The 72,089-nt window shown below is 32.6% G+C and overlaps 3 protein-coding genes across 4 annotated transcripts; 2 read left to right on the top strand and 1 right to left on the bottom strand.

The window, feature by feature from the left end:
- Positions 1-23,642: 23,642 nt before the first annotated feature.
- On the bottom strand, positions 23,643-24,593 carry LOC149899528 (uncharacterized). The gene has a single exon (XM_090114023.1). The coding sequence runs from the start codon at positions 24,591-24,593 to the stop codon at positions 23,643-23,645; it is 951 nt and encodes a 316-aa protein (XP_089970149.1).
- Positions 24,594-30,487: 5,894 nt separating this feature from the next.
- Positions 30,488-49,440, top strand: LOC149899527 (apyrase-like). 2 transcript variants are annotated; one of them, XM_090113939.1, is made up of 11 exons: positions 30,488-30,593; positions 31,691-31,913; positions 33,467-33,664; positions 34,438-34,568; positions 34,990-35,137; positions 35,387-35,513; positions 36,616-36,770; positions 37,583-37,673; positions 38,333-38,479; positions 38,980-39,146; positions 49,286-49,440. In XM_090113939.1, the coding sequence occupies exons 1-11, from the start codon at positions 30,499-30,501 to the stop codon at positions 49,424-49,426; spliced, it is 1,623 nt and encodes a 540-aa protein (XP_089970065.1). In that variant the 5' UTR covers positions 30,488-30,498; the 3' UTR covers positions 49,427-49,440. The 2 variants fall into 2 exon arrangements, with proteins under 2 accessions (XP_089970065.1, XP_089970063.1); XM_090113937.1 differs by lacking the exon at positions 49,286-49,440 and adding an exon at positions 42,785-42,939.
- Positions 49,441-60,867: 11,427 nt separating this feature from the next.
- Positions 60,868-71,296, top strand: LOC149899526 (UDP-glycosyltransferase UGT5-like). Its single transcript, XM_090114022.1, has 9 exons — positions 60,868-61,014; positions 61,806-61,893; positions 62,524-62,716; positions 63,512-63,709; positions 64,780-64,999; positions 65,270-65,489; positions 66,003-66,222; positions 66,569-66,790; positions 71,263-71,296. The coding sequence occupies exons 1-9, from the start codon at positions 60,868-60,870 to the stop codon at positions 71,294-71,296; spliced, it is 1,542 nt and encodes a 513-aa protein (XP_089970148.1).
- Positions 71,297-72,089: the final 793 nt, after the last annotated feature.

The following is a 72,089-nucleotide window of genomic DNA, read 5'->3' as shown; positions in this document are numbered from 1 at the left end:
CCGAATCCGAATTTTTATGGGACCAATTCGACACCATTCCGCATCAAACAAAAAAAAAGAATCACGTCAATCGTTTCAGAAACCTCGGAGTAATCGGTGAACATACATAAAAAAAAACATACCGGCCGAATTGATAACCTCCTCCTTTTTTTTTGAAGTCGGTTAAAAAATCAGCTAGCAATAAGTTGAGGAAAACCTAGTCAGCTGATGCATATAAATTGGCAATAGATGCTTCTGTCTAACTCCTATGTAATAACTTTCAAAGTATCAGCTGACGGTTTTTCCACCAAGATACAGCCAGCTGACTTATATATTTATCCACAGTTACATATAAGCTATCATCAGGTAAATTTTTGTTTGAGAGGAAATCACGGAAAATAATTGTTCTTTTTTCATGTTCGAGACACCAGCTGACGTATAATACACCACGTTGTAACCAGCTGATTATTTTTTTTCGTTGAGATATTGGGTTAGCTACAATTTGACAAATTTTTAGCTGAGAGGAAATGAATGAATGTATTTTTTTTCCTACGTGCGTGGGAGGCTACAACCGCTCACCCCCCCAACCGAGCGCCAGCTGACGTTCACGAGGCTTTATAATACTATACTCTGATGCTTCTGACGAATTATCTCTTGAGAGGAAATAATGAACCCAATTTGCACCTGGCTCCCTAACCAGTAGGTACATTTAAATAAATTCACTTACACTAAGTTCACTTTACACCAAGCGTAATACACATAAAATAGATACTTACACGAATTCCCATAATATTTAGCAAAATACCATTCATTTAGAATGCTGAGCTTGCTGATTACTTCAATTCACGGATTAATATCAAACATTGTATTTTAATCTTACTTCATATTATTTATTCTAATTTGATGTGAAAATGAGATACTAAATTCATACAATTTGACAAACTGAGTTATTGTACCGCCTCATTAATTCTTATTTCGCCCGCAATTTTTTATCCTATGTTGACATTCGCAGATGCTGCAAATTTTAATATTATTCAGCAATGAACTGTGAAAATAACAATAAGTGATCTCTTGGATTCTATGTTATCCTGGTAATTTTATTATAATCCTGCTTTATATGGTTAGTATTACTGTAACTAAAGCGATTTAACTATTAGATATATTATTTATGAACTTTCATCTAAAATGTGGTCATTTCTAACATAATATTCATTATTAAAATCAAATTACAATACTGTAGTTACTGAAAAAATAAATAGAAACGTAGCAATCAGAACTCTGATATCATTTTATGGAAGAAATTTGCCAATTGATGTCTATTCTGTTAAACCACCTTAATATTTTCCAAAGAATATGTAGTCTTTGGAAACTCATAAAACATAACCCTCCTTCTACCACATTTGGGTAACATCCCAATCAATTTCGTAACATTTATATGCCTTAAGGCTTAAATTATATTATATGCCTTACACATTAAACTATACCTTCTACGTCGACCATCTCCAAATTATATTTACGGCATCACGTAACGGCCCATATATTTTACATGCCAAATGATCGACCACAAAACGTATCCTTGGGCTATAAAGCCTTTTTATTATGTCCAACACCTATTCCATACACGTATCGGACCCTTGTCTTTGATACCATTCCGTCCCACGTTCCCACATGGGTTTTAATTTCAAGCGATTTGTCAATAAATCAGTAACATTTATTGTTTTGTGCGTAAGTATATAGAAGGCATTTTTGATAGAAGACCTTTTTGGGACATAAATTATCTGTGAATAGGTACAGAGAAAGAATGTATTTATTTTTGTATTACGAAAGTAGTGAGATACGTAACTAGGTTGAAACGTAATTTTTCTGAAAAAATCAACTCAAGATCTACTAAACTAATAAAATGTTAAATTAAATTGTAATATTGACAAGATAAGATGCTTTTATAAGTACCTAGTCTAATTGAATAAATAAATGTTTGGGTTTGAATATACCTTTATACCAATCTGTATTAGTGGTCAAAGATTATAATAAACATTCTTGCATAGATATAACATAAATATTACAGACTTGGGTGTTGTCTAATCCTTGTTTGGGGTTAATTGACAACAAGACAGTGTTTATTATTTGAAGTGGTAAAAATATTTAAGGCATTTTGCCAAATCAAAAGTGCTTCTAAAAGAAATCTCGTTGCATCTATAAATGTTTGACTTTCAATAAGGAAGATAACAAAATAAATACATTAACTCCAATAGAATCGTTTTGCAATTGTTCCATTAATGTTGAAATTTGTATTGTATAATTTGTTGTTTAACTACCGTTACAAAATTACGGCTATGTTCATAGACTTCAGACTAACTTAATTTTATTACTTGCGAATAGTTTCCCGGGACGTTAGTTTCGCTTGAGTTCGAAACAGAATAACTACTTGAAGTCGATTATCTTGGAGATAGTGTTGGACTAGCAGATCGTTCTGGCATTGTCCATATTACACATTTAATCTTGATACCGTAATGCTATAAATGCATGTATGTGTGTCTACTTGTCTGTCTGTTTGGAATGATAATAATTGAAGAACTATGGTCCGCGAATTTTTTGCCGCGATTAGAACATGGCTTTGTATGGCATAGAAGATCATGCTTGAAACTTAATGAACATCTAATAATAATTGAAACATACGTGATTAGATTATGTAAACAGTTAGATAAATACAGCTTAAAATATTTATTAAACTCAAACTAATAGTTAAACTCGGAGTAAATCACGATTAACTTTGGTAAAATTGGTAAGTGTTATAATCATCTTATAAACTATCCATACTAATACTATAAATGCGAAAGTAACTCTGTCTGTCTGTCTGTTACTCAATCACGCCTTAACTACTGAACCAATTTGCATGAAATTTGGTATAAAGATATTTTGATACCCGAGAAAGGACATAGGATAGGTTTTATCCCGGAAATCCTACGGGAACGGGTTTTTCTTTGAAAACGCGGGCGAAGCCGCGGGCGAAGCCGCGGGCGGTAAGCTAGTAACCTATAAATATTTTATAACCTATTATTACCTGAAAAAAAAACTTCCATTAATCATGAGGAAATTATTAAAACTAATACAGTAAAGTTATCACAATTAATTCAAAACTTAGCTCATTCACGATATAAATTAAATGGAAACTGTATGATTTACATCTATTTATAATAAGCTTTCTAATATCAAATTTCAACTGTGTACATTGATAATATTTGCCCCGATTTAAGCAAAACATAACCGGTCTATTCTATTGTAATTTGACGTTATCATTGTTAAACAAACATAGCGAATAATAATTTTATAGTTTGATTACGTAAAGCACCAAAACTATAATTTAGTAGCAGTATTTGCATTTTTAATGCAATCCATACTTAATAATAAAACCGATAATCATATGAATTTTACAGCATAATAATAATCTAAAGCTTAAAAATACATTAAATTAATTATACCTAGATACAGACATAGTATATTATGTATATACCTTTTATCCTATATGAATCAAAACCAAGCAAGGAGCAATCAATTTAATATACGAAAAACGAAATAAACCTTCCGCAAAACCAAGCAAGTAGCAGTAACTTTAATACACGAAGAACGAAATAAAACTTCTGAAGATTCAACCAACTATTTTACTTTAAAAATCACTATGTCCTGCAAGATCTATTTTAAATATACAAGATTGTAGTACTTTAAATGACTGGACATAGAACAATCCTTACACAGATGGTATTAATAAATTCAACAAGACGGTTTATGCGTATTTATTATGTACAGGTACCCTATATAAACCTAAGTCGTTACCTTCAAGTGACCGTCTTCCATAAAATCCATATTAACATAAAGCCGTAAATTATCACATTTTCCCGCCCACTAACTTTGTTATACCTTGTCGTAAAGCGAACCTTAATTTGAATAAGAATACACGTCACAAAACTAGGCTAGTTGCTTCTCCTGTCATCCTGTGATTGAGTAATCAAAGGCCTACAAGGGTATAAGGAAAATACATGGCACGAAGTAGTCATAGGATTGTAATGATCTTTGTTAGGATATCTTGAAGCATTTTGAGAGGTAGAAAATAGTTGTGCTACCTATTTAGTATTTTTTATCCAATAAATATCATTACTGTAAACCATCTATAATATAAAAATGAATCGCAAAATGTGTTTGTAAGCGCATAACTCGAGAACGGCTGAACCGATTTCGATAATTCTTTTTTTATTATATTCCTTGAAGTACGAGGATGGTTTTTATCTAGAGAAAACGTAAATATGTACCACGGGCGAAGCCAGGGCGGACCGCTAGTTTATCATAAAATATTGTATCAAAATAGCAGTTGATAAGCAGAAATCTAAATTGCAGTAGTAGAAAGGAAAATACACGAGTAATTTAAAACAAAGCTTTTAGCATTAAAAATTACAATCGAAATCAAATGATCTCCATGCTATTTTATCAGTAGGTAACAACTTTGTAACTAACAAAAAATTATTTCATGGAGTCTCCGCCGTTTAAGGCAACCAAAATATTCCCCAATTAAATTGAATTTGCACTGAGTGCTCTACAAATACTAAACGCATCATTACTTTGAAGTATCTAAACCACAAAGTGTAGTTAATTCGACTACATCCTATTTAATATTAAAATTAATATTAAAAAAAATATATCTGTAGCAGAGCTAGATTAAAAAATAAATCATCTAGTCCTTTTTGTAACCTTCATCTTATTTTCTATATAAGTGGAGGTTGATGATGATACAAAGCTTTATAAAGATCTCGAAGTTCATCAGAACATGGAGGCCGATTTTAGATTTTACGTGGTCAATCTATCCTATTGCTCATGCTATAGAATCCAGATACATAGTTAGTTACTTACCTTGAGTAAAAAAATCAGTATAATTAATTTTTCTATATTTATTGTAGATACATATACAATTAATTTTGAATCCTCTAGACATTTTCAAAAGTAAATTGACGGGGCAAAAATTATATATCACTTTATCCGAACCATACCCCAATTTCGGTTTATCAAACTGAACATTTAAAGGTTGTTAAACACAATCACAGCTTTAACTTAGGTAAGGGTTCACCGCAGACTTCTGTGTGACCACACCCTTGGTTAGCAAATAATTTATCTGGCAGAACATTAGTTTCATAAAGGGTCTGTATGGATAATACAGTTTCGCTGAAACAGAATTGTTATTGCAGGATTTCGGGTTAGTGTAAATAAAACTTTATCTTATCTTATGCAAAGTTGGTTATTGATTCAACAAGTTTATATCTAGTGTTTTTGTAATAGTGTTAGGTTTATATTGAATTTGGGTTGGGGTTGATCTCTTCATGGATATATTTTTCAAGATTATTTAAATGGAAGAAATCTGTCTGGGTATTTACAATAATTATTCCTTAGATTAAGGATTGGTCTCCGCGCGCGCGCTACGACTAGATACCGCGCCACCTAAAAACAATAGCTCTGTGAGTGCGGCAACTCATTTCTGTAGTGTGTGTTAGGCAATTTGTAAAGACGCTAGTGTGTGTGAAGAATTGGGCTGCCAGCTACATAAATTTTACCTCATAAATGGGAAATCTGCCATCTTGGAAAGAAGTTTGAAAAATATATTTTTTCATCCTGACCTGGCCGGGAGTCGAATCCATGAACGATTTGAGTCGCATGACTCAAATCCACTTGCGACGCTACTATAGTATAGTCACAAAGGTTGATTAAAGGTAAAAAAGCGGAAATAAAAAAAATAACATACTAAATGAGTCAGTTAAACATGGTTAAACAGAAATAAATTATTGTTATTATACTCTTTTATATATGTATTAGTAATATGTAATCCATGAACGATTTGAGTCGCATGACTCAAATCCACTTGCGACGCTACTATAGTATAGTCACAAAGGTTGATTAAAGGTAAAAAAGCGGAAATAAAAAAATAACATACTAAATGAGTCAGTTAAACATGGTTAAACAGAAATAAATTATTGTTATTATACTCTTTTATATATGTATTAGTAATATGTAGTATTGAAAAAAAAGTTCAAATTATTGCTAAAAGATTTCCTCAACCACGTGTATTTTTTTGGATATGCAATACGGCAACACTGAATGGCGTCGTATTTTCGTAGAAAAAAATTTCGAAGTAAAGGAGAAATTTCGAATAATACGATACTTAGTGATAGTACGTGATCCCAGTGTCTTTCTTATTTTTTGTTGTATTATTTTTAAATAGTTTTATGGCACAAATAGGCATTTTACTTCAGATTTTGTTCAAAATCTTTATAAACTATCGGTTCGCCCTCTCCACACAATGCTTGTGACACGACTGGCTTGGGTACGCCGAATTCGGCGTACTTTTAGTTGCCGCATTTTTCAAGTACGCCGGCGGCATCTAGTCGTAGCGCGCGCGCGGAGACCAATCCTTAATCTAAGAATTATTCATTAGTTGGATAAAATATTATTTATATCATATAAAACACTTTCGTATTATTCAGCATTGTTTATTTGTATATTTTTGTCACTATTAATAAAGTAAATACTTACCTACAGTTATGTACTTTGCACTTAAATATATATTAATAAATTCAGCACAAGGCAGCCCTGCGCTGGCTTTGCAACATAACTTTTCTTCCATCCATACTTATCTTCTCCCGTTCTTGTTACAGATCCTAGTTCTATTTTGTCAATAAAAGTAGTGTTGTAACTCTGCTTATAACTCAAGAACTGCTGAATAGATTTATATGCTTATTAGTTCCGATTAAGATTAGGATAAATGCTGTTAAATACAATACAATACAAAAAAAATTATTTACACACATACAGAAGAAAAGAAAAGAGAAAAACATATAAGATACAACATGTTAAAGTTATCGCTTACAAACGATCTCTTCCAAGCAACTTAAATTTTTGTAAAACCTAACAAAAAGACCCTGATCCGAACTGAGTAGCTAATTCAGGACAGAAGTCCATCACTTCGTGAACCCACATTACTAATTGTCAACATGTACAAAGCAAGGGCTCAGAGGGATTCCACTTGAAGTATATCCAGAATTTCTAAACAGGAACAACTCAGCATTTCACATGTATGTGCAATCACAAGTGCGGTACATTGGCTACCTTCCAAGGACTACTCGCCCATTTAGTTCAGATTAATTGTTACTACTTTTGCCAAATGCACGCTGGTGTAGATTTATCGCATTTTTCGTTCGAATATTAGGGATTTCAGGCATATTGGTGAAATTAAAATACCATCATATTATTGATGTATTAATTGTATTCATAATTACGTACCGTTGTTCTGCCATTACTGGCTATTTTGGTCTCAAAAGAAAAAAACAATTTGCAATTTTAAGCGCCAAACTAGTGGCCTTGCTTTTTTTGTCTCCAAAACTGATTGAGTTGAAGAATATTTATATATTCTTCAGTACATTTCTAAATTGATAATTTCACGCTCAGTCTCTTTTTTCCCATAATATCTTGCCATACAGTTAGTGTAGGGACCGGAAAATACACTATCCTAATCTATACTACTTTCAAAATAACTATAAACCCTTAAGCGGCTTTTGGCAATAAGATTAACATGGGGTAAGATGATTGCTGGTTTGGCCTTCTAAACTATAGAGAACCCCTTAAAATACTTTATACTACCTTTACAAAATCTATAAAATATTACAGTATCTTATGCACGGAACAAACATCAAACGTTAAATTTAACACCTTGAACTTAAACTTACTTTACCAACTTAAACTACCTCTTTAACTTGCCTTGTAACAGCTAAGAACAACTTAATAGTATTTTATGTACCAGCATAATGTTTGATAATATAAAAATCATTTCTTGCATCGAACAGTACCTACCATAGAAATCTAAATAACAAGACACATAGAAGTGCTATAATGTCATAATTCGTATGAAAACCGCTGTCGCCAAAATCAACACATTCAAACCGAAAGCTAAACAGTACACACAAGTAAACTATGCCTTTTATTGGACAGCTTGATTTTAGTGAAAACTAACTTAACTATTAAATTAAGCTTTTGAATAATTATGTATCCTAACGCACGAATTAACGGTTTATTTTAGAATAACATCCCTAAGTATATGAGAATTTTTGCTCCAATACGAACAAACGTGATAATAAGAATGGTCGACTGTGTCATTCATTGTTATTTCGATTACTATGGTGACACTCGTAATACTTGTAAATATTCTATAATTTTAAGGAAAAACGGCATTATTTCTATAAAAAAATATTTTCCGATGAAATATTATTCCTTTATAAGTATAATTACAACTTGTGGAAGAATTTCCGCAATGGGAATTGCTGAAACACACCATGTATACACTCATACGTCTCCAGAGCAACTGAACAGTGCCGAATGCACTGGTGATGTGAAAATCACCTGAGTGGCGACAAGGTCACGCACGCTTACGACTTCTAGTGTCTTGTTATTTAGATTTCTATGGTACCTACAAATGTACAACGCAACATTGCTCTTACCAACCCTAATAAAAACCCAGTAAATAATAAATCACAACTACAAAACATTCCGACCACGTGCTCCAAACATTTATGTTAGAAAAACATTTCTAAAATAGCTGCAGAAAATTATTATCACCGTTCGTTCGTACTATATAGGCTGAAAATATAAAATTATCTTCCTAGATTTTCATGAAGCTAATAAAATGACAATTGGTATATATATATATTTTAACAATCGTTTCTCCGTTTAAATTTATGGTCATGTCATAAAAATATTATGTTCGTCTGTTCTGATACTGTTGTTATGTGTTTCTGGAACATTTTAATGGAAAACAAAATAATATACACGTTTTAATGACGTAAGAATATGCTGGAAAAACATTTATACAGTATTCTTTGACTTTTCGACTACAGACAAAAAAATATATAGCAATATTACGATTATATTCCACTTCCTTTTTTCAGTTCCTTCTATCCTTTTAAAATTTTGTAATAGCTAAACCTTATTACCGACATGGGCTTCCAACTAACGATTATATTACCAACCTACATTTATTTTATCAAGTTTGTTACAGAGATTTTATCCTCATAATCTAACGATCGAGACAATAAAAGTACGGAGCGTTGGTCGATGTTGTAAGCGAGTTTTCAGAAATCTTTGAATGCAGTTTTCTTTCTTATAATGGAATCCCTTGAGTATCATTTTCTATGTACAGTATTAAGACCCAATTTAACCCAAATTATAACTTCATTAAGACTACCATCACAGAACTTGAAATCTAATTCTAGACGGACTAAATAACTAATAATGTTAATCAAAATTTCGTCCTTTGTGGACACTATCCAGAATACTAAAGCGAAACTATACTGTCTGGTTTAAATTCTATTGAATGTGACAATATTAGTGTCCGAATATTTGATAACTTTATACATGTGTCCAATTGGTGTCCAATTTGTAGAATTATTCGTGTATGTGAAGTCATATTTAAATTTTAGGATTTAACGTTGTATTTTAATTAGCTATTGCATGTTTTGAGATTTTGTAAATTATGAATTAGGTAAAATCGTAACTAATATTCTAAAAGAAAAAGTATGTTGGTTTGTCATTTTTTAAGATCGCAATGTATTTTTTTTTATGATGCCATTTTTGTGTCTGCGTATAGTAAGGGGGCTAGAGAGTAACATAGGAGACTTTTGACTGCGATAGAACAGCTCTTTCAAGACAAATATCTCAGATATGCTGTATAAATAGCAATTAAAATGTATCAAGTCTCTATCTCAACACACATCCACATCAAATAAAACATAAGAAAATTCTAGATTACTATAAAATATCGATTTAAAGCTTAAAGCATTCACACAATCGTTCAATCAACGTGAGCCAAAGCTCAATACAGGCTAATTTAATGTGAAACCGTTATGAATTATTCAAATCTGCTTCATTCAGTTATTTACCGTGTATAATTTACTTGGTGATATAATTTTGGACTCTTTTGGGAACTTTGTTTTTTATTGCATTTGAATTTGGCGTCTTACAGAATGAAAAGTATATGACAAATAACGTTTTTTCATCATTTAGATGGATATTTTCTAAGCTTATAAATTTTTTAATATATTTTTTAATTACATTTAGTGCCAAGGAGTTAAACTTTAGGAATTAAGTAAACTTAAAATGATTTGAAGTAAATACTTTTATACCAAGAATAAAATACTCAGGTATATGAATAGCTTATTAGGAACAAGGTAGGAAAACTAGATGTAATATTGTTTATTTAAATAATAAATATGGATCCTAATATCAATAGCAAAACACATACATATCATATGGCAATTTTCTTGGAAACGCGATACAACTGTTGTTTTTCCTTGATTAGAGACCTTTGTGATTCGATTCTATTGAGTGCCAAAAATCTTACAAATAAAGAAATATAACTCAAATATTTGTAAGGTAATTCAATTTCTCTTACGCTTCATCACGAAGTTTTGTTTTTTCTTTTTAAGGCATTTTACTATTTTCTGGTTAAATTTTTTGGTTTCTGGCACTTCACTTATACCTATTAATAATATTTACATGCCAATATCCATCCCGTACTGAATCGATTACAAGAACATTTTTACGATATATTAATTTGACGAAGTATATTATTTACCAATTAATCTTTTAACTCTCCAGAATTTCATCGTAGCAAAATACGATGTATATGGTAAAGTCAATTTCCCAAACTTCAATTCAACAACATATCCACATTCCACTGAACTATACATAGAACTTTCCTACGTTTCAATATTACATTCACACTATATACCATACTAGCTTTCCGCCCGCGGCTTCACCCGCGTTCTCAAAGAAAAACCCGCATAGTTCCCGTTCCCGTGGGATTTCCGGGATAAAACCTATGCTATGTGTTTATCCAAGTTACCCTCTATATGTGTGCTAAATTTCATGCAAATACATCCAAGGAATAAAAAGTTTCATACAAACTTCTATCCCCTATTTTACCCCTTTAGGGGATGAATTTTCTAAAATCCTTTCTTAGGGGACGCCTACGTTATGACATCTACCTGCATGCCAAATTTCAGCCCGATACGTCCAGCGGTTTGGGCTGTGCGTTGATAGATCACTATATCAGTCACCTTTGAGTTTTATATAGACTAGCTGTTGCCCGCAGCTTCGCCTGCGTGGAAAGGATAAATTTTCATGGTACAAACTTTCATCCCCTATTTGATCCCCGTGGGGGATGAATATTATAAAATCCTTTCTTAGGGGACGCCTAAGTTATGACATCTACCTGCATGCCAAATTTCAGCCCGATACGTCCAGTGGTTTGGGCTGTGCGTTGATAGATCACTATATCAGTCACCTTTGAGTTTTATATATATAGATTAGCTTTCCACCCGCGGCTTCACCCGCTTTGTCTACAACCTAATAAATTATATACTAAAACCATCCTCTTGAATCACTCTATCTTTTAAAAAAACCGCATCAAAATCTGTTATTTAGTTTTAAAGAAAGGGACATAGGGACAGAGAAAGCGACTTTGTTTTATACTATGTAGTGATGATACACCAACAAAAGAAACCGATAAACCTTCCAATACTAATCGGTATTGGCAGCCACTAAATGTAATACATCAGAAATAGGTTATCTTCGTAAAACCTCTTGAATAGGATTTTAACGATCGCCATTTACGGCACTATAAAATGCAGTAGAATGTATCGCTTGGAATCAGATCAGGGTTAAAGCAGTATTAATTCCAGTGTGCAAAAGTAACAGAACTATATAGGTCGTATAGCGCCATCTCTTTCCTACACTGGAAATAATACTGCTTTATTATGATAACGTTAATGTGACGTTTATAGTCGTAGTATTGTTGGATGCTTGTGCCAGATGTCTTTGAGGCTTTCTTTTGGAATTCGATTCGTATTGGTATGACGTCATCGTTTATGTTGTGTGTGTGATATTCATGTATGTTATAGGGTACGAAATACATATAAATATTGTATATAAATTAAATGTTTGATGAAATCTACGTAGACTTCGAATAAAGTACCTACTTATAATTAATATAAACAAATGTAAACAGTTTTAATTGAAAACTTTTTTGAGCGTCGTAATATTTAATTTCAAATTTCAATAAATATTTTGATAATCGTCTATTTGAACAAATTCTTATATTAAGAACATTTACTTATAGTTAAAACTTTAACAGTCGCATTGAATACAAATACAATTGAATAAAGAATTTTCTATTTAACAGCAAACTTAAAAAACACCAAATACAATTTGAAATAAATATACTATTAAAAAGAATCTTAGGACACCATAATATAAAGTACATAAAACCAGAACGACGTTGTAGTAGCGGAAAGCGGAACATTTAACAGGAAAACTTTTGGTCATATTGACTGCACTTGGTAGGTTCGAGAAACCTTTCAAAGGAGGATTAAATACGGTTATAAAGAACTAGATATGATTTTTATTAAAATTTAAACATATTTTGGTAATAGAAGGTATTTTAGATACATAATATTATCTTACCTGCTGGGAAAAAATATAGGACGAAGGAAATTTAAATTCATAAAGAGACTACGATTTAAGTATTTAAATTTATATAGTAAAATTTATTTACTATTTATTACTATTATTTCCCATAATCATGATTTTATATCTTATACGACTATGAAAATATATTTTGTTGTGTTTGCTTTCGTTTATAAGAGAAATTTCTGATTATCTTCAGTATTTCAGTAGGTATTGCGTATTACAGATAATAAATCTCATTTCCAAGAATTACTTCAAAATGTTTTTTATTTATTTATTTGAATATCCAGTAACATGTATCCATGTTCCAACGAGATATCGTAAGATAATGGAAAATAAGCTCCGACGCTTCGCATAAAAACTTGTGCTATAATTTACATGACAAGTATTACAAGTTTTATTCCGAGGTAATGCATTTAGTTTGCACTTAGATAACTAGTATTATAAAAGAAAAATAATTTATTGAACAATTATTCTTTTTCTTATTTACAATAATATTTTGAAGTGAAATTTCTTTAGGCGCGTTGAGAGTAAAATTTCAAGATCGCGTCATGGCAATAATATTGTCACCTCATGGAGTAAGGCGACGATTTTGGTATCTTTGAGTCTTGCCAAAGAAGTTTCACTTCTGACGTGTGTGCTCGGTACACACGCTCTTTTTTATATCTTGAGTTTAGTTTTAAGTAACTTAGGTTTCAATTTTACGAATAACTATACTAGAATTAATTACATACTAATTACTGCTCATTATCATAACTTATATGCCACCCAAACTTCTGTAATCGTGTGTTCTATACCTTCGTTAAAATCAAAGCTATATTTGGGAAATAGGCAAAACGATGTAACCGAGACCTGTCACCTGAAAGTAGAAACACAGTAGAAAATAGCGCAGCCTGTGCCAGTCGCCTTCATTTAGAAACGGATTTAGTGAGGTCCATGCGTCAATTATTTTGACAGAGGTCTGTCATAATAATTTACGCATGGAAGATTATAGCACAGTTGACAGATATATACGTCTGTATATTGTGATTATAGTTTGCTCTCTGGGTTCAAAAGGACGAAATGCACGACTTTTTGCAAGAACTAATTCGCCACATTTCCCTTGATCTATTTGTTTAATTTAAATTATGCGTCTCCACAATTATTATTCAGAAGGTAATAAGCTATACAGCAATAAGTTTTTATAATAGTATATCCCGATTATATTATATCAGTAGATAAATTGTTAATAATTGTAAACAATAGTCCTAGTCTACATATAATCACATAATTATAAATGAATATTTATGCTACAGTAAATAGACATGTTACACGTTTCAATATTTTATTTACGTTATCACCTTCCATCATTACCTTCCAACTTATATATTCAGTAAGATTTATATCCATTTTCTAACGTTGATGTGTTAACCAATTACAATTTAACAGTTTGACATATAATTTAGCGCATTGGTATAGCAAAGCTCGTCTCCCGGGTTGGCTTGCGCAAACATTGAACGGATTAAAGCAATATTGGCTGTCTGATAGAGATATGTTTGTCTGTTTGTGTAAACGTTGGTATTGATAGTAGCTGCGAAAACATTGAGTTTCATAGTGTTGAGGTTAACGTGATTGCCTTTGAGACGATTTGCTTTCATTCTTGAGTTGTTTTTCGAGATACGGTTTTATATGTATAGGTTTATAATTTTTAAGTTTATTAAAATGACGAAGATTACTAAAAGTTTTAGATCAAATAAATGGAATGATAATATGAAAATCAGGGATAATTAAAATACAACTAGCGGTCCGCCCCGGCTTCGCCCGTGGTACCTACATGTTTAAACTATCCTATCTCTCAAGTTGGATCAAACTGCACATGGTGTGCGAATTTTATTATAATCGGTTAAGTGGTTTAGGAGTCCATTGAGAACAAACATTGTGACACGAGATTTATATATATTAAAATAGACTTACATAAATGAATAACCAATGACGAATCAATACTATAGTACTATAGTAATAAAACTTTAGATACCTGAATATAATTATATTTTTAACAAAACATTATTATGTAATCATTTATATTTATCGCTACATACTATAAAACAAAGTCGCCTTTTTTGTCCCTATGTCCCTATGTTTGCTTACATCTTTAAAACTACGCAACGGATTTTGATGCGTTTTTTGAAATAGATAGAGTGATTCAAGAGGAATGTTTTAGTATATAATTTATTAGGTTTTAGACAAAGCGAAGACGCGGGCGGTAAGCTAGTGTCCAATATAAAAACATGGCTGACATACGTTTAGTTTATTACAAACACAATAATTACATATATCACCTTCAAGGCAATCTCTCACACACCAGTGCCTATCCTAGATTCAGTTTCTCAAAAGCGCTTAGTGTTTAAAACGAGGGTAGATTTGGCACATATCCAGACAGACGATCCATGCTGCAGAGATAGGATTTTGGTTGATTGCTCTTGAGCTGATTTTATTAACCTTACTGCAGGTAATTTAGACTCTGGATGGATAACCAAATTATGGTTAAAAGGGTTTGATGGATTGATTGGTTCGTATAAGACAATTAGGTGAACATACTTGCTGATGATCGTATTTTTGTATCGCTTTTTCTGTATAAATCAAAATTATCATCATTAGTATGGCTAATATATATATTTGCACTGCAGGGACTCTATGTTTTACCAATAATATTATGTTATTACAATAATTACAATGTTTCCTTCAAGTGGGTGAGTGAGTTCAAACAATAATGAAATAAACTTACTTACAGCACTTAAACTGGAATATTAGATCATTAATTAAGACGACTAACAGATGAAAACACTTATACAGAGACATAAACAATGTATTCCTGACCCATGATTGACACTCATAAATTTTCAAGATGATATATGCCTAATCCGTGCCATAACAAACGATAAAACATCTAAGTAACTAATATTTTTTAATATACACGAAGTCTCCATCATACTAGAATTTATTTTAAACCTTCTACGATATATCCGACGAAGCATATTACCTTTCTGTTATGTAAATGACGCATGGATAGGAAATCTCTTTCATTTTTCAGTCGGTGCAAAGAAGAAGCAATAAAGGCCAAATTTTTACATTTTCATTCCTTCTTATTATTATTTTGCAAAAACAGTGAAATGTTCAATACGTTATTTATTATGTCTATAATATCTATGGAGAAGCATCAACCTATTTTTTGGTGTGGCTACCTAATCATGATTTAGATAATGTGTTATTATACAGCTTCCAATTAAAGAACAGATTGTGACACAGATTATTATGCATATCGTCTAATAGAAAATGAAACGAAATTATTTTGATTTGATTGAGTTGAAAAAGCTCCTTTCAAACACTCATCCATCCCTTTGAATAAAACAATCGAAACATTTGCAATGCATTTTAAAACGAATGAAGTATTCCAAAAGATTCTAGCTTTGGTAACCTTATTTTAGTCATCAAAATATCTCCAAAGTTGGCGGAACTCCAAGCTGAAAACCTGATCCAAAGTTTGGGAATACCACTCGAATTGTATATATGTTACTTTTAACTGAAAACTGAATGGAGAAAAACGATTATAACGTTCTGTAATGGTAATTTCTATACTATATTATCTACAAATATTATAAAGCTGAAGAGTTTGTTTGATTGCGCTAATCTCAGGAACTTCTGGTCCGATTTTAAAAAATTATTTCGGTGTTAGATAGCCCATTTATCGAGGAAGGCTATAATATATCATCACGCTAAGAGCAACAGGAACGGAGCAATGCGGGTAAAACCGCGGAACACAGCTAGTTTAATCATAATATTTCAATATAGCTATCACTACATAACAATATCTAATACAAAACTAAGTCCTGCGCTGCGTCTGATTTTCTGTTCGCGGTAAACTCAAAAGCTAATTAATTACAAATACCGATTTTCATTATGTTTTTACCAAGATAGTGTGGTTCTTAAAGAAGGAAAATGTATTTCACAAAATATATTAAAAAGGCAACCATTCCATACCCATCAAATTTATTCCAATCCATATTTAATTAAAATCAATTTTCTAAAATCCCATTAATGCTATATAGAGCAGGCTCCAAGGAGATGTTCGTTTGCAAAAATCGCGGACCTAAATCTGACTTCTGATATATATTGTATAGATCCCAGACATCCTATAGACAGATGTTGCCAACCAGTTTTGTGGTCCCCCTGCCCGCACCCCGGTAATTAAATATGGCATACAAATAAAAAAATAAAAATTTCCAAAACATGCCGTGTGGGGTATCAAATGAAAGAGCTTATTGAGTAGATCACGAATATATAGCATACTATATACATTTCTTACACTTTCTCTACGATTTTTTAGAAAATTTACGAAAATGGTCCATTTTTGAGTTAACTTTAAACCACTATAGATTGAAAACTCATGAATATATTTTTTAAATTATTATTTTAAATAATTAACAATAGTCCATTGTTTATGATTCAATAGTTCGTAATATAATATAAGTGAGCTGTGTGGTGGATTTGATGAAAATAACTATATACTATATGAACTTGAAAATATACTCGCCATCTTTGAATGCTCCCCCCACTCCCCCATGCAACTATTTCACTGTACGAAATATTGAATCGTAAACAATGGACTATTGTTAATTATTTAAAATAATAATTTAAAAAATATATTCATGAGTTTTCAATCTATAGTGGTTTAAAGTTAACTCAAAAATGGACCATTTTCGTAAATTTTCTAAAAAATCTTAGAGAAAGTGTAAGAAATGTATATAGTATGCTATATATTCGTGATCTACTCAATAAGCTCTTTCATTTGATACCCCACACGGCATGTTTTGGAAATTTTTATTTTTTTATTTGTATGCCATATTTAATTACCGGGGTGCGGGCAGGGGGACCACAAAACTGGTTGGCAACATCTGTCTATAGGATGTCTGTGATCTATACAATATATATCAGAAGTCAGATTAAGGTCCGCGATTTTTGCAAACGAAACTCCACTGAGAGTCCGGTCTAATATTCAATCGATGCATAAAATATAATAAAAACAACAAACAAATTCAGAAAATTAAGCAACGGATTCCAAAGCTTTTTATTGGATCAAGATTAATCTTGTATCCAAATTATCAGTTATTGTTATGAAATACTCAATTTTATCAATGTATAAAATATCTGTAGCACAATATAACACAATTTTAAAAAGGAAAACTTACAAATTCGATTTCTACGAACCGGATGCACTTCCCGTTGCATTGATCAGTTTATCTTTATGAGGAAATAGGTGACCGTTCTATGGACCATTACATTTTGTATAAACTTTATTAGTTAGTGTTTTCATTATATTTTAAACGTTTATTCATTGGACAAAACATAGTAAACATTTCAAATTCTCGTGTTTGTAATTTATTAATAATTTAATAATTTATTAAATAATAATAAAATAAAAATAAAAATATCTTTATTTCACAACCTCAATTACAAAATATACAAAAACGATGGTCCCGTACTAGACTATAGTCTGTATTACGGGTACCGATGTCCTTCCATATTACAGTTGAGAAATATAGTGACGTAATTTAAACAGAGAATAAAGTAAAAAAAATATATATATATATATATATAATGTAAAAGTTGTGTCTGTGGGTGTGTGTGTGAGTGTATGAGTGTGTGAGTGTGAGTGTGTGTGTGTGTGTGACATGTCTTACGTGTGTGCATGATTGGAGGAGTGTGGGTTCATATAATGGTAGAAGAGCATGAGTAGAATGTGTTTACGTTTGAATAACTTATATAGACTCTCACGTTAACAGCGGGTCTTAGAGATAATTACATTTTCTGTGTAGTAGTAATCCTTTGAGAGCAGCCATTTAGTTATAGTTTTTTTACTTTTATATCGTGATAAATTAAATATTTTCAACTCTTTATTTATTACATTATATAAGTGTGGTCCCAAATATAGAAATTGCCTACGGAAAAAGGTCGTATTGAAAGTTTGATGTTTTACTACATCTCTAGTTGAACGCTGAGTTAAGTTTATGTTAGAGAAACTTACATTAATGTTTATTAGATTATGGAATTTAAGGACAGTGTCTAATATATAGAGTTGTCTAATAGATAATACATTGAATAAATTATATATATCCTTTGTGGGAAAACGAACTGGCTTAAAAGCTGACACCTTAAGTATTGACCTCTGGCATCTCTCTAAAGGTAGAAGAATAGTTTTATGAGTGCCACCCCAAGCTACAATACAATACCTAAGTATACTCTGACAGAGAGAAAGATAAACAGTTTTAAGTAGGTTAAGTTCAGCTACCTGTCGTAGTTTTTGAAAGGTCCAGATCAGTTTACGAGTACGAGAACACAAATTATCGATATGCAATTGCCACGTCAGACGGGAGTCTAGAATAACCCCTAGGTACTTAATATTATTAGCAATCTCAATTGTATGACAAGAACACAAACTTATGTTGTTATAATTACAAGTATGAGCTTTGATTGAGAGGTCGATCGGCAAAACATCATTTTTTAAACTGAAGTTAATACACTTAGTTTTTTTAAGGTTTATTGTGAGCTTATTACAACGAAGCCAGTCCAGTATGATTTGAAAACCACTTTGCGCGTTGTGAAAAACATGCCTCCAACTTGTACCATTAAAAAGCAGGACCGTGTCATCCGCGAATGTAATTATTTTACAACAGTTTAAATTTAGAAGACACAGATCGTTGATGTAGGCTAAGAATAGACTAGGTCCGAGTACACTGCCTTGCGGAACGCCATAAAATACAGGCATATCGGTGCTCACAAGATTATTTATTTTAATTCTTTGAGTTCTGGCAGTTAAATAATCAGTAAAAAGATCAAGTGCAACCCCGCGTATTCCAAAACTTTCCAATTTAGACAAAAGGATGGGAACAGAAACAGTGTCGAAAGCCTTGGTTAAGTCGAGGAAAATGCCTATACATTTTTCTCTTATATCTAGCCTATTGGTTATATAATTAGTTAAGTCCAATACTGCTCCCTCTGTAGATTTATCCGCCTGAAAACCAAATTGATTTTGAGCTATAAGCTTGTTAATAGTAAAAAAGTTCATTAATCTCTTATTTATAATTTTCTCGAAAATTTTACTGAAAACTGGTAAAACTGATATAGGTCTATAGTTTTCGACACTGTTCCTGTCACCGCCCTTAAATACCGGGGTTATGAGAGATTTCTTAAAATAGTTAGGGAAACTACCAGTTTCAATGGATAGGTTGAAAATTTTAGTTAGTGGCTTAGCCAAAATATTTTTGTTCATTTTGATTAAATGGGTAGGTATACCATCCCAGCCAGTAGCAGAATCATTTTTTAAATTATTTATTATTGATAAAATTTCGGATTCACTAGTAGGTAGCAGTACAAATGAATTACAGGGTGGATGAAAATTTACGTTTTTATGTTGTGACTTTGAACTAGAGCAATCAGGAATTTTTTCAGCTAATTTCCGGCCTATGTTTGAAAAATACCTATTAATATTATTTAATGTATTTATTGGAGAATCTTTACCGCTTATTAAAGGTGTTGGGGAATTTTTATTAATATTCATTTGAGCAATTTCTTTTATGGACCGCCACAAAAGTTTTGGATTATTAAGGGATGTTTGCAATTTAGACTTCTCATAAGTTTTTTTGACATTTTTCAGCAATTTATTACAAAATGATCTGTATCTAGTATAAGTTAATTTTAAAATTTCGTTGTTAGGCTGTTTTTTAGATATAATGTGCAATTTATCGCGGTTTTTGATACATTTTAGTATACCCGGGGTTATCCAGGGCTTAAGAATTTTTTTGCGCTTAGATCTAATAATTTTTTTAGTGTGAGCTTGGATAATTTCCTTAATGGTGTCAACTAATATGTTTGCAGCAGTGTTTGCGTTCGTAGCCTGTAAGACAGTAGTATAATCGATTTTATCTAGATCACGAGAAACCTCTTCCCAATCAGTCTTATTTACAGAATTTTCAGAGATCATAGGTTTGACAGCACGTGCATCGGTGTCCATTGTGAGCACAATCGGTTTATGATCAGTTATGAAAGAATTTATAATAAATACTTGAGCATTACAATGAGAGCCTAAAAGAACATGATCCAAACAATTTAATTCTCTTGTAGGTATGGTATGAGCTGGCAATAAACCTAGCTGAGAGGTTAGAGTTAGATAGGAACCCGAATTTTTGTCTCTAGAATCTGTTTTGATGTCTATATTCATATCACCGATTAAAACTATATTTTTAACATGTTTCACACTCTTCACAACAGTTTCCAAGCCGTTTAAAAATGTGTCAGTGGAACGAAATGATGGAGGCCTATAGACAGCAATAATAGCGCAGTCATTAACAGTTAGAATTAGACAATTCGCTTCATCAAATTTCGGTTCCCTTACATGATATTTAAGATCGCTTTTGATATATAAAGTAAGACCGTCATTTTGGTTAATATTATGGGATGAAAAATGATGATTATAGCCTTTAAGATTAGGAGGATCTTTTTCCTCGGACAACCAACATTCCGTAAGGACCAGTACATCTAAATCTAACCCCATACTGTCTAATAGGAGCTCCAATTGATCCATGTTTTTGTATATACTACGAATATTATGCGTCATTATTTTTAGTTTATCATTTACACAGTCCATAAAAGTGATACACTGGTCAGGATCGCAAACCCTTGAGTCAGCTATCGTCACCATATCAAGATCTACTTGAATATCATTTAACGAAGCCATTTTTAAGTTTTATAATATAAAGAACAGTAATAAAGCAACTATTGTAAATAAGTCTGAAAGAGTTCATGATTAGACCACATAAAGAGTTGAAAAATAAATGCCATACTATAAAACCCGATATAAATATTATGATACATGCTGAGATTATACGTAAAACAGATGATATGTTAACGTGTTTGTGTGAGTCTTTAGGTGTGTTTTTTGTGTTGTAATATGAGTGTATTAAATATATAATATTAGCGTTATACGTGCTCAAGTAGATTTTGCAGTTAATTAAACAATGATAGAAAAAAATTACTAATATAACATAAATTACAGAATGAAGAGAAGTTATGTCTAAAATGTATACAGGGTGTCCCGTAAGTAGTGGACCAACGGGTTATGGGGAGTAGAGGAACTTATTATCTAACAAAAATAATAAAATTTATTGTCCTAGACAATGAAGTTTTTGATTTATGTTTTATTTTCAAAATTTGATAAAAATATCATCCACATAAGCTTAATATGAACTTTTACCATTTCTGTTTTTATTTTATTCTTATTTTTTTGTTCAAGGTTGTTAAGAATACATAAGTCTTCCTAATTAAAATGATACTCAAGCATAATTAACAACAACAAGAAAATTAGACCAAAAAATAGAGCAAAATTTTACGTTTTAAAGTTTACGGACTGAAGTTTGAACAAAGCTGGTGTAAAAAAAATGTATGGTAACCCTGTGGAACTTTATTTTATAAACTTCTACATCTCATGCAAATTACAAAAAGGTATAATTATGTGGTATAAAGTATTTAAAAAAATGTTAAATTGGCGTACAACATTCAAATTAGAAATTATCAGGTAGTCAACTCATTAAGTTATTCCGAGAATTATTGCCTTCATGGGCGCGCGCTGGAATTCTTTTGTATTGTTTCTGGCCAATCATAGACGATACTTGAACCCACTATTATTTTCTTTGACTTTCAACTATTTCAGTGACTTGCTTATAGCTCGGAACTACACGCGTGTTTAGCTTGATCCCGTCATTACGATATTATTCTTTTTTGAAGTACGCTTGAATTGGACACTGATTTTGCTTGTGATTTGGATATTGTTCGACTTTAGTTTTTTGAAGAAAATTGCCTAATACATACATACACTCCACGTGAATATGCAGAAATGTTAAAAAAATTATTGAGTTAAAAAAAATTTGATCCTGTCAGCATCGACGAAACATCTCTTGACAAAAATTAATTCGTCATCACTCAGTGTACATGACACGGGTGTAAATTACTTCTCTTCAATATGCGATGCACTGTACCTACTTCTTGGTACACCAGTGCGTCTAGCAATACGGCGAGTACTGGTTGAAGGATCTTCTTCTACTTCTGTCAATATTAGACGATCATCGACTGATCTAGGCTTTCCTACTCGATTTCTAATTCCATGAATACGACCTGTATGGTATGCGTTATTTACTCTGAGAAAAAATCGGTGATCAGGATAGCAATCCCGATAGGGATAACGCTCACGATAAACACGTGCTGCTTGTCGAGTATTTCATTGTTACATCGAACATTTTTATGCATATTCACGTGGAGTGTATGTATTAAGCATTTTCCTTCAAAAAACCAAAGTCGAACAACATCCAAATTCAAGCGTACTTCAACAAAGAATAATATCGTAATGACGGGATCAAGCTAAACACGCGTGTAGTTCCGAGCTATAAGCAAGTCACTGAAATAGTTGAAAGTCAAAGAAAATAATAGTGGGTTCAAGTATCGTCTATGATTGGCCAGAAACAATACAAAAGAATTCCAGCGCGCGCCCATGAAGGCAATAATTCTCGGAATAACTTAATGAGTTGACTACCTGATAATTTCTAATTTGAATGTTGTACGCCAATTTAACATTTTTTTAAATACTTTATACCACATAATTATACCTTTTTGTAATTTGCATGAGATGTAGAAGTTTTTAAAATAAAGTTCCACAGGGTTACCATACATTTTTTTTACACCAGCTTTGTTCAAACTTCAGTCCGTAAACTTTAAAACGTAAAATTTTGCTCTATTTTTTGGTCTAATTTTCTTGTTGTTGTTAATTATGCTTGAGTATCATTTTAATTAGGAAGACTTATGTATTCTTAACAACCTTGAACAAAAAAATAAGAATAAAATAAAAACAGAAATGGTAAAAGTTCATATTAAGCTTATGTGGATGATATTTTTATCAAATTTTGAAAATAAAACATAAATCAAAAACTTTATGGTCTAGGACAATAAATTTTATTATTTTTGTTAGATAATAAGTCCCTCTACTTCCCATAACCCGTTGGTCCACTACTTACGGGACACCCTGTATATTAATCCTGTTTATGATGGGCTTTAAGTTGATCCAAATCCTCCTCTCTTTCGATTCTAATTGGTGGTAAACCTTCTTTCCTGCGTAGAAACACTTTTCCACTCGCAGTCCAGCAGAATTTATAGCCAGATGTGTTAGCAAAATCTCTAGCAAGAAAAAATAGTCTTTTTGTTTTAGGAGTGAGATATTCCGACATATATATTTTATTGCTATTACCAACAATATCTAGATCGGCTGTGCATAGTTTGTTTTCCTGTTGATCTTTGTTGTACTTCTTGAAACCTGACAAAACCTTTTCCTTTATAAAAACATTTGAGAACTTAACCACTATTGGTTTTGATTCTGGTTTCGAACCTATGCGAAAGATGTTAGAAATATCATTCGGATTAAGCGGAACACCAATTAGTTTCGTGGCTTTTGATACAATTCCTAAGAGATCATGCGTATTCTCCTTTTTTTGTGGAGGTATATTTCTAATTTCTATAGTTGATAAAAATTGATTTCTTTCCAAATGTTCAATTTTACTTTCTAGTAAGTTAATACGGTGTTGGTATTCTTTCTTTTCCTTGTCAAATAAATCCAATTTTATTTTCATATCATCATATTGCTTAGAAATGAAAGCGACAGTCTCCATAATAGAACTATTTTGACATTTAATTTCACACACAGTGCTATTTAGTTCAGAAAACTTTTTTTCTTGTTCTTCTTTGAATTCATTCAGGCATCGATGGAGATCCGACATAACAGTTTCTTTAAATTCATCAAAAGTTTTCTTCATTTCTGTCATAAATAAGGACAATTCGTCATCATGCTGTCTTTTCCGTGTACGGGTTCTTTGCTTCATAATACAAGTGGCGCCCTCCGTCTCGGTATCTGTCGCAGCAGATGAAATGTTCTCGGAAGTAATATTAATCATTTGTTTAGTTTTTGGAGGAGTTCGTTTAAGCGGCATTTTTATTTTATAAAATATATGCACTCATATACCAGGATATCATAAAATAGTAGGTGGTGTTTTTAATTACAATTTATTTAGTTCCAAACTTATCTTCATTTAAAATAACACTCCAAGTTGGAAACAAATGTATTATGCGAGTTGATCACGCGTCACTTGAGCAACACTGCTTTTATTTTATGCACTCCTATTATTTCACACTGAATTACTTTGATATAAATTATTTTTAAATTTAAATCTAAACAAAAAAGACGTCCACTTCGAATGAATATCCAAGGGGAAGGGAATCAGTTGAGCATCAAGTTCGGAATGCGTAAAATTTAGAAACGGCAAATGCTTGACAAGTAAATGCGTAATGAAAGTCTGTCGAAAAATCTCGACCGATTTTTTATGAAATGTTTGTGCATATTTGGAATATTATTCGAAAATAGGAGTAGGATATTTCTTATACCCCTAATAAAGGTCCGGTAAACAAGGATTAAAAGTATAGATATTTGAACGTAGTGAACTTGTTTACCAAACAATAAAATATGGTTCAACAAAATAATAATTAATAATAATATTTAATTTTGTTATCCATTTTTTTTTTCATCTCTACATCCAGTTTACCCACTACACTAACAAGGCTGTGCACAAATTAACTTCAAATTCCCCACATCCAAAACTACTCAAACTTTAACGAAAAATTTCAATTAGTACGAATGTTTACACACTACCATCACTTATTTACAAGGAGTGACTTGCTTTGGATTTGTTGAACTTTTCAAGACGGAACTTATAAATTGAGTTCGGTTGTTCTTGAGAATTTACTGTCTTACGTTCTGTACGTGTGTGGAGGTTGTGTAAACTTCGATTATTTCTCGTATCGACTACAAAGGACAACTTGAGATAATCGATTTTATTTGCCTTATATATTGCTTGGAATTTAAAGTAACACCGACATCATCCCCTATTATAAAAATCAGACACAATTATAAAAAAAAATAAACTTCGTAAAACTGTATAACTCTAAAATTACGTTATTTGGTAATTTTTTTCACCAGTATTTACGTTCCTACGTGACTATAAGTATAATATGTTCAAGATAACATAATTACCTGAATACAGCTGGAATATAGTCTAAACTATTAATAATGCATTTGTGATTTCGTGTGTATGTCAAGTTTTAAGCGCGTCACACACGGTGAAGATACTATAATATTTTATGTTAAGATTCTCTAATATAAAATATTACAGTATCTTAAGGTATCCGGTATCAGCGTTCTGACCATCATTTTTCTTTTTGTCATTGCGTACTAAGACCCCTGTAGAACCGCCATCCTGTTACAAATGACCCGAAACACTGACACAAAATTTCACCGTGTGTGACGCGCTTTACACTACTAGGACTGATTTTAAAAAATCTTTCACCAGCAACCAATTTAAAAAAGTACAATCTCTACTGAAATTATAATTTAAATTTTATATCTTAGCAAACTTAAAATTCCAAAATACGCAATAAATTACGCTGTTATCCTTCCAAACTTTAAATCACAACCATAACAGAATTCCCAACAAAAATTGTACGAATATATTTCCCGATTCAATATCTTTGTCTCAAATGTGATTGATATCTGATACTCGAATTGAATTTATATAGCTTGCTCTATTTTCTTCGATATTACCATAAAATTGTATCCATAATTTTACTAAATTATATAAGGTTATTGAATGATTCATACCGGTTATGAAGTTTTCAAGAGGTGCCTAATAAAGTTTGTGTCCCAGATACTGAGTAAATCTATGTATTTTTAAGACGAGTAAGTTTAAAGGATAATTGAGACTTATTATTTACATGAACATTGTATCCTCGTTTTATATGAAGCTGTCATATATACTTATGTTAATATTGAAAATTTTCATAAAAAGTAGGTTTCTTGAAAAAAATGAATAGATACTTGATACTTCGAATTTAAAATGTCTTTTATTGCAAAACTGTGTAACGCTAAGAATATTATGAGACTGATTAAAAAATGTATTTTATTTCTTACTAGAGGTCCGCCCCGGCTTCGCCCGTGGTACATATTTCGCAATAAAAGGTAGCCTATGTCCTTTCTCGTGAATCAAAATATCTTCATACCAAATTTCATGCAAATTGGTTCAGTAGTTTAGGCGTGATTGAGTAACAGACAGACAGACAGAGTTACTTTCGCATTTTTAATATTAGTATGGATTTATTTGTTGAGTACCTTTACCTATTCGTAAACATCAACAATAATTTCATACATTCCAAAAGGAAAAATTTATTAGAATACGTCAAAAATTTCACCTACTTAAAATGATTAGTTAGCACGTAAAATAAATTATACTGATTATGAAAATATAATCACAAGTTCGATAAGACTAAAACGTGTGATGATAATCACGCTACAATTATATGGGTCACTGGACTAAGCGTTGTGAACCTAATTTAAATATAATTTTGTAAGTAGTGTGAAGTTCCGTCTCCCCTAGTGGGGTAAGGGGCAGCTGCATTATACATCTGTTTCACTGATCGACTTTCTTTAGGGACAAGTAGGTGATCAGCCTTCTGTGTCCTGCCAGGCCGAAACATTTTTTATTTCGTCTCCACCGGGAATCGAAAGCAGGACTCCTCGGTTCTACGCTCACGCGTCAACCACTGTACCAAGGTGACGGTCGATTTTTTAAGTAAGTACTAGGTAATTTCTTACTTACAAAATTTTCGCTAAATATTAAGTACTAGTTCATTAATTCTCCACCCGATACAAGCATTTAAAAATATATCCTATCACACACAAGAATATTGTTGTTTTCTGCCTTTATAATATTTATTTCAATAACTTTGAAAATCGATTACCTATGTACTTTTCATGTTCAAACATCTTTAAAATTTTATAATTTCATTTAGGGCCGATTTTTCAATGATTGGATTCTTTCTACATTATTCGACTTATTCGTCGAATAATGTAGAAAACTACCAGTTTAAAAACGTATTCTAATTGCCCGTATTTGACAGTTTACGTGACATACTAATATCATCGTGTAATACTTTATTGGACGGATAAGTTTTATCCAAGCATTGAAAAATCGCCCATTAATGTCCAAACTACGTTACGTCACTTTTAGATTTTTTTTACGTACATGAATATTGCTTTTAGCCTTCCTTGATCTAGTCCTTTACTAAAACCACAGACTAATAATAAACTCTTTAACTGAAGTTTCTAGGCCATAAGCCCTGTCATATCGAAGGTTTTTCATATCAACTTATTTCAAGATTATAGGCACATAGACTATAAGCCCTAAATCCAACCTTCATCTTATTTTTCCGTTGACAGTTATGAAAATACTAGCTGTCCCGGCGAACTTTGTACCGCCCTGTCAATGAATGTTGTGTTACCTTTTAGCTGAACTAATTATTACTATTTATTAGAACTAAATATTTTATTATATATATATGTATATTTTATTTATATTATATTTTTTCACGTAATATGCTTTATCGACTCAGAACAGAAATATAATTGCGAATTCACGAATATGTGGTTCGGGTTTCTCTGCGTCAAATTTATACAATCATTATTCCTTTCATATTATTTTCTCGCTTTAAACAATTACTAACACTTTTTTTGGGTATTATTTTTATGTAGATTCACATTGCAATACTGCACACCACTTATAAACTTTGAAATTAGATTCTATGACACTTAATAATTAAATATTATTACGTATTTACGTAAGAGTGACGTCACGCCTACGCCATGACACCTGTGAGCTGTTTTGGCACAGTTAATAAATATTTATTGAAAAATGGCTTTTATCTTCGTTAAATTTAAGTATATTAGCGAAATATAGGGTTTTTCTTGTTTAATAAACGTATACAGACATTATGGAAGAGGTTTTGAAAATCTTTCGTCATGCCTATTGCATGGCGTAAATGGATGCAATCTTCAAAACGCAATTTAACTTGTTTATAGTGTTAATATATGTCGTGTTACCTTTGGGCCTGGAACTAATTTAGGCTTTGATGAATGGAATACAATGATACAAAATAAATAAAGATATATAACAGCATTTTATTTCGATGAATAACACATAGGTATAGGAAAAAGAATTAAAAAAAAAACAATAATTAGATACTTGATTACTTCATACACGTGCCAGAGAAAAATTATCGAATTAAACTACGTTTTGCAGCCTGGGATGCATTCGGATTAACTCTTTTCATTCTTTAACTGGTGTCGACCACGAAATCGTTTCCTTTCACTTTAGTTATGATAGTTCTACCACTATCATCTTGTTGCCTGTGATAGTTTCTACAGTAAATTTTCGTGGATTCCTTTTGGAACACTCGCTGTCAACCATGCATGGTGATTGGCGGTTGATGGTGCCACACGGTCCATCAATCATATTCGTGATTACAACATAATTTCGGTCTGGATCGATTGAATACATCCATCATTGAATAATCCGAAAGATGTGTTGCTTTAATGTAACTCATTGCTTGAAAACACGTGTGGTAATGTCGAGCCGATCACTTGATAATTGTCCGGGACGCAGCAGTAGAATAATTTCCATCCATTTTGGATTTCATGTAAATGTAATGAATAGATCCAGGCCGACCATAATGACGAACATATTATGTCATTGCATCTTGCGCATATTCATGCGTATGACTTGGGCTACCTGTGTATGTCGCCGGTAAAATAGCACCTAAGCACCTAAATAGCCCAATATTTTCTGCATCTTCTTCTCTGTGCTAATTGCATCGCGTAAATGGATGTAATCTTCAAAACGCAATTTAGCTTGGTTCAATCGAATGAGCCAGGGCCTCCGTTTCAATTTTAACGTTATAATATTATTTCAACGCAATATTGTTGAAGCAGTCGACGAAATCGCGACAAATAGTTGTCAGAATTTTTACATTTTTAGAGATTTTTTTTTAAATAATTAATCGAACTATCCTTCTTGGTTAGTTTCCTCACCGAAAATACCTTATCAATTTCTGAAAGCACGCGTAAACACAAATATTTGAGGAATTTTTATGTATCTGCTTTAATTGCACTTTTCAATAATTGATTTAAAAAAAATACAGACAATAGTTTATTCACCATTTTTACTTTTTAATTATTTTACACAAAATACATTTTTGAACGCATGAATGTCAAACAATATTTTGACCGTATTCAACCGTATTTGACAGGATTGACAACTAATGATTGACATGTACGAAAATCAAAATTATTTTTATATAGTGGCCCGCCCCGGCTTCGGCCGTGGTACATATTTCGCAATAAAAGGTAGCCTATGTCCTTTCTCGGGTATCAAAATATCTCCATACCAAATTTCATGCAAATTGGTTCAGTAGTTTAGGCGTGATTGAGTAACAGACAGACAGACAGACAGAGTTACTTTCGCATTTATAATATTAAGTATGGATGTTTTGCGAAACAATCACATCTCATCCATCTATAGGACTACTGATATTATAAAGCTGAAGAGGTTGTTTGTTAGTTTGTTTGTTGAATGCGCTAATCTTAGGAACTACTTGTCCGATTTGCATTTATCAAGGAAAGCTATATAAGCATCTATAAGGCTATATTATAACATCACGCAGACCAATAGGAGTGGAGCAAGGCAGGTAAACCCGCGGAGCACAGCTAGTCATTTTTATTATTCTTTTAATTCCCGTTAAATCAAAAGGTAGGTGAACCATCTCGTATTTTAATTATTATATTACTTTACAAGCTAGTTTTATAATTCGTACACATTGTGACATATTTATGCAACAAAAATCGGCCTTTCTCTATTATGATAATTCATATCACATCAAATTTTATCTTTATAACTGATATAGCAATAGATTAATTATATTATAATAAGATTCTTGTGTGCACATGTGTACATAATGTTCTATTTAATATTATTTTTAAGTGCAATTAGTATTAATAAATGTGATCCTTATGAGTTAAATATTGTACATTATAATGATTTTCATGCGAGGTAAGTGAAGTTTCTTATCTTATTACATTTATCTTCATTGTAAATTTCCTCTGATTCAAGAGTCTTGAGGTTATGGAGATAAAACGGTATCGAGAATTTTAGTTAAAATACAGAATTAACTCGTAGTTGTTACATCTATACATACAAATATTATAAAGCTGAAGAGTTTGTTTGTTTGAACGCGCTAATCTCAGGAACTGCTGGTCCGATTCGAAAAAATGTTTCTTTGTTAGATAGCCCATTTATCGAGGAAGGCTATAAGGCTATATATCATCACGCTAAGACCAATAGGAGCGGAGCGGGTGAAACCGAGGAGCACAGGTTTATAAAGCATTTGAATGCCATAAAACCAAAAATATCAATTTCAAGTATCTACTTATTAATTTGAAGGCACAATTGTGGCTTTTATTTTTATTTGCATTGAAGCTAAACATTTTATTAATACGCTGTTATTATTAATCTAATGAAAGATATAAAAACAATTTTCTTAAGGCAGATGCTGTCTATTGTAGTTTAATTAAAACGTAATATTTTATGTAACAGATGTGGCATTATAAGAGCAAATTATTTGCTTGGGATTAATCTTGCGAAATGAGTACGATATTAATAATATATTCTTCATGTTTTTTTTTCAACCCGACTAAAAAAGGGGAGGTACTCTATTCGACAATATTTTTTTGTTTGTTCTTTTTGACGTGACAACGTCTGATAATTCGATAGAGCCGGCTGCACGCACGAAAAAACATGACTCATGCGGCGTTACCTCGTTCTGAGGCGTTCTAAGGCTTGAAGTGCAAACGAGAGCGCGGAACGAGCGACAAAGAAGCACAATCGGGCGTTGTCACGTTCAACTATCGTCAGTAAACCGACTTTACAGACAACCAATTTTTTTACACTAAAGTAATGGTGTATATTTTAGTCCCGACGTTTACACCATACAGAACCTAACAATTACGATCCTAAATGTTACTGCAAATAAATTGGTAATACCTAAGAGAAACATTGAAATAACTTCCTGTAATATTATGAAACAACTATCAAGCCTCAAAAATAAAGACAATAAGCACAAAATATCACCACATTCTTTCTATTTCCAGATTCGTAGAAACAAGTCCCTCAGGAGGCGTTTGCAACCCGACCATAGCGCCATGTATCGGCGGCTTTGCACGTCTAGCGACGCTCATACGACAAATAGTGGCTAGGGAACCGCATTCTTTGGTTCTCAATGGAGGTGACACTTTCCAAGGGACTATCTGGTACAATTTACTAAGGTGGAACGTCACACAGGACTTCATGAATATGGTGCATCATGACGCACATGTGAGCAACACTTTTGTTAATTAATGAATATTTACTGCCTTTTTAAATCATCATCAACATAAGCCCATGTGTGACTCATTTGTTATACGTTTTTTTGTAGACATCGTGAAAATTGTACGTGCATTCCGACGTTAGAATTGATTTTATCTATACTTATATTATAATGCTGAAGAGTTTGATTGTTTGTTTGAACGCGCTAATCTCGGGAACTACTGGTCCGATTTGAAAATTATTTCGGTGTTAGTTAGCCCATTTATCGAGGAAGGCTATAGGCTATATATTATCTCGCTAAGACTAACAGGAGCGAAGCAATGCGGGTAAAACCGCGGAGCTGTACTAGCTGTGCTAGTATCTTTCTTTTGACTTATACATTAAATGAATGACCAATATATTAAATGAATTGAGCATTAAGAATACCTATTGAAATTTATTGGTTCATTTTGATGAGTTTTTAAAGATTCGACCTAATATTCGTTCAAATAAAAACGTAAAGAGCATTCAAAAACCTCACTCAAGTCGAGATCATAACGATAATATTCCGTAATATAGCATCACTTAACTCTGATCTCTTCGGGGTGTGATAAATTTTTCAATATTGGAATTTATAATAAGATTTTGTATATAAAGTGACCTTAAAAGGAGATTTAATTAATTTCCTTTGTTGCCTGAATACTTGAATCGTTTTATGATAAAAAGGACCGGCAGAATTGAAATTTATGCTAATCAATAGTCTATTAAAATGGCAAAAAAGTGTTCTTCTATCAATCTTATTATTTCTTAGTAAAGTCTATCTTAGATATTTTCAGTTATTTATTTCGCAGGCGTTAAAATTTAACAAATTTATCAACTTGTGATATTTTGCAAATCTAATTCTATTTTTCATATCATTGTGACATTTCATACAATATGTTACACCCATTTAGTATCACAGAAAAAATTATAAAGGCCTTTTTAATCTTCTCAACACTCAAAACAATCGATCCGTTACTAACCCAAAACTTTTTTAATATTACGTTCTTACAACAATCAAGTCCCACATTTTTGCTAATGTATAGAGAAGGTCTTAACAACAAATATTACCACAATAATATAACGATGAAGAGTAGAAGGTATACGCTTATACAATAGAATTTCTCACAATATTAAAGAGTTTAGTAGTTCTAAATTTAAAACTTATATAAAAAATGTACTAGTTCAGAGAGCGTACTACTGTATTCAGGAATATATGGACGATAAAGACCCATGGAGGGTTGTCGCGTAAAAACCACAGGACAGTTCTTTGGCATATTATGTAGTTAGATAAGTTACATATTATGTAAATTTATTGACATTATTTTAAAAGAGCAACTATGGAGTTTCTTGCCGATTCTTCTCCATAGATACTGCTTTCCGAATCGGTGGTAAATGTTAAAAATACTATGTAATGACGATTCGAAAGTGCTACTAAATAGTAGTCTAATTGAATAAATGAATGTTTGAGTTTGAGTTTGATGCTAAACTCTTTGCATTGTAATTTGAATGACTTAATTTATTCCCGATGTTTCAATTCACAGGTACTAGGCAATCATGAGTTCGATCATGGTGTTGAAGGTGTCGTCCCATATCTGAAACTTCTACAACATGAAGTGGTAACTGCTAATATTATAGACGACGAGGAACCGACCATCCAAGGTTTATACAAACCTAGTATTGTTGTTACGAAAAATGGGCGAAGAATTGGTATTATTGGAGTTATTATAGCTACTACTAATGTAAGTTCCACTTATAATAATAAAAAAGGAAAATTATTATTTAAGTCTACAGCTAAATTAATTATTTAGTACTATACGTTTATTAAATATCACGATATTCAAATAAATAAAGGCAAAATGACAATATCAATTACTGGATCGTTCCATTTTGTTTGAAGTAAATATGTCTACAAAATTGAAACGCCTAATAAAAAGCTGCAAAAATACTAAATAGAAAAGAAAAAATAGCACTCAACAAGTAATAATTATTAACTCTCCGGGAGTGGAATGTCGAAATGTGGCTTATTGGCAACATTTTACTTCAGTTCTTCTTTTTTGTTTATGGCCTTCCCGATCCTAATAGAGACGGATTTTCACTAGTTGAATCATACTATTTCTTCTTTCGATGTCGAATCATGTGTGCGTTAATGTGCCGTTTTGAAAATCGAATGTTGAGCTGGGCAACCTATCAACACTTGGAGAATTATTTTAACATAAATAATCGATCACGAGGCGGGTTTCGAACCCACGTCTATCCGACAAGGCTGCCGGAGCAACGCCTATCCTCTCGGCCACCTGTTATCGAGAGTAAAATTTCAAGGTCGCGTCATGGCAATATCGTCACGTCATGGAGGCGAAGATTTTGGTATCTATGAATATTGCCAAAGAAGTTTCACTTCTGATACGTGTGCCCTGCACACATGCTCTTTTTTACTTAAAATGAGATAGAAAAATCATCGCATTTACAAAAATTCGTGAACTAAAATCTTCTCATATCTAAAAATACATTTTAGGAACTAGCTACAACTGGCAAATTGAAGTTTACCGATGAAATTGAAGCTGTGAAGACTGAAGCTGAGAAATTAAATCAACAGGGCGTTGATATTATTGTAGTTCTCTCTCATTGTGGTCTGGATATTGAACGGTGAGTTGCGATTTCCTTTTTAGTTTGATATAATGATTATTAAAACCTTATTCGATATCTTAATTTATAAATGGTGATTATTAAAACATTATTCGAAGTTTTATGTTCTTCTAAATGCCTCCAAGGGCTTATCAGCTCTGTTCAGAATGATTTACTAAATCGTATCTTTTGTATTATCCATTCAAACGTAAATTGATACAAGTTTTGAAGAACCAGTCGTAAAAAGCAATTATTTATCTTATTTTTGTTATAATATTATGTTATGCATATAAATGGATAATTTTCAGCTTTTTTTATAGAACCTTTGCTCATATGCGTCATAGCGTGATCTTACAATATTATAATCTTCATCAATAAATGAGAATTGTGTATAAGATTAGATCCAGTGCGTCACAAAGTATAATACTTTTTTATATTTCAGAGAGATAGCCCTCCACGGTGGTCCACACATTGACATAGTAGTGGGAGCACACAGTCACACTTTATTATACAATGGAGTACCACCCGTCGACACAACATTTCGTGTTCAAGGACCATATCCAATAGTTGTAGAAAAGGAATCGGGACCTGTAAGTATAAAAACATAAACTTAAAATTTTTTGAAGTGAAACTTCTTTATCGGGATTGGAAAAAAATTTAGTGTAACATTAGTGGTCCGATTTGAAAAATTATTTCGGTGTTAATTAGCCTATTTATTAAGGAAGGCTAAAGGCTATCATCACGCTGAGACCAACAGTAGCGGAGCACTGCGGGTATAACCGCGGAGCGCAGCTAGTAATAAATAATTACATAACTCTCCATAATTCTTAATTGTACAGGTTTTGATCGTTCAAGCAGCCGCACATACGGAATTTTTGGGAGAAATCAAACTGTATTTCGATGATTATGGCAACCTTTTGAACTGGACCGGCAATCCTCATTACATTGGACATGATATTGAGCAAGGTAAAAAAATGTTTATTTTTAACATGACATGTTGTTAACGAAGTGAATCCTTGGTATTATATCGTTAATTATCTCGACAATTTTATTAAACTTAACTTTCATTTAAGTGCTGTATCGCTCATCACTACATAGTATAAAACAAAGCCGCTTTCTCTGTCCCTATGTCCCTATGTCCCTATGTCCCTTTGTACGCTTAAATCTTTGAAACTACGCAACGGATTTTGATGCGGTTTTTTTTTAATAGATAGAGTGATTCAAGAGGAAGGTTTATATGTATAATAACATCCATTAAATAGTGGAGAAGTACTGTTATTTTTGAGGTTTCCAATGTGAAAAATTAATCGTAAAAATTAATCGTAAAAATCGTAAAAAATTACATTTTTTCCGCGTACATTGCAAACGCAGGCTGAACCCTACGAGTTTTATCAAAATTATGTACTAAGTATTATACACATTGAAAAGGTCAACAGAAAAGTCCGCGATGGTATATGTCTATCTCTTATGGATAACCCACAATAACTTTTTTTTGTCATTTGCTTTTTACGACAAATAATGGCTAATTTTCGAAGCGATTTTAACCAATACAGCATTAATCCTTAACCAATTAAATACCTTGAATACATTGTTCATTTAATATAGATCTATATGGCCCTTTACACCGTATGATTTAAGTGAATATTTTCGAAGATATTACAGATTTAAAAATTGCGGGACGTAGCGTTTGCGGCGGTACCGCGGCCGTCCGGTGCGGGTCGCTATGTTTTTATATACAACGTTTACAGTTTTTCTGTAGTGTATTTAGTATCAGCATTGCACCCGTGCGAAGCCGGGGCGGGTCGCTAGTGAAGTTATAATTAGAATCACTACATAGTATAAAACAAAGTCGCTTTCTCTGTCCCTATGTTAAATCTTTAAAACTACGCAATGGATTTTGATGGGGTTTAATATTAGTTTAATAGCATTGAAATGAGTTTTGTTTTTATGGAATATAAAAAAATCTCATTTAATTGAGTTTAAGCCACATTTTACACTATAAAATTATTGTTAAATTGAAGAAGCCTTCAAAATCTGTAACATTTTCCTTATTCATTTTTAATTACAGCTCCTGACGTAATAGAAAAAATAAATCAGTATTTGCCAGAAATTGATGCTTTGGCCAAAAGGAAAGTTGGCGAGAGTCGAGTCCATTTATCTTCAAGTTGTAGCTGTGGTGAATGCAACTTGGGCAGTCTTATATGTGATGCATTTATGCATGCTGTAAGTATATTATAGTTATAATAATAATTTTACTCATGGACGTATAAAAAAAGACGGACGCCGTATTACGAACAAACAACGTGAAGCCACCATAGTAAGCTAGCGATCGTGTAAAGACAATAAACACGCACACACTCTCACCATAGTAAGCTAGTCGGCCGCCATTACGTCGTGAACTACCGACTGATTAACTGCGTCACTGTTTCACAAAAAATATTTAAAATGCCGTCTTGCGTGGTTAAATGGTGTCGCAACAGTACAATTTTAAATAACAAAACACAAGGGATTACATTCCACAGGGAAGCAAGTTATTTCTTTTATGTTTTAATGACAAAATTATTACGGCAAAATTTATAGAAAAAAATACAGCCGCCATTGTCATCAGGACAGCTGTTGCCATGGCATGGCAGACACACATGGATGTTTCGCCGCCATTACTAGGCTTCACTCAATGTTTAGGCGATATACCGTCCGTCTTTTTTTATACGTCCATGATTTTACTATTATTCAATTTTTACAATTTATTATTAGTTTTTAACAAATTATTGAAAAAAATATGAAAGTATTTTTTAAAGAGCCATTCTTGGTTCGTTAAAATGTATTATTACAATTGTAATGCTGCTTTTATTTTATTAATGAATAGAAAAATAATGGTTTTCATTAGAAATAGCTTCTTCTTCATTTTCATAGAAAGAAGAAATAATTCACTACCTATCCTTTTATATATTTTGCACTTAGATTCCGAGCCTTTCTTTTGTAGAATACGTTTTATTTATTTATAAATAATTGAATTTACAAAAATTTAATTACAGGCTTTGAAACTGGCTGAAGGAGATAATTGGAATTATGGACACTTTTGTGTCACAAATACTGGAGGAATCCGAAGCGATATTGAAGTAGGAGGTATGATTTGTTTTCTTAATCAATGAAAATCAATTTTATGGTGGTTAACTTAACCTTAATCCTGTTCAATTGTTTATGTTAAATTTTAAAAGTCTAGCTCATATTATCCATACTAATATTATAAATGCGAAAGTAACTCTGTCTGTCTGTCTGTTACTCAATCACGCCTAAACTACGGAACCAATTTGCATGAAATTTGGTATGGGCATATTTTGATACCCGAGAAAGGACATAGGCTACCTTTTATTGCGAAATATGTACCACGGGCGAAGCCGGGGCGAACCTCTAGTAACAAATAAATTTCTTCGTCGAGAAATTTTTCTTTAATTTTTACCATCCCATATAACATAATATATTATGTATCATAAATACTGATTACTATATCTAATATATAAAACTCAAAGGTGACTGATATAGTGATCTATCAACGCACAGCCCAAATCACTGGACGTATCGGGCTGAAATTTAGCATTCAGGTAGATGTCATAACGTAGGCGTCCCCTAAGAAAGGATTTTAGAAAATTCATCCCCTAAAGGGGTAAAATAGGGGATGAAAACTAATACCATGAAAATTTATCTTTTCCACGCAAGCGAAGCTGCGGGCAACAGCTAGTTATGTATATAATGTTCTCAGTTCATAATGAAATCAAATCTTTCAGATATAACATACGAAGCGATGTTATTAGCTATTCCCTTCGCTAACACAGTAGAAGCATTCGACTTACGAGGTGACCACGTGTTAGAAATGTTGGAGTTCAGTGTGGCCAATGAGCCCTGGCCTGGTGCTAGGACTGCGCAGCTTTCTGGTAAGCGTTTGATTTAGTTAATCACTACATGAAACAACGCTTACCGACCTACGTCTGTGTGCTTAGATATTTAAAACTACACAACGGGTTTTGATGCGGTTTTTTTAATAGATAGAGTGATTCTTGAGGAGGTTTTAGTAATTAATTTATTAGGTTTTAGATAAAGAGGGCGAAGTCACGGGTGGAATCTGGTAAAATAATAAATATATTGATAAAAATTAAAGAATAATCAAAATAGGTGAGTTCACAGAGCAGCTAAGCGAAGCAATTTTGTAAAGCAGTCTATGTGGAAATCCTAAACCTACTATCTATACTATTCATACTATCGAGTGGTAAAATAGTAGTATTAATTCTACGTACAAAATCGTATTCATACTATCCCTATTTTAAGATAACGTCCATCAAAGTCCTCTACAAAAAGGGACACAACAAATCCCGTTTGGCTCTTCCACAAAAATCAAAACACAACCAGTACTTTTCAGTTTTTTTTCCTTTTTCAGGCATACGCATGCAAGTGGATGGATCTAAGCCAAAATATGAAAGAGTTCAAAACGTAACAATTCGGTGTATTGATTGCGAAGTACCGAAATACGAACCGTTGGATTTGAATAAAACTTACAAGATGGTTACACAAAGTTTCTTGATGAATGGTGGCGATGGATTTAATGTAAGTATCAAATTATGCCAAGGAAAGCTAAGAATTGTTTACCTACACCAACATAGACACGATAAGAAAAAGAATTCACACATAACGTTTAAAGTGCAATAAGAACCTATAGACCACATGCTTGATAGACATATTCATTCAAAAACTATTCAACAATACAGTAGATAGAACAAAGATTAAAGCTTATCATTAATTTGTATACAAAATTGTTTAAAATTTACTGCGCGGCCTTATCAATTTTAAAGGTGATCTCTTCCAGGCAACCAGAGCAAAAGGTAACAAGCATTATGATATACTTTCTTTCTTCCTAAATAAACTTACGTATTGCAAAAATTAAAACAATCTAGAACAAATTACTAATCACTATTAAAATGACCTACCATTTAGTTTCAAACAGCTTCATGTCTATCAAATTGTCGATACCAATTAGAACAACAGGGAATTATATAAGTGAATTAGCGCTGAATAGTTGGAATATTTCACACATTACAGTGACAGGTTCACGCCCCGTTACTGCTAATTGTGTTTAATTTCAATAATTGGCTATTTCTGTGTGATTGATGTTTTGATGTTCTGAACGGTTATTGTAAAATGTACCTTATTACAACGTGTTAATGAACAGTGTTGACACATTTTGATACTTGATTAAAATGTCTGTTGTGAAGATCGTTTGGACCGAGTTGTATTGCAGGAAAAATATTATCGATGTTACTTGAATTTTAAATATAACATACTCACTAAATAGGTATTACCTTTAATAGCATGTACTGACTGGTATTTTTAATTAAATTTAAATAATACGAATTAAGATACTAAATAAGTACCAACAGCAATATAAAATTCGTATATACATGTTATGATAAAAAATTCGTTCCTTAGTACAAGCATAAAGACTTGTAGAACTCAACTTCTTATTTCCAAAGGAACTCATTCAAGAACTTACAATCTTCATGAAAAGTTGTCACGAATAGACATTTTAGCCTAATTAATTTCCTGACATTTCAAGAATATTAATGAAGAAACGCATTAAACGAAAGAATATAATAAATACAGGATGTCCCACCGTCATAACTATCCCCATGCAAAACTATGAGTTTCATTGAGCTTAGTAAATACCTACATCTTGTGGAACACCCTGTATACAGTAAATCAAAATTCAGCCCTGCTTCCTTCTATTGTCTTAGAATTGCCGGTTGCATAGCAATAGCCAGCTACAAATTGATAGCATTTCCTACGTGCATCCAAAATCAAGATATTTGGTCCAAATGAATTTCTTGATTAATGCCTCAGGACTGTTTCTGTGTTATGGAATATTCGGGAAGATTTGTGGATAGCTAAATTTTGGGGTAGTTGGCCTGGCTTGATCACGTCTGAATACTGAAAGTGAAAAATATCAGCTTATATTATTATAGTAACTGAAAGTATTCAGTAACAAGCTGATATTTAAGGTGGAAACTATGTAGTTCTGTCGCTACAGTTTCTTTTAAGGTGAAAGTGATAACAGGATTGTTAAAATTCATTCAAATTTTATTTTAAATTTAGTATTCTGAATTCTTGCTTCTTGAAAAAAATTCAATGGTCGTCCTTGATCATTTTGACAAAACTACCAGTATTTCTAATTCTGCTTTTCTAACATATGCATCAGAACTATAACTAGTACTTACATTTTATATATAATGCTATGGATTTTGCATAAAATACCATTAACATTCTCATCTAAATTAATTAATAGCGTCGGTTATTATACACGAATATGACACCCGAATAATTAACTAAATGACAGTTCATGCAGATTATTCAATTACCCATTGTTCAAAACCATGTTTAGCTCTGCATTGATTTTATGACTTTTACTTGGAGCATTTTAAAATTCTGTTGAGTGTGACTCTTTAAACTTATTTATTAATAAATAACGATAACGATATTCTTTCTCTCTCTATGCTTTTCTCGTATTTTATTTTTCAACTTTTTTACTATTTGCTACAGCATATTTTGAATTTTATTCCCAATTCTTTAAATTTATCGTAATCTTTATCAATGAAAGAGTTCACTACTAATTATTCTGAAGCATTTATTGGTACCTAAAATGAAGTCGTTGAATTCACACAGGTTAACAGCATAGTTTTTATTAGAACTATAGTTGTCAGTTACTATCTATTATTTAAATATGTGGTGGCCACTTAAAATCAGATGGCCTAGATGCTCAATTACTTAATCTGCCGTAAAAGAGAAGTTGTTATTTAAAAGCCTTAGGTAATTTATAGAACCACAAGCATTACAATTCATGTATTTGAAACCAAAATCAGTCTCCAGTTGACGGGACTAGCGTTAAATTGAAATATTGGCTAAATCCACAAAATTGACTCGCTTTAGTGTGCGCGGTTTGAATATCCAATTATTTGATTGCATACGTGATTTAATATTTTGGAAGTCGATTATACCGATTGCTTCTATAATAAAGACGACTTTTCATGATATTTCCAGCTGTGTAGTATTATAGGCTCTAAAAACCCAAAATGTTGTTGTAGATTAGATAACTGTGTATTTTGCTACACCTGATTGGAATTTTTAATATTATTTGCAAGTACATTCATTTTGAAAGCATTACAATAATTTTAAGAAATAAATCATGGAAAACAAGAGACAAATCACTCTGTGTCCTTAGCCATTATATCGTTTGTAATTCACCTGAAATATTTATAAAGTAGCAAATCCTGAATATCTTTCAATTCATTTTATTATTAATAATTATAAAAATGAAGTATATATCCATAGGAAGAATTACGATTAAATATGAATAAATCTGCATTGTCGTACAAAACAACGACAATGTTTTGTACGACAATGCAGATTTCGTAGCAAAATTTACCCAATGCGTAATAAAAAGGATTAGGTTTTAATTTAAAAATATAGATGATTATGTCACAATACTGTAAAGAATGTTTATCATTACCAGCTCAAAGTAATTAATTATTTATTAGCAATAAATAACAAACATGGTATTTTAAAATGTAAACCAGAATGTATGAGTAATATTATATGAGTATACAATAGGCATTCTTACCAGATAACATAGGCAGAAAACAAAGGTTACAGAAAGAGGATGAATTTAAGAGTCCCAAATCGACATAAAGAAATTTATTCGACATAAAGAAATTAATTCAACTTTATCGACATAGGATCTAAAAAAAATATTATCGAGTTTCATAGGAAGCTCTAAAAAACAACATGACTATTTTTAAACACTTGTAGAAGTTTAAAGAATGTTTTTTTTTATTACACGCTTTATTACACGCTTTATATTAGCTTCACCTGTATGTTTGTAACCGACTTCTTTGGGCGCGATTTTGACCCACTTTATACGGCCAGATTTCGTTCAAACTTTGTAGATTTATTAAGGACCGATGACAATACACTAATTTGATAAAATAAATAATAGTTAAAAAAAATAAAAAAAACACGCGTTTTATAGAAAACCGAACTAAAAGCGTGTTTTTTAGTTTTTTTTTAACTATTATTTTGTTTGTGTTGTATTAATACCTTGTGTAATGGGTATACTCGTATACAATGAATTTTAATGTAATTTATGTACTAGACATTTTAATATGCAAAATCTAACTATGTTCGATATTTTTCAGATGGTGTCAGAACACAGAGGACCTAGTGTTAACTTGGGAATCGATAGTGATGTGTTCCTCGCTTATTTAGAAAGGGAAATGCCAGTTATTAGAGATTTAGATGGACGTCTACAAATTAAGGATCCTTGTCTTCCAAATTAAATACTCTTAAAATGCTCGTGGTTTTATTTTCAAGAACATGTTTGGCTGTTTGGGAAGTTGTCAATAAATATTTATAAAAATGAATCGCAAAATGTGTCGGTAGCGCATAACTCGAGAACGGCTGAACCGATTTCGATAATTCTTTTTTTATTATATTCCTTGAATGATTCTTTTGTAGAGAAAACGTAAACATGTACCACGGGCGAAGCCGGGGCGGACCGCTAGTTAAGAATATTTTTAGTAAAGCAGTAATTATCCTTTTATCCATACTACTTTTGGACGCCAAATAATATAACAAAATTCATCTACACAACATAAAAATTAATGAATATTGTAAACTTAAATGTATTTGTTTTTCAATTACACAGATTCTTCGTTTACAAATGATAGATATTTGGGTTGTTGAGGAAGTGATTATGAGGAAGAGGAGGAGGAAGAGGAATTTTCACACACAAATTTAGGGGATGCGGATGAGGAAGAGGATATTTTTTTGAGGAAGAGGATGCGGATGAGGAAGCGGAAGAGGAAGCGGATGAGGATGAGGATGATAGGAAATTATAATCAAAATTAAAAAACAAAAACTTTTAAAATTAAAAATTAAAACAAAAGCCATTTTCCTGTCTCTACATATTGATGTTTAAGGTTAGGGGAGGTTTAGAATTTACAAAGCCTGTAAGTACGAGCCGGACTCAGATGAGCTTTTGTTTATGCATATTACTCGAAAAAACCTAATCTATCAAAGTGCCAGAAGCGACATTAGACGATTTCCACAAAAAAAACTTACTGGTAGATATTCATCATCATCATCATCATCATCATCAGCCCACATACGTTCCCACTGCTGGGACACGGGCCTCCTATGAGGGTACAGGCCATAATCCACCACGCTGGCCAAGTGCGGGTTGGCGGATGACACATGTCGTCGAACTTTTTGATCCTTCGACATGTCGGTTTCCTCACGATGTTTTCCTTCACCGTTCGAGCAGTGGTGATGTTACAACATGCGCAGATAAATTGAAAAATCAATTTATTTCCTGCGCGCTCGCCCGGTCTCGAACCCCGGACTTATCGATTCGAAGTCCAAGGTCTCACCACTAAGCCACCACTGCTCTACTGGTAGATATTATGTAAGCTTAAACAACTTGTTTCAAGTTTTTTAATTAAAAATGACTTTTGACACACATTATTTGGTAATATATGTTTCTTCTGAGTATGAGAGAAAATGTTATATTATTATGTTTAGAGATAAGTGTTAGGCGCAGATAAATATGGCGGTAAGACTCTACTCTTGTTCGTTAGTAGAGTCCGACTCGTAACTCAAATACATAGTTAATTAGTTAGTTTAAATAGGCTTTGTAAATTCGCCGCCCCATCGGATCAGCATCCTCATAAATTTCCTCTAAATTTTGAGGAAGCGATAGCGGAAGAGGATTTTTTTATTTTCATTTTTGAGGAAGCGGTAACGGTAGAGGAACCCAAAATATTGCGGAACTTCCGCATTATGAGGAAGCGGAAGAGGAATCCTCAACAACCCTAATAGATATATTCCTTTCATCTTATAACATTTTCGATTTCGTCAATCATTGTCATATTTCAGTATTTTTTTTAATGTTAACATTTCATAAACTGCATGTTAATATTATGTGGTTTTAATAAATAAAACATCCCAATTCAATATTGCATATCAAGAAGGTTTCCAATCGAATAAAACTGTGGCACTTGAACTGCTAGCTGCAATTTCACGGACCATTGAAATTCGACTCGACTAGCAAGTTACTGCTAAATTAATACCTTTGAAGCTATAGTTAAACGATTCGTTTAATATCTTTAAGCCAATAACGTTTTTCTCTACTAAAGGACAAGGAACAAAGACCGTTTTATAGAATGGTGATAATGGTGAGACATTTTAAAGTATACGGTTATTTGATTAAGAATTAGTTGGCGCTTTCTTTTGTATCTTACATCCTTTCTTTCTATATTAGACTAGCTCATCAACAAACTCTTCAGCATTATAATAAACTTAATATTATAATGCTCAAGAGTTTGTTTGTTTGAACGCGCTAACCTCAGGACCTACTTTTCCGATTTGAAAATTTCTTTCGGTGTTAGATAGACCATTTATCACAACGCTAAGACCAAATTTACAGGAGCAGAGCAACGTGGGGCACAGCTAGTAAGAAATATATAAATAAACTAGATTTCCACCCGCGGCTTCGCCCGCGTTTTCAAAGGAAAACCCGCATAGTTCCAGTTCCCGTGGGATTTCCGGGATATTTAAACCTATCCTATGTGTTAATCCAAGTTACCCTCTATATGTGTGCTAAATTTCATTGTAATCGGTTCAGTAGTTTTTACGTGAAAGAGTAACAAACATCCATACATCCATACATCCATACTTACAAACTTTCGCCTTTATAATAGTATTAAGATAATAATAAATAATATTGACGATGAATAAATAAAATGTACCTATGACGGCAGATCTTTCTACCATGATCTAATACAATAAGTATCCAATATAATCCAATATCTGTGATAATACCAAACAATACAATATACAGGGTGTACCAAAAAATAGTGATGAACGGAAGCTGAGAGGTAGAGGACCTAGAGGGCTATCCGAATCACCCCCATGTATGTTATGCGATTTTTCGTATTTTCGGAGTTATGACGTTTTTTTTCAATTTTTCACCTATCGCCGAGTACGATGATATTTTCACTCATGCTGACGTCAATGATTGCGGAAGATGCTTGATTTTTTTTTGTGTGCTAAGCTGAAAGATAGGCCAATTCAGTATGGTAACATTTACTATCGTTAGATCTTTGAATGGAATAAAAAAAAGAATTAAATGGCAAGAAAGATAAAATTACCCAGTATGTTCACCACTTCAAGGGCCCGTAAAAAAATAAAATCACCTAAAAAAAGTTTTCCGTTTGACTTTTAAAAACTTGCTCTATCTATCAGATAGCTACCCTGAAAATTTCATTTACTTATTCAGAAGGCTTCAATAGAAAAATTTAAATCTAAATGTGGTAAGTGCAAAAATTGAATTAACATGATGATCATTAAAACCAATAAATAGGTGTTTATTTACCAGAAGTTTTTAAAATAACCCCGCTGTTGCTCAATGCAAGTGCGACATCACCGTAAAAAGTTGTCTTTTAAATGTCTGAATGCCCTTTTATCATTTTTAATGGTTTCTTCTGCTACTATGAATTTCCGGGTTATTTCGTCCAAATTGTGGCAGTCTCTCGTCTTTGTAGTATCCCCACGGAAAAAAATCAATAGGCTTTATGTCCGGAGACCGTGCAGGCCAGGCTAAAGGGCAAAGATACCCTGAAAGATGGATTGGTCGTTGCAGCCTGCGCATGCGCCGGTGACGCCTGCCTTAAAGCCTGGCCTCTACGGTCCCTCGACCTAAACCCCATTGATTTGTTTCAATGGGAATACTAAAAAGACCTCGGCTACTTGAGAGAATGCCACAATTTGGACGAAATAACCCGGAAATTCATAGTAGCAGAAGAAACCATTTAAAATGATAAAAGGGCATTCAGACATTTAAAAGACAACTTTTTACGGTGATGTCGCACTTGCATTGAGCAACAGCGGGGTTATTTTAAAAATTTCTGGTAATTAAACACCTATAATTATTGGTTTTAATGATCATCATGTTAATTCAATTTTTGCACTTACCACATTTAGATTTAAATTTTTCTATTGAAGCCTTCTGAATAAGTAAATGAAATTTTCAGGGTAGCTATCTGATAGATAGAGCAAGTTTTTAAAAGTCAAACGGAAAACTTTTTTTATGTGATTTTATTTTTTTACGGGCCCTTGAAGTGGTGAACATACTGGGTAATTTTATCTTTCTTGCCATTTAATTCTTTTTTTTATTCCATTCAAAGATCTAACGATAGTAAATGTTACCATACTGAATTGGCCTATCTTTCAGCTTAGCACACAAAAAAAATCAAGCATCTTCCGCAATCATTGACGTCAGCATGAGTGAAAATATCATCGTACTCGGCGATAGGTGAAAAATTGAAAAAAAACGTCATAACTCCGAAAATACGAAAAATCGCATAACATACATGGGGGTGATTCGGATAGCCCTCTAGGTCCTCTACCTCTCAGCTTCCGTTCATCACTACTTTTTGGTACACCCTGTATAAGATTACTATCTTATCTATTGTATTGTTTGCAAGTGCAACTGTTATAAAATATGATAATGAGTCAACATTGAAAGTAGCGGCTATAAGTTATAACTCAGATGAGATGAACATAAACTAATTTATGAGATTTATTACTATTAAGATTTTCATTTCACCCGTGGCTTCCCCGGCATTAGCAAAGGAAATTTCCTTGTGAATTCGATATTTCAACGTTACAAATAGCATATAGCATATACTCCTTACTATCTCTAGACACAACAACCGACGTGTGTAAGAAACAATAACGAATATCCGTAGCATTTATTATCCGGGTACCTCCCTTCTGATGGTACCCAAGAATTATGGAAATTAAACTCAAATTATTTATTCAATTATACTTAAAACACACTTTTGAATCGTCTTATCATTTTTTAACATTTACCACCGATTCGGAAAGCAGATAGATACTGCTTTCCGAATCGGTGGTAAAGAAGAAAGAGGTGGAGAAGAACCAGCAAGAAACTCCATAATTGCTCTTTTAAAATCATGTCAATGTTACAATTTCATTTTACATAATATGTAACTTATATCAAACTACATTTACAATTAGAATATTAATACATTATTAGTAAGAATAAACCCAATAATTTGATTACTAAGCTAAATTTAAAAGTATAAGAGCTTTCTATAAAAATACCTTGCATTTTAGATATTTTATGGACTAAAGACAATTCCGTGTCTCGATTAAGAAATCTATTCTGACTTTAACGTAGACGATTCGTGCCTGGCCATGTTCGAATAAAGTCTAATTAGAACTGGTCGGACGCTTTGCGAATCTTAAACGGGACATAGTGTAAGAGCTGGTGAATAATTTTTTTTACCAATGTTTTTGTTGTTAGTTAAACTTCTCTTCCAAATAAGATATCGGACAGTTATTTCCATATTTGTATGAAACAATTGCTGATATTTTTTCATGTGAAGGAATACTCTCTTAGAAAAAAAGTTGCAAATTGTGTCAGAAAATTAATATCTCTTCAACTACATTAAAACTTTTATCGTCAACTGCATTAATGCTTCAAAAGTTTAATTTTATTTAGTTACTCTGTATAATATAACCTCGTTTATGACATAACTAGATTTCCGCCCGCGGCTTCGCCCGCGTTTGCAAAGGAAAACCATGAACGTTAAAAATAGTGTTTTTTCTTAATATGTGTGTGTATGTATTATCTTACAAGTGCAATGTATGATACATAAAGACATTTTAAGTTTGAAAAATCCGATGTTTTGCGCGAAGTGACAGTAGTACCCACCTCAACGCTTTGCTTATGAGGCGTGCAAAATGAAGTATATATCCATAGGAAGAATTACAATTAAATATGAATAAATCTGCATTGTCGTACAAAACAACGACAATAATTAGGTTAGTCGTAGCAAAATTTACCCAATGCGTAATAAAAAGGATTAGGTTTTAATTTAAAAATATAGATGATGATGTCACAATAACGTGAAGAATGTTTATCATTACCAGCTCAAAGTAATTAATTATTTATTAGCAATATATAACAAACATGGTATTTTCAAATGTAAACCAAAATGTATGAGTAATATTATATGAGTACACAATAGGCATTCTTACCAGATAACATAGGCAGAAAACAAAGGTTACAGAAAGAGGATGAATTTAAGAGTCCCAAATCGACATAAAAAATACATTTTAATTCAACTTTATCGACATAGGATCTAAAAAAAATACTATCGAGTTTCATAGGAAGCTCTAAAAAACAACATGACTATTTTTAAACACTTGTATAAGTTTAAAAGAATGTTTTTTTTTGTTTGTGTTGTATTAATACCTTGTGTAATGGGTATACTCGTATACAATGCATTTTAATGTAATTTATGTACTAGACATTTTAATATGCAAAATCTAACTATGTTCGATATTTTATTTTGACGACGCGGTTGGCGCAGTGGTAAAGTAACTGCCTACTGAGCCGACGGTCCCGGGTTCGATCCCCGGTCAGGGCAAATATTTGTGTGATGAACTCAATTACATTTGTTCTTGGGTCTGGGTGTTATTATCTATATATGTATTTATTAAATATTATATTTATCGTCGCCTAGTACCCACAACACAAGCCTTAATTGAGCTTACTGTGGGACTAGGTTGATTTGTGTAATAATGTCCTATAATATTTTATTTTTCAGATGGTGTCAGAACACAGAGGACCTAGTGTTAACTTGGGAATCGATAGTGATGTGTTCCTCGCTTATTTAGAAAGGGAAATGCCAGTTATTAGAGATTTAGATGGACGTCTACAAATTAAGGATCCTTGTCTTCCAAATTAAATACTCTTAAAATGCTCGTGGTTGTATTTTCAAGAACATGTTTGGCTGTTTGGGAAGTTGTCAATAAATATTTATCTTATACATATATAAAAATGAATCGCAAAATGTGTTGGTAGCGCATAACTCGAGAACGGCTGAACCGATTTCGATAATTCTTTTTTTATTATATTCCTTGAAGTACGAGGATGGTTCCTATGTAGAGAAAACGTAAACATGTACCATGAGCGAAGCCGGGGCGGACCGCTAGTTAAGAATATTTTTAGTTAAGCAGTAATTATCCTTTCATCCATACTACTTTTGGACGCCAAATAATATAACAAAATTCATCTACACAACATAAAAATTAATGAATATTGTAAACTTAAATGTATTTGTTTTTCAATTACACAGATTCTTCGTTTACAAATCTTATATATAAAATTCTCGTGTCACAATGTTAGTCTGCATACTCCTCCGAAACGGGTGGACCGATTCTCATGAAATTTTCTGTGCATATCGGGTAAGTCTGAGAATCGGCCAACATCTATTTTTCATATGTACCACGGGCGAAGCCGGGGCGGACCGCTAGTGATAGATATATTCCTTTCATCTTGTAACATTTTCGATTTCGTCAATCATTGTCATTTTTCAGTATTTTTTTTATGTTAACATTTCATAAACTGCATGTTAATATTATGTGGTTTTAAAATAAAACATCCCAATTCAATATTGCATATCAAGAAGGTTTCCAATCGAATAAAACTGTGGCACTTGAACTGCTAGCTGCAATTTCACGGACCATTGAAATTCGACTCGACTAGCAAGTTACTGCTAAATTAATACCTTTGAAGCTATAGTTAAACGATTCGTTTAATATCTTTAAGCCAATAACGTTTTTCTCTACTAAAGGACAAGGAACAAAGACCGTTTTATAGAATGGTGATAATGGTAAGACATTTTCAAGTATGTGGTTATTAGATTAAGAATTAGTTGGCGCTTTCTTTTGTATTTTCCATCCTTTCTTTCTATATTAGACTAGCTCATCAAAAAACTCTTCAGCATTATAATAAACTTAATATTATAATGCTCAAGAGTTTGTTTGTTTGAACGCGCTAACCTCAGGACCTACTTTTCCGATTTGAAAATTTCTTTCGGTGTTAGATAGACCATTTATCAAGGAAGGCTATAGGCTATAATTATTATATCACAACGCTAAGACCAAATTTACAGGAGCAGAGCAACGTGGGGCACAGCTAGTAAGAAATATATAAATTAATAATAATAAATAATATTGACGATGAATAAATAAAATGTACCTATGACGGCAGATCTTTCTACCATGATCTAATACAATAAGTATCCAATATAATCCAATATCTGTGATTATTTTTCCGACCCAAATATCGACCAATAGAATTGCACCATTCGACGTCACGTGGACAACCTACATGGTTTATACTGTTAATTTTTTGAAAATTTTCTCTGGTCGTTGACGTCAAACTGACAGGTTGAATTCAATTGTGAAATAATTATTGGCCGACATTTGGGACGGAAAAATAATCTCCCGAATACCACACGAGCTTCAAAATTATCTGGCATTTCCCTCAAGGTTCCCTGCAAACAAATAAAGTCGTCAAGTTTTTCAGGAAAAATCACTCGCGCTTCGCGCTCGTGATTTTTTAACCTTGACTAAAAACTTGACTCCTTTATTTGTTTGCAACGAACCTATCGGAAAATACCCGATAATTTTGAAGCTCTTGTGGTATTATAAGTGATAATACCAAACAATACAATAGATAAGTTATTAGAGTGCAACTGTTATAAAATATGATAATGAGTCAACATTGAAAGTAGCGGCTATAACTCAGATGAGATGAACATAAACTAATTTATGAGATTTATTACGATTAAGATTTTCATTTCACCCGTGGCTTCCCCTGCATAAGCAAAGGAAATTTCCTTGTGAATTCGATATTTCAACGTTACAAATAGCATATAGCATATACTCCTTACTATCTCTAGACACAACAACCGACGTGTGTAAGAAACAATAACGAATATCCGTAGCATATATTATCCGGGTACCTCCCTTCTGATGGTACCCAAGAATTATGGAAACTCAAGCATTTATTTATTCAATTATACCTCTTATAAACACACTTTTGAACCGTCTTATCATTTTTTAACATTTACCACCGATTCGGAAAGCAGATAGATACTGCTTTCCGAATCGGTGTTAAAGAAGAAAGAGGTGGAGAAGAACCAGCAAGAAACTCCATAATTGCTCTTTTAAAATCATGTCAATGTTACAATTTCATTTTACATAATATGTAACTTATATCAAACTACATTTACAATTAGAATATTAATACATTATTAGTAAGAATAAACCCAATAATTTGATTACTAAGTATAAGAGCTTTCTATAAAAATACCTTGCATTTTAGATATTTTATGCACTAAAGACAATTCCGTGTCTCGATTAAGAAATCTATACTGACTTTAACGTAGACGATTCGTGCCTGGCCATGTTCGAATAAAGTCTAATTAGAACTGGTCGGACGCTTTGCGAATCTTAAACGGGACATAGTGTAAGAGCTGGTGAATAATTTTTTTTACCAATGTTTTTGTTGTTAGTTAAACTTCTCTTCCAAATAAGATATCGGACAGTTATTTCCATATTTGTATGAAACAATTGCTGATATTTTTTCATGTGAAGGAATACTCTCTTAGAAAAAAAGTTGCAAATTGTTTCAGAAAATTAATATCTCTTCAACTACATTAAAACTTTTATCGTCAACTGCATTAATGCTTCAAAAGTTTAGTTTTTACTAGATTTCCGCCCGCGGCTTCGCCCGCGTTTGCAAAGGAAAATCCGCATAGTTCCCGTTCCCGTGGGATTTCCGGGATAAAAACTATCCTATGTGTTAATATGTGTGCTAAATTTCATTGTAATCGGTTCAGTAGTTTTTTCGTGAAAGAGTAACAAACATCCATACATCCATACATCCTTACAAACTTTCGCCTTTATAATATATTATATTAGATTTAGTTACTCTGTATAATATAACCACGTTTATGACATAATAAACTGGTCTTTTTTTTTGTTGCCGAACCAAAAATATAGACAGAGCCACAGAAAAACTGATTATCATCACATAATATAGCTTATTTTCAAAATATTTCGCTACTAAATAATCCTAATTGGTAAGTTAATAGAGAACCAAGTTATAGGTTTATGGAAAAAAAAGAAACAAAAATGTGTTTCATTTTTAAACAGCAGCTCTTACAGTAAGACATTTTCGCAGTATTTGGTTGCACAATTTCCTGGGGGAGCTGTTATAAAATACAATAATTAGTTAGTATTTTCCACAAGATTCGCCAAGTTTGTTGATTTTCAACTAAATGTACTTTTGCTTAGTTACAACTTATAATGTAGGTGTACGAATTATTCTAGCACACAATACCATGAATATTTAGTTTGTGTATCGAAATGATTAGGTAAAAATTTTTACTTGTGGGAACTATTTCTTTTCGAATAATTCATTTTCAATACTATATTTTATAGGTCAATTTCAATTCGAATATTTAATTGCGTCTGAATTATTTTTTTATTCAACTAGCGGTCCGCCCCGGCTTCGCCCGTGGTACATGGTTACGTTTTCTCTACATAAAAACCATCCTCGTACTTCAAGGAATATAAAAAAAAAGAATTATCGAAATTGGTTCAGCCGTTCTCGAGTTATGCGCTTACCAACACATTTTGCGATTCATTTTTATATATAAGAAGAAGATAATGCCACTACACTACTACTGCCATACATAGGATTTTAGAATTCCAATTTTAATTCTGCCATAATTTTCAAAATATAACATCGTCCCATACCTAATTAGAGAAGCTAGAAAGAGATGACTATAGTTTTCACAGTCACGTTGATTGCATAATCAGCCCTAATTTCGAACTTCTAACTGAATTAATAGTTTAAAAGCCCAATCCCAACTATTTAGTTATCTTGGTCCAAATGATCATCCCTTATTTTATGTGCAAGTTAAATACAGACCTTGTTACTATCATGTGTATAGTCGTAAAGATAGAAGCAATTTATGAAACACTAAAATTGTTATGAATAAAGTTTGAAATTTTGGGCTTAATGTCTATGGCATAAATTTTCAAATCTATTCATTAATATTAACTATATAGACCGGGAGATACTGACACAAAATTTCGAGTCATTTGTAACAGGATGGCGGTTCTACAGGGGTCTTAGTACGCAATGACAAAAAGAAAAACGATGGTGTGAACGCTGGTACCGGCGGCTTAGTCGCGTGGGCGAGTCGAACTCGTCGTAAAAATAGCGAAAGTCAAACGATTTGTAACACAAAAAATTTAGAATTTACCGATAGCCCATAAAAAAGAAGTAGGCGGTAGTGTCATGCCATACTTTTCCGGTGTGACTTACAGCCCGCCATACCGACGCAAATGTGTTGATTTAAAAAAAAACAATTCAACCATTTGTACCAGGCTAACTTTTGCACAGGTAACCATCGTCGTGTAGCCATTTACGAAAATCACCATACCATACTTTTCGGACGATTCCAAATGGTCGCCATACCGCCGAAAATCTGCAAAAATTTTTTTTTTCGCCAAACTTTTTGTACCAGTATTGCATTTGGATTTTTGGAGAGTATTTGATAAAATGTGACCATTATTATATTTGCCATACTTCTAGTAGGGGGAAAAACTGCTGCCATACTTCATAAATAAATTTATTATTAATTTATAGAAGTGAAGATTTCTACCACCTAGATCTTTGAAATTTTGTATTTATATTTGTTGAACCTCAAACTTATAGGAAAGATGAATGCCATACTGTTACAAATCGTTCAAAATACGAATAAAATCATACAATAAAAAAAAAATCTTATACACATTCGCCACCTCCCACAGGTATGGCATTATCACACTTCTATTTATAATCATTCAGGAGTTGTTGAAAAAAAATTTAGGGTGTTACAAATGGTTCGGCGAAAAAAAAATTTGCAGATTTTCGGCGGTATGGCGACCATTTGGAATCGTTCGAAAAGTATGGCATGGCGATTTTCGTAAATGGCTGCACGACGATGGTTACCTGTGCAAAAGTTAGCCTGGTACAAATGGTTGAATTGTTTTTTTTAAATCAACACATTCGCGTCGGTATGGCGGGCTGTAAGTCACACCGGAAAAGTATGGCATGACACTACCGCCTACTTGTTTTTTTATGGGCTATCGGTAAATTCTAAAATTTTTGTGTTACAAATCGTTTGACTTCGCTATTTTTCCGACGAGTTCGACTAACGCCCACGCGACTAAGCCGCCGGTACCAGCGTTCACACCATCGTTTTTCTTTTTGTCATTGCGTACTAAGACCCCTGTAGAACCGCCATCCTGTTACAAATGACTCGAAATTTTGTGTCAGTATCTCCCGGTCTAATAATAAAGTTTATTCATGTTATTAGTGGAAAAACAAGGAAGTCGTGCAAGCACATTTTCGTACAAGCACAATTATTATAAGACTTAATTAGGTTTATATGCAAGTACATTCAGTAATGAATGTTGTAATAAAAATTAATATTATCACTACATGGTATAGCTAGACAGCTTTTTCAGCTCATCTTTAAACCTACGCAACGGATTTCTACACATTCTATGAGGTTTTTTTAATAGATACCTATAAGGTTGAGAGGTTTTATTTAGTACATAATTCTCGACAAAGCGAGCGAGCTCCACGCGGAAAGCTAGTATTAATATAAATATGAACTAACGAGAAACACTAACACAGGTATTCATGCAATTTTCTGATAGCTCTATAAAATTTAAACTTCAAAATATTTTAGAATGAGGGTACTTGTACAAACAGCGAGTGAGGTCACAAAATTAGCGGTTTGCGAACGGCTTAATTAAAACATGTTTCACCGTTGGCCATTCTCTAGTTGCGATTTTACTAATTTGAAACCAGTTTGTTTGTCATTTTTGTGATGTTTACTTTTTAAATCAGAAAACTAAGTAGGTATATAATATAGGAGTATATGAGTAAAGTGTATAGGAGTAAAATGGCTTAAATTTAAAGGCGATTAAAGGCACTTTTAACGGATTTTAAATGCGTGTTAAAATAAAAATATTGTGTATCCTATACCTACATAATAAGTCGTATTTGAAATTTAAAATATTTGATAATTTCTTAAATGTGAGTATATCGAGCAAAATCAAACACAATAAAATAATAATAATTTCTTTTAGTACATAAAAGATGTCAACAATTATTAAATTTATAGTATCTCTGTCCTTTTGATCTGCTAGCTTTTCAAAGATGTCTCTATTTTCACGATCGATTTCTCAAAGTAAGAAGCATTCATATAGAATCGAAATATAATATGTCTCGCAAAGTGTGTGCAACATTGAGTTAACTACAAGTTTAACTGAAGATATTGAAATATAAGATACGGAAATGCTCTTAATTAGAAGAAATTAAGTCTGCAATAGTCACAAATGCAATTTGTCTTTATTTCTTCAACAATAAATTATGTAATACGTAAAATTGTAATTTGTTTGTTGTTGAAAAAAAAATTAACGGATTTTAATCGTGATGTATTTATTCATTATACAGTTGAACCTCGATAACTTAAACCTCGATAACATAAAAACCTCTGTAACTTCACAAAATAATATGTTCCCTTCCCATCAGAGCCCAAAACCTCTTTAACTTAAAATACGCTACCTCTATAACTTAAATAAATAATCTCTATATTGGCCCTCAATAACTTAAAGAAATGTTTCCACAACCTCTATTACATAAATTTTTTTGTCAATGAGTCATTTTGAAAGAGTGTCAAAACAAAAGGTTTCGGTATTTATTGCTTGCACGTGTTTACTATGTATTGTTAACGTAAACAATACATTACCTATTGTTTGCTTTATCGAAATTCTTCAAAGCTTTGCGGCGGTTAGCTTTATGACAACGACTTACTTGCATCATAAGTTTTTGATCGTTGTCCTGGAAACATCACTTTACTTACTGTGTGATAAAACTGGCTTAAAATTAGTCCAAAAAGAAAACTAACAACCCTCACCTATGCTGATAAATTAAAAGCTATAGAAGCAGTGACAAATGGATAGACCCTTGATAACTTAAAACCTCTATAACTTAAAATATTTCGTGTTTCCCTTGGACTTTAACTTATCGAGGTTCTACTGTATTATTTACCCGACGCGACGTATCGCACACTGCAGCAAGCGTGGAATGAATGTGGTAGATGATGATGATAATAAGGAATCTATTTTAACCCACCTTTCTATTGCCGGGCTTTTACCATTTCACCAACGAATCAATCAAAACTCTTAGCCATAAATAAGTAATTATGGTGGCAGTACACATTGGGCCAACGTGTTGGGCCAACGGGTTGGGCCAACGTGTAGAGAGCTACTTGGCGGTATGTTGGCTTCATTAGCCTAGTTGGCGCCAATATTGGCAGGCCAACCGAATGTTGTCGGTTTTTTGTGCACACATCAAAGGATCTTGGCGCGCTCCGCAAACAGCGTTCACACATTGGTGTCTTGTTCAGTTTGTTGTTACGCGTCAGCGGTAAAGGCTTTGTCAGATAGGACGCGTATTTTAGCGCTGCGTAGTAGCGCTGCAGCGTCCTGTTTTAACGTCGCGCGGGGCTTCGTCAAACAGAACGCTTTAGCGCGCGTTAGGACACAGCAATTGATATTATTAAAGCTGCATGTTGTTTACATAATTATTACTTACGAACAAAACAAGGTACAGCGATATTATCTCCGGAGTCGGAAGAATTTTTTACTTACCAGTTTCATTAATTTCTTCTCCGATTTGTGCCCACAATTTTGCCTTCATTGATATATCTTTATAGTTTATATGAACTATCCTTCGTATTATATAAGCATGGATATTTTCTAACCAATTCTATCAAATTTTCGGTCATTATGCAGTATTTTATTATTATTTTACGCCTATTAACTCCGACGCTAAAATAAAATTTGTAAAAAAATACAACACCCGACGTTAAAGCGTCCTAACGCCGCGACAGAGCGTTGCGTACTACTAGCGCCGGCGCTCTGTTTGACGGTATTCTACGATGGTAGTAGAACACATCTTAGCGTCATATCGCGGCGTCAACTTAACGCTCTGACGCGCGCTAAGTACGCGTCCTGTCTGACAAAGGCTTTAACAGTATCGTTGCGCGTCAATGAAATTTACGTTTAACCATGTTCCAATAGCGATGGAGGCCCGAGGCGCCGATGTGGACAAGCAATGAGGTTTTACAATTCGTAGAATTGTATCGACATGAAGGAATAATTTGGAATCCACGGCATGAACTACACAAAAATAAAAACCAATCTCAATAAATCAGATGTTTTATTTTCTATTTATTATATTATTCTAGATGTTTTTCTTATCTCACTTTCATACAATGCGATAAAAAAAATATATTTATAAAATGAGTAAAATAGTATTAAAAAGTTACTTGTTCTTAAAAATTAAATAACAATATACAATGAGCATGGTTTTGATCAAATTGTGCTTTATTACATAAATAATATTATCATTTAATATAATAATATTATATAATCTTTAAAGTTTCGTTTTATAGATAATTAAAATTAAATTAAGTGTAAAATGTACACATTTTAAACATTTGAAAAAATCTAAACATAATAATGTTTTATTTATACAGAAATAAAAAAGGACAATAGAGATTGGAAAATGGTATGATCGCAGACGGCAGGGTACATTCATTGTTATTGATGCACATGTACGTAATAATTAAACGCACTGTATAAATAAATTGCCGCGGCTGCAAGAACTTCTACGGACTACGTCCATCCTTGAAGCGCCAATGCAGAATGATCAGTACGCCAATGTGTGAACAGGAATCTTGATATCCTTCATTTTTTCCCAACACGTTGGCCCAACGCCTTGGCCCCATGTGTACTGCCGCTATTAGACAAATAGCATTCACAACGAAACTAGGTAACTTTGCAAAGCTATTAAAGCAAAGTAGTTTCAATTCTTGGCACTACACTTCGGCAATTACAAGTTCTGGCCATTTAACTCAATATCAATTTGTTAACTGTCTTGTATTTATTCAATCTGCATTAATTGCGTGGAAGAAATTACTTTTAATGTCTATGTGTGTGCTTGTACAAAAAGTGGCTTGACCAATCAGCAGCTTTCGATTTTCTACAAAATGAATTTAGTCTTGGGAAAGGACTGCAATAAAAATACTTTTGCCGTTTTCACGATACAATATTATCTAATTATGATCATTATTTATAGATTACCATATTATATGCTAATACTCAGGGATCACGTACATATACAGCAGTGAAATAATTTAAAATATTAATGGAATCACTCCTGAGATTAGCGCGTTCAAACAAACAAACTCTTCACTTCAGCTTCAAATTGGTATAAATCTTACAGTGGAATGCGTCAGCTCTGAGTCATTCAATTAATAACTCACGTATCTATAATATTAATTGTGATAAGATTTACATTTTTGCGACTCCCAGACAAATCTGATTGTTAATAAAATAATATAAATAAATATCAGATACGATATTTAAGCCTATTACATTTTGTAATGTCATCATGACTGAGAACTATAGATTTTTATAAATATCTGTATATTTTTAAACATGATTTGAAAAACAGGAAAAAGATAACGCTCTATGCTTTTAGAACTGACCTAATAGTTTGAGATTATAATTATTTTTAGTCTGGTCTAAACAGACCTTCAAGAACTTTGAAGAATAAAGCACAGGCAGATTTAAAAAAACTATGAAATATAAAGAGCAGAAAGACATTCAAGAACAATGAAAAACAAAGCAGACAGACGTTGATTTCATTTTGACTTAAAATTCTTTGCAGACCTACGTAGTACATATGCAAAAATAGCTTCGAAGTCATTGTCTATGAAAACATTCGTACCAATTTTAAGCTATAGCATCTATGCAATATCATCCCAATTTCTTGATACATTCAAACAATTAATTGAGCAGGTAATCACACGTTAGAAATGCATAACATCATTTTGGATAAGACACGTACAATATTAACTCCACCGCCCGTAAGGATACTGACTGTCAAATAAAAAATAAAAAAAAAACTTAAACGAAATCAGTCCATCAGCTGTTTTAGAGCTACTATACCACAGACACGCAAAAATAGACATCAACTCATAAAACTAAAAACAACAAAAAATTTTAATTTATTTTATGGCGGTACCATGTTTGTCAGAAGTCATTTTTTCTGATAGTCACTGCCGGTAATCGAACCCAGTTCTCAGGCTAATCCGATGCGATAACCACTGTACCCAGGGGTTATGGTTATTCATACAACAGCTGTTTGCTTTGAAGATAAACTCAAAGTCAAAACTCAAACTCAAACATTCATTTATTCAATTAGACTACTATTTAGTAGCACTTTCGAATCGTCATTACATAGTATTTTTAACGTTTACCACCGATTCGGAAAGCAGTATCTATGGAGAAGAATCGGCAAGAAACTCCATAGTTGCTCTTTTAAAATAATGTCAATAAATTTACATAATATGTAACTTATATCTAACTACAATAATTTTTTGATAATTTTTTGAAAGTCACCGTATTTAGATAGGTATATTTTGTTGTTATACCTACGCTACTAACTTCAAACTCAGCTAAGCTATCCTTGTGTGCGGTCTTGGCTGAATATTACAATTAATATGAGTTTTTTTTATAGAATTGCTGTATTAAATTTTCCATAGTACTAAAAATTTTGGAAATAAGCTTTAGAATTTTATTTTAATTAGGTACTTCTACTTCTACTTAGCTTAAGGTACGTAAGGTTTATCTAAATATTGTGTTATGCAATTTGTAGTACCTACTGTAAATATATATTGTTATATATATTGTTACATTTTATAAGTTTTTAGTGACTTTTATCTTTTAACTAGCTGCTCCGCGCGGTTTCACCCCCGTGGCTCCACTCCTGTTGCCCGTAGCGTGATGAAATATAGCCTATAACCTTCCTCGATAAATGGGCTATCTAACACCGAAAGAATTTTTCAAATCGGATCAGTAGTTCCCGAGATTAGTGCGTTCAAACAAACAAACAAACAAACTCTTTAGCTTTATAATATTAGTATAGGTTTACTTTTTTCTAATTTTATAAGCTTTGGAAATAGAACTTAAGTTTCTTCTTTTATCTTTAAATTATTAATTAGCATTGTTTTAAATATAATGAAATGTCTACAAACTTTTTTATTTTGATTTATCATTTATTTATTCAAACAAAAACTTTTTTTTCAGACAAAGCTCCAACACAATTTTTGAAATTATTGAGACAAAAAATGTTCCATGTTTTATAGCCTCAAAATTAATAAAATTATTCATCAAGCAATTTTAAAACAATAACTACATAATGTATATTCGGTATTTACTACTATTAAGTACATTAGTAGTGTGTAGTAATAGTTATAAAATCCTAGTAGTGTTTCCACTACCATCTAAAAGTCATTCCATATTAGGAGATGGAGTAGTAAATGCTTTGGCAAAAGCTGGACATCAGGTAAGATGTTATTTTGTTATATCTTCTATATATATAAAACTCAAAGGTGACTGATATAGTGATCTATCAACGCACAGCCCAAACCGCTGGACGTATCGGGCTGAAATTTGGCATGCAGGTAGATGTCATAACGTAGGCGTTCCCTAAGAAAGGATTTTAGAAAATTCATACCCTAAAGGGGTAAAATAGGGGATAGAAGTTTTTATGAAACTTTTTATTCCTTGGATGTATTTGCATGAAATTTAGCACACATATAGAGGGTAACTTGGATAAACACATAGCATAGGTTTTATCCCGGAAATCTCACGGGAACGGGAACTATGCGGGTTTTTCTTTGAGAACGCGGGCAAAGCCGCGGGCGGAAAGCTAGTTGGGTAATTAATTGTTTTATTTTATTGTTTTTCAGTATTAAAGAAGATATCTACGAAACATATTATTGTGGTAAAAAGGCCTCGTGTATATTGTGATTTAAGATTTTTATGTAACAAAACAATTAAATAATCTTCTTGTAAATAAATAAAGCTCATTATCTGTCAATCTTTTTTTAACTTTACGTTACTTATAGCACGGATAAATATTTTCATAAAGCCAATTCGAAATGAAAAGAAGTCAAAAATAATCTAAAAGGCTAATATTTCATGCTCTAGTTAATTTTATATGAATGAAAGGTCATCTATAAATCATCTATAAATATACCTATAGAAATTCTTTTACCTTCACATGACCCATTTCGTAATACTCTCAAATAATATTTGATCTTGTATGTCTACACCAAGCATTCATATTTACAGGTAACCTATCTTACATCACTGCCTAAAGGAAAAGGACCGTCTAATATCAGAGAAATCGATTTAAGTATGGATATTAAACCTCTTCCAGGTAAGTTCTTATTATATTCAAAAATCTATTCCTTAAATCAATATTTAATAATCTCTTCTCAATGATGAAGATGATAATACTTGATAATTTTTAATCAGCTTATTATGTGAAAACTTCGGTTACACTGTTACGTGAATATCGAAGACTAGCTGCTCCCCGCGGTTTCACCCCCGTGGCTCAGCTCCTGTTGATCGTAGCGTGATGATATATAGCCTATAACCTTCCTCGATAAATGAGCTTTCTAACACCGAAAGAATTTTTTAAATCGGACCAGTAGTTCCCGAGATTAGCGCGTTCAAACAAACAAACAAACAAACTCTTCAGCTTTATAATATTAGTATAGATTTTATTTAAGCATATCAAAGAGACTGTAATGCACTTGTAAAATACAAACTTACTTGCTTGGGTAAAAATAAGGTATTTTGGAAGTTTATCATCGGATTTAAAATGCAAATAATGTTTTTGTTAGTTATTTTATGGATCAAATTTAAAAATGCACGTCAGTTTAGAATAATTGATTCATCGCATCTTAAATTTCATTCTGTTTACTTAAAGATAATCGGAACTTTATTACCATTTCAATTTATATTTAATGTAATTTAATTTAACATTATACATCTTTTATTTCAGAAAGTGTCAATGACATGAAAAATTTCTTAAATAAAGATAAGAATACAGAAAACATAGCATCACTCGTGACTTCGTTGTACAAAGTGTATAGCCTCGTTCTTGAGAATAAAGGCGTACAACAGTTAATAGACGATCCCAATGAACAGTTTGATGTCATTATAATTGAGTGGTTCCTTTTTAATTTTGTCTCTGGGTAAGTTTATTTTTTTTTCCATTCCTTAAAGCAAGTATCAGCAATCATTTTTGACTTTAAAAGGTCTTGTACTGCATGACCACAGAATACATAATAGTAGCTAAACGCTACAGAACGGACACTCTCCGCCTCCCGCCAAAATTAAACTTACCTCACCCCCGCGCGATCAGACATAAAATGGGCCATATTTTTCTGCAAGGACGATACGCAACGAAGATTGACAACATTAATCAAATTGACTTAAAGTAATTTTATTATTTTGGATTTGTGATTATCGTTTTTCGTAGAAAATGGTTAGATATTGTGCTGTTTACGGATGTATTTCATCAGAAAAACGCGAATTTTTTTTTACGCTAGCCACAAATGTGCCAACCATAAAGCGTTAACACACACATTTGCAGTCTCTACAGTGTGACTGTCAAAACGATCATTTTGTATGGAGTGTCCGGGGTGTGGCATGACTATAATTTGAATTTGAATTGACTACTGCATGGTTATACTTCAAATTTGATACAGAGAGAGAGCGAGAGTTACTTTTATGGCTGTCAATCGTACACACAAATCACTTGCTTCTTTTTAGTTAAATCTGTGAACAATCACCTCCACTAGATACATAATATAAAACAATGTCGCTATCTTTCCCTAGTGAACTGATTTAGATGCAGTTTTTTTAATTGATAGAATGGTTCTTTGAGGAAGGTTTTCGTACATAATTTGTTAATATTTTGACAAAGCGGATGAATCCGCGCGTGGAAGCTAGTGAAGTATAAATTATGTAATACAACTATATACCAGATTATCCGCTATATTCAAATGCCCATACATCTGGGTATCCACCACGGATCCTGGTCGAGAGGTTCTCCAACTAGCTGGTGGTTCCATCAACCCAGCGTACGCACCAGATTCCACCTCCTTCAATGTACCACCTTTTAACTTCTACCAGAGGGTGTATGAACTGCTGTATTTCCTGGGATCAGTGTATAGAGAATACTTGTAAGTCACTATACTAAATATTCTTATCTTGTTAGTAATAATTATGAAGAAGTAAGATTTTTGTGTCTGTTTTTTATGGCGTAACTCAAAAACGAATCGATAAATTATAGAAATTCAAGTTGTCATGTTTGCATATTATTTTTTTATCCAATTGCGCCAGAAGGAGAATTTTGTCTGTGACTGTATAGCTTTTTAACTTTATATACTGCTTGATACTATAAATTGAGTTTATTAGATCCATCCAAATTGTTAGAAATACACTGGACACAATAAACTGAATTTCTGCCTTTCGACTATTTACGTATGACCATTAAGTAAGATAATAATTGAAGCTCTGACTTTCATTCAATGTTATAAAATATAAAGTTATTAATAGCTATTCCTTTTTAAGCGTATAATAATCTGCATTATATCTGTGTCTAATTTCTACTGGTTAGGGAGCCAGGTGCAAATTTGGTTAACTATTTCCTCTCAAGAGATAATTCGTCAGACGCATGAGAGTATAGTATTATAAAGCCTCGTGAACGTCAGCTGGCGCTCGGTTGGGGGGGGTGAGCGGTTGAAGCCTCCCACGCACATAGGAAAAAAAATACATTCATTCATTCATTTCCTCTCAGCTAAAAATTTGTCAAATTGTAGCTAACCCAATATCTCAACGAAAAAAAAAATAGTCAGCTGGTTACAACATGGTGTATTATACGTCAGCTGGTGTCTTGAACATGAAAGTTAAATTTAAAGAAAAATTTATTTTCCGTTATTTCCTCTCAAACAAAAATTTACCTGATGATAGCTTATATGTAACTGTGGATAAATATATATGTCAGCTGGCTGTATCTTGGTGGAAAAACCGTCAGCTGATACGGGAGGCTACAACCGCTCTTCCCCCCAACCGAGCTCCAGCTGACGTTCACGAGGCTTCATAATACTATACTTTGATGCATTTTACTAATTACCGCTTGAGAGGAACTTGGTCATAAAATCTGCTGCTGGCTCCCGGACCATACAATTACAATTATACAATTCATTTATTATTATACAATTTATTTATTTATTATACAATTCATTTGCAGTATCTTCAACCCACTTCAATACAAGGAGTACGAGAGAATATTCGTACCAGCTATCAAGAAACGCGGCCATGCTGTTCCTACAATGGACGAAGTGGCTTTCAACGCATCTCTGATACTGAGCAATTCCCATCCATCTATGGGCAAGGCGATACCTTTACCGCAGAACTTAATACCCATTGGAGGGTATCATATCAGCCGTAACGTCAAACCTTTACCTGAGGTAAGTTTTTACGAAGTGAATTATTTTTCTGGCCGATTTTAATTGCTGGAATCAATAGGTAAACCTTAGAAACTCATTTGAATGACACGATACATGCTTGCAATCAGTCTTAGTTTTGTTATTTCATTATGTTTTAAGTGATATTTTTTAATAATATGGTTGCTTACTGACTTTTATAAGATTCAAAATTCTATTTGCAAAATATAATATACTGTTTGTGTAATACAACATTTTATATGAAATCATATTGTCATTTTGGATTGTTCACAGAATTTACAGAAAATACTAGATAACGCTAAAAATGGCGCAATTTACTTCAGTATGGGTAGCAATTTGAAGAGCAAGTTGTTCCCTATTGAATTAAAACAACGTCTATTGAAAATGTTCAGTGGATTAAAATACACGGTTTTGTGGAAATTCGAAGAAGAACTGCCAGGGACTCCGAGCAATGTTCATATTGTTCAATGGGCACCACAGCAGAGTATTTTAGGTGAGAACTCTTATACAAATATACAGGGTGGAGATTTTCTATCAGCCCCGGAGGGAAAGTAGGTACTTTAAATACTGGAGACAGCAAACTTTGCTGAGAGGAAACATTTCTTTATTTTTAAAAAGAAATAGAAGTGCATTCTAAGATTTTCGATAATTCACTTGCTTCGACCGGGAATCGAAGTGAATAGAAATTGAAATAAATAAAGTTATTTCATTTTTAAATTCGACACGACTGTATTTTAGTCGAAGTATAACATATAGAACAACAAATATAAAAAAGGCTTACATTAAATCTAAAATCTGAAAATTTAATATTATAATACACTTTGTTCGATTTTAATTGAAAGAAATACGAAAACAATGAATTATATTTCAAATTGCTCACATTACCGGAGCCATGGCGATGGGAAAGGAAGTATTTCATTATTTTTAATAATGATTTTTAATCAACATACCCAAAACGCCGGAAAATTATCAATTCGTAGCTTTTGTTCATTTGTTTTTATTTCAGCTCATCCAAACTGCGTCCTATTTATAACTCACGGTGGACAACTTTCAACGACTGAAACTGTTCATTTTGGAAAACCTATAATAGCAGTCCCAGCATTTGCTGACCAGTTTATAAATGCTGAGAGAGCTGTGCAACAAGGTTTTGCTAAGAAGGTTGATTTGTCGTACGACCTGGCTGAGGATATGAAAGTCGCTATTGAAGAAGTGTTAGGTGATCCTAAGTAAGTAAAATCCTCTAAAAAGATCTTTGACCTACTTCTAATGGTGACACAATCGTGAAAAATAGTTAATTCCGAATTGTGAGTACTCTAGCTTTTAAGCATTTTCGATGATGGGAATCCATTAATAAAGATGATATGAAAACTCTTCATATTAAATATTGTTTGTGACATAGATTCCTACACTAAGCTATGAATTCAAAAGCTGACAGCACCAACAAATGCTTATGTGGTGAAACCATAAGGCGCTCAAACAGCTCGATTACCTGATCTATTATAAGAAATTTAATATACAATAATTTACATCGCATTTCTCAAATGATTCTCTAACTTGTAAATTCAATTCCAGATACACAGCCAAAGCTAAAGAATTATCCCAAATATACCACGACAGACCAGTCACTCCTGACAAGGAGCTGGTACACTGGGTGGAACACGTGGTGAAGACCCGTGGGGCTCCCCACTTGAGGTCACCAGCGCTCGGTGTGCCACTGTATCAAACGCTTTACTTAGATCTACTTGGTATTATAGTGACGGTGCTAGTTTTAGTCGTAGTTGTTGTTAAAAGACTGTTATTGTATATAAGAAGTGGTAATATGAAGCAGAAAAAGCAATGATTTTGAATGAAATAATTAATAAATGTTTTTAAGGAACTATGTGTTTGTATTTACCTTCTCAACGTTATTTTGGACACATGAGATCAATATGTTTTTTTAAATATAACTCAAATATATTATGGAAAAAATACATAGTCCCTCAATAAAATTATTTGGGTAAGTTTATCGATTGGTAGGAATATAATAACAGTTCTTATCAAGAATTTATAAAGTGATAGTAAATTCAAATGATTTCCATTAAATTTATTATTGGCATTTTTAATATTATAGTCATGAATTAATTTGCAGCATTACAGAATAAATCTTCAAAATTTCACAAATTCATTAAGAGTTTTAATTATATATGGTGGTTATTTAATGTGATTCATTATTTACAAGCGCGCGGTAATGACAATTAAAGCATTTATTATTCGTAACACCATTATTATTATTTAAATGATTTATAATACATTTACGATTTATTTTATACAACAGTCAAATTACGAGTATATGATCTGAGGCCATCTGAAGCAATACATTTTTACAATTAATTTGTAAATCCATAGTTGAAAAGCGTCATTGTTTAGGGTTCCCTTTGGTATAATTTAATTTGGAATTAACATCTACTTATTTATGACAATTCAAAGTATACAAATACAATCCCTATTTATATACTTCAAACCAATGATATTTTTGTTTCTATATATAATATCATTGCCTCAAACTGCACTTAATTAAAATCTTAATAATTAAAAATATATACATACTAGAGGTCCGCCACGGCTTCGCCCGTGGTACATATTTCGCAATAAAAGGTAGCCTATGTCCTTTCTCGGGTATCAAAATATCTCCCTACCAAATTTCATGCAAATTGGTTCAGTTGTTTAGGCGTGATTGAGTAACAGACAGACAGACAGAGTTACTTTCGCATATATTATAATATTAGTATGGATTTTAATTCATGCAAAATTACATTAAGTACTGAATATGAACAAAATTAAATTTAATCTCCAGCCGTCGTGTTTAATAAGCAAACATAATTTCCAATAGATTTATTCCTGAATCCATAAGCAATAAAAATATAACAATACAAGCTACAGTAAGTGAGACATATTGCGTAGCCAGCAAACTAGACTACGTGTGGGGACTGTTTAATGAATAACATAGATGTGGAAATACTAGAAGAGCCTAAGTTAATCCATACTAATATTATAAATGCGAAAGTAACTCTGTCTGTCTGTCTGTTACTCAATCACACCTTAACTACTGAATCAATTTGCATGAAATTTGGTATAGAGATATTTTGATACCCGAGAAAGGACATAGGATAGGTTTTATCCCGGAAATCCCACGGGAACGGGAACTATGCGGGTTATTCTTTGACTGCGCGGGCTATGCCGCGGGTGGAAAGCTAGTTTCTAATAAAACAAAAAATAATTATAAATTACGCATTTTTTGTAAAACATAACATCGTAAATGCGTCATAATATGAGTATCACCAATGAAATGAAAACTGTTTTTATTTACGGAAATACTCTGTCTGTTTCGAAGGAAAAGACATGCTTCTATAATTATAGTCGAAACTAAAGCATAGTACAACGTTATGATATTCTATGAAACACACTAATAGTGCAGGGACCCCGGATATGCTTATTTAACACACTATAGTCTCTACATAATATTATAATAGCCTACAATAATTAATAAATACGAAATTAAACCATCGTTATCTATTGCTGTGATGAAATGAATTGATAAAGATTTCTCTGTCTGATACTGTGCCTATTGTCTGTTAAGCAAACATTAATGAATCAATTTTAATGCCTTGAATATATTATAAATAAATATTTTTCAAATAAAAGCATTTCCATTACTTTAAATCTACGTTAAAACTCAAGTCGATAATAATTCGATTTGTTCTCCGTATAGTTTTTCTATTGCCGATGTGGTCTTCGAAGAAATTATCCGATACGAAATAAAATTATGTCAACTCACTTCGACATACAAGTCTTATATTTTATATTTTTGTTTTAAAATTGTTATCCTCAGAATCATGGTTCTACGTACAAAAAAATAGCACTGAATGCTGTAGCTTTATAAAAATTTGCTTGTTAATATAAATAATAAATAGCAGGCGTAATGATATGTACTATTGTTAATATTTAAAAGCTAAAAATTTTGTTTGTTGGAACGCGCTGATCCCAGTAACTACTGGACCGTTTTCAAAATTTTTCACAGTTGAATATGTAAGTGTTCTCTGAGTGCTAAAGACTTAAACTACGGGCGAAGCCGGGCAGAACTCTACCCAACTTATTACTATTATTATTTAGTCAATAGAAATAGAATTTTAAAGATTTCTTACACCATACATAATTAATAAATACGTAATAAATACATGTCCTTTCCTACGAAGTCGCCTGGAAGCGATTGTTGTTCAGCTTTAAGGCCGCCTCTTGTACTAATGTTGCCTTTTTGTCATATTGTTCATTTTCGGCGTTATTATATTATCTACTTTGTACAATAAAGTTTTATAAATAAAAAAGACGTGTGGCACTCGGGGATTGCCGCGGTAAAGCTATTGCATAGCATGCCTTCACGCCACACCTCCGTGTCCGTCGGAGTGGGGAGCGTGAGGTTTTTTTGTTACGGAATTGCTCGAAACCGTGCTCAAGGCCCGCGATAGAAGCTATGCAATAGCTTAATAAATAAAATACATATAGGTACTTATCAAAACCATCTGGGAACTAAAGCTAATTACATCTAGTTTTAGAATATTCTAGAATTCACACACTTCCTGTAGTTCCTAAGTGCTAATGTAAGATATTTAGCACCTTAAAAGCGAGTTGCGGGTTATAAAATCTTTCAAGTTGAATTTAATGCACTTTGTTGGGAACTTTATACACCGGGAACGTCAGGTAATAAAGCAAAATGATGATATGAAGCTCTTATGATAACGGAGTTTGTGTACGAGGAATCTTCAAACTATATCTGTATGAGAAAATATAAATGTAAAGCATGCAAAGATGAAAGTATAAATAAGTTTGTCTGGAAGAAATCGCTCTAAAGCGATAAGACCGCCGTTTGTACTCAATTTAAGCTATATTTAAGTGTCTGTATTTCTTTTTTATTCTCTTTAAGTGCAATAAAGAATTGATGAATAAATAAATAAATATGTTTTGTGTCTTATTAAATAGCAAGCACATGAGCAAAAATGCGTATTATATCATATTATTACGTTAGTAATAATAATTATTAGCCCTTTTTTGTTTTTCTCTGTCTGTGAATTTGTTTGTCCCGTATCTACAAAACGTCCGGGTCCATGTTAGGAAATGCGATTTTCAATATAGTATTGCTTTATGCCATCAAAGTATATTATAAGCAGCGATTCTGAAGCTCAATAAAAAATAATAAGAAAGCATAAAATGTGCCTTTGAATGGCCTATGACGATGAATTAACACGAACGAAGCCGCAGCAGAAAGCTAGTAGGTTAACATGTAACGCAATATAAATGAGTCAACTGTCAGGACTATAAAACAATGGACAAAATCTCTACAAATTAACTGAATCGAGAAATCGGATGATTTCAAAACAAAGAGTTTTGTTCAAATGTTTTGCACTCTGTGGCTTTAGTTTTAGTCAAATAATTTAACTGTTTATAATGAATATAAAAAATGTTTTATTTGAACACTTTTTTATATACCTACTACGGGCAACAGGGCAGTATTAATAAGCACCGGCCATTATTAATAATGCCCACGTTCGAAGGGCAAAGTGCATACACAATGTATTCTATTTTAGAGAGTTATAGAGAGTTATTTAATTGAGAATGAGTTATTTAAGGCCCAGAACAAGATGGCGGAACGAGCTTGATTCCCATTTAGCAAATTGGAGCAAAATTGATCAAAATAGGGAGAAATGGATTGAGGGAAGAGAGGCCTTTGCTCAGCAGTGGGACAGCCATGGCTCATAATAAATAATATATAAATATATTTAATTCTTCATATTATTATTTTCTACTATAGTAGATACGTGAATTTTCTGATCATCCGTTAAATATAGGGTGTGTTCTATCTTAAATTATCTTTGTAAAAATTTCATCCACATCGTTCCAGCATTCGTTCCTTAATATTAGTAAAAACTAACAAACATCCAAACATTAAATCACAAATTATTTTCATAACCAATAAATAAAATAGTACCTATTACTATCGATAGAAAATGTATTTTCTAATATCGAACCACCATGTAAATTGTACACAATGTTGCGGGCAACAGCTAGTCAATAAGTTCCTGAGTATACTGTAATAAGTCCGGTTAGGGTTACCAGTTTAATCCAGCTTAAACACTTAATAAAGAGTACCCCGCACAAAGAGTTTTAGATCCGTATAGATATTTATAATACTAGATACGACATATCAATTAATAATGGAATATTCAAAATTAAAGATTTACAAAAATTATTGAACGTGATGATGTTTGAGTAACTCTATTCAAAAACAGTTTTATCCAGTACTATCCGTCCGCCCCGGCTTCGCCCGTGGTACATATTTCGCAATAAAAGGGAGCCTATGTTCTTTCTCAGGGTCTAAAGATTGTCTGTGCCAAATTTCATCAAAATCGGTTGAGAGGTTTAAGCGGGAAAGCGTAACAGACAGACAGACAGAGTTACTTTCGCATTTATAATATTAGTAAGGATCGTATGCTAAAGTTTATGCTAAGCTTTACTAGGCCGCTTATATATTTTTACACCCAAATAAAAAAAAAATATTATGTTTATTGACAAATCTCACACGATTCTCTAACCAAACTATGTAGATAAACGACGTATTTCGGTTGTCTTTGGCTTCCCTTACAAAGTACAACACTTATACAGCTTAAATATAATCAGCCAATTGATTGGAGCAAAGCTTTACAAAAACACCTTTATTGAAACAAGACTGAAACGAATTTCACTCACGACAAAAATATGCAAATCCCACTACAGATGGCTAAACTAACGAGGCGGCTTGCAGTATCTAGCCGACTAAATCTTAGCCAACAGGATTAGCCGCTTACCCAGCACTAACCGCTGTTTACTGCTCACCACATTTTAAGTGCAAGTTTTAGTTCCATTTTATTTAGTAGAGAATTTCAATATCTATAGTAGGTACTATGCAAATAAGTTCGTTCGTACTTCAACTGAAGCTTCAACACTTAGATTACAAAATAAAAGGTGTAGGTAGATTTGGTATCACTACCTATTCAATATATTATAGTATCTTTATATGAGACAA

Source organism: Colias eurytheme, chromosome 20, assembly GCF_061535395.1.
Source record: "Colias eurytheme isolate Ceu_HAF_F1 chromosome 20, ilColEury1 Martin Lab GWU primary, whole genome shotgun sequence".
Classification (NCBI taxonomy): Eukaryota; Metazoa; Arthropoda; class Insecta; order Lepidoptera; family Pieridae; genus Colias; species Colias eurytheme.
This window is presented reverse-complemented; position numbering and strand designations above follow the sequence as displayed.

Excerpts from the sequence above, each read along its gene's own strand:
- LOC149899528 (XM_090114023.1), bottom strand. The coding sequence starts at position 24,593 with ATGCCGCTTAAACGAACTCCTCCAAAAACTAAACAAATGATTAATATT.
- LOC149899527 (XM_090113939.1), top strand. The coding sequence starts at position 30,499 with ATGTTCTATTTAATATTATTTTTAAGTGCAATTAGTATTAATAAATGT. Across the intron at positions 30,594-31,690 it reads TATAATGATTTTCATGCGAG|ATTCGTAGAAACAAGTCCCT; the intron begins GTAAGTGAAGTT and ends TTCTATTTCCAG. Across the intron at positions 38,480-38,979 it reads TAGGACTGCGCAGCTTTCTG|GCATACGCATGCAAGTGGAT; the intron begins GTAAGCGTTTGA and ends TTCCTTTTTCAG.
- LOC149899526 (XM_090114022.1), top strand. The coding sequence starts at position 60,868 with ATGTATATTCGGTATTTACTACTATTAAGTACATTAGTAGTGTGTAGT. Across the intron at positions 65,000-65,269 it reads ACGTCAAACCTTTACCTGAG|AATTTACAGAAAATACTAGA; the intron begins GTAAGTTTTTAC and ends GATTGTTCACAG. Across the intron at positions 66,223-66,568 it reads GAAGTGTTAGGTGATCCTAA|ATACACAGCCAAAGCTAAAG; the intron begins GTAAGTAAAATC and ends ATTCAATTCCAG.